The 72,089-nt window shown below is 36.9% G+C and overlaps 2 protein-coding genes and 1 long non-coding RNA gene across 12 annotated transcripts in view; all 3 read right to left on the bottom strand.

Moving 5' to 3' along the window:
• The window catches only part of LOC135214821 (uncharacterized), a 20,532-nt gene extending 11,646 nt beyond the window's left edge, over nucleotides 1-8,886 (bottom strand). For 7 of the 8 annotated variants that reach the window (XR_010314484.1, XR_010314482.1, XR_010314481.1 and 4 more), the window contains exons 1-5: nucleotides 8,863-8,886; nucleotides 8,466-8,501; nucleotides 7,312-7,402; nucleotides 7,079-7,121; nucleotides 6,683-6,738 (exon numbers count right to left, since the gene is read on the bottom strand). This is a non-coding gene — a long non-coding RNA (uncharacterized LOC135214821). Of the gene's footprint in view, nucleotides 1-6,682; nucleotides 6,739-7,078; nucleotides 7,122-7,311; nucleotides 7,403-8,465; nucleotides 8,502-8,858 lie in introns of all 8 variants that reach the window. The other variant, XR_010314479.1, reaches the window with a different exon arrangement.
• Nucleotides 8,887-18,271: 9,385 nt separating this feature from the next.
• Nucleotides 18,272-49,715, bottom strand: LOC135214822 (uncharacterized). 3 transcript variants are annotated; one of them, XM_064249202.1, is made up of 7 exons: nucleotides 49,467-49,715; nucleotides 43,690-44,469; nucleotides 30,833-31,000; nucleotides 30,248-30,362; nucleotides 26,745-26,920; nucleotides 26,353-26,512; nucleotides 18,272-22,127 (listed from the first exon to the last, which is right to left on the bottom strand). In XM_064249202.1, the coding sequence occupies exons 2-7, from the start codon at nucleotides 44,466-44,468 to the stop codon at nucleotides 21,462-21,464; spliced, it is 2,064 nt and encodes a 687-aa protein (XP_064105272.1). In that variant the 5' UTR covers nucleotide 44,469; nucleotides 49,467-49,715; the 3' UTR covers nucleotides 18,272-21,461. The 3 variants fall into 3 exon arrangements, with proteins under 3 accessions (XP_064105272.1, XP_064105271.1, XP_064105273.1); XM_064249201.1 differs by having other exon boundaries at nucleotides 43,690-44,473; nucleotides 49,467-49,714; XM_064249203.1 differs by having other exon boundaries at nucleotides 43,690-44,473; nucleotides 49,565-49,703.
• Nucleotides 49,716-56,530: 6,815 nt separating this feature from the next.
• LOC135214823 (wee1-like protein kinase) lies at nucleotides 56,531-63,332 on the bottom strand. Its single transcript, XM_064249204.1, has 5 exons — nucleotides 62,516-63,332; nucleotides 60,410-60,679; nucleotides 60,067-60,291; nucleotides 59,749-59,906; nucleotides 56,531-57,830 (listed from the first exon to the last, which is right to left on the bottom strand). Exons 1-5 carry the CDS (start codon nucleotides 63,169-63,171, stop codon nucleotides 57,220-57,222), a joined length of 1,920 nt encoding a protein of 639 aa, XP_064105274.1. The 5' UTR covers nucleotides 63,172-63,332; the 3' UTR covers nucleotides 56,531-57,219.
• Nucleotides 63,333-72,089: the final 8,757 nt, after the last annotated feature.

A 72,089-nucleotide genomic window follows, 5' to 3' on the forward strand; every position in this document is an offset into this window, starting at 1 on the left:
AATTCAGTTATTTGTATTCCTAACTCCCTTCCTAATCTCAAGGAAATGTGGCATAATTTATGAGTACGTAATTCTAAGCCCACATTCTGTGGTAAAGTAGACTATGGCAGTTGTTTTACTTACTGACCAAGAATTTCAAAGTGAACAAGAATTTCAAAGCAACATTATTTGGCAGACTGTAATTTAACTTTGAAGACTACAATGTAAGACATACACAGTTCAAAAGGTAAATAAAAATTGGTTACAACTGACCGGCAAAATATTACCTCAAAGGTAAACTAATCAGAAATGAAAATTTTCAGTGTCTGGATGGGGCAATAGGAGAAATGTAATAAACGGAGATGAAAATAATACATTAACCAAGGAGCCAAAATAAAAAAAAATTGAAATACAGTTCAAAATATATATGATAAATAGACAGTGTTTAACTAGACAAAAGATAGTAGAAATAGAAAGTTTTTTAGACAATGAAAATAAGATATTTTGTTTAACTGAAACTCACCAGAAACTAGACAAGTTAGCATTAAGTAAAGGTATAAATAAAATAGAAAATATGAGGGAGATGAAAGACAAAAAAGGGGGAGGGTTAATGATGCTATATAGAGACAGTGATAGCACAGAGTTAAACAAGGTGGAGACTATTAGCAAAGACCTACTATATGCTAAATGCAAAATATACAATAATACTATCCATATTTTATTGTTATACGTATCAGTAGGAAATACAGAGGAGGATAAAAATAGAGATAAAGCAATAAAACTAGAATGCGAAAACATAATGAAAAACAAACGACCAAGAATCATTACTGATTTTAGGAGATTTCAATGGCCATATAGGTTTCTTAGGCCACCAGAATACACAGAAACGGGGAAATAATATTAGAATGGATGAATGAACATAGGCTAATACTACTTAACGCAGAAGACAGATGCACTGGAGTATACACATGGGAGAGAATGCAGATGAAAAGCGTAATAGATTTTGCTTTAGTCAATGAGAAGTTATACAAAAATTTTGAGGAGATGGTAATTGATGAAGACAAAAAGGAATTTTATATCTCAGACCATAACCTAATTACCATTCACTTAACATTCAAAGGACAGAACAAGAATCTCAACAAGGGGGGGGGTAAATGGGGGGGGAAGTAAAAATACTTCAAAACAGATGAAGACAACTATAAATGACTTTATTAAAAAATTAGAAGAGATCCTAATAGATAAAGACATTGACAGAATCACAGATATGGACTTATCAATAAAGAAGTAGCAGAAGACAAGCTAATGAGAACATACAGGAGAAAGTTGCTAGTAGAGGAGAAAGTAGAAGAGCAACCCTGGTTCAGTGAAGAAATAAGAAAAGGTATCAAGGAAAGGAAGGAGCTGAATAGGAAGAAAAGGAATGAGAGAGATAATGTCGTAAAAGAAAGTCTAGAGAAGAAATATACACAAAAAAAAAGTGCAGATATTAATAAGAGAAAAGATAATATATGAAAAGAAAATAACAGAAGAAATAAAAAGAAACAAAAACAAAGAGCTCTGGGAAAATATTGGTAAGTTAACCCTCTTAAGCCGGAGCCCTAAAAATCAAAACGTCTCCCGTATGCCGGGCCTGGTTTGGAGTGAGCGCGGAAGTGGAAAAAATAATTTTTTCAAAAAATTACAGCGCGCGTACTTTTGAAGATTAAGAGTTCATTTTTGGCTCCTTTTTTTTTCATTGCCTGAAGTTTAGAATGCAACCATCAGAAATGAAAAATAATATCATTATCATATGTAAATAATGCGATATATGGTAGCGAAAAAAAAAATTCATACATAATTGTATTCAAATCACGCTGTGCAGAAAACGGTCAAAGCTAACCAGTTACTTTTTTTTGCGTTGTATTGTACACTAAATTGCGATCATTTTGATATATAATACATTGTAAAACAATAAAATTAACACCGGAAAAATATTATCACAAAATGATGTACGAATTCGTAACGCGCGGACACAAAAAAATATTTTTTTCAAAAATTCACCGTAATTCTAAATAATGTTCTAGAGACTTCCAATTTGTTTCAAAATTAAGACAAATGATTGAATATTACGATACTGTAAGAGTTTTAGATTAGAATTGCAGATTTTGACCATTTCGGACGAGTTAAATTTGACCGAATGTCGAAATTTTAATATATATATTTTTTCATATGCACATATTTCGAAGATGGAAAAAGCTACAACCTGCAATTATTTTTTATTGTATTCTTCATGAATTTGCGCACATTTTGATATATGAAACTCTATAAAAAGGCTAATATGAAAAGGAGCAAATATTAGGATAATGCCATGTACGTATTTCGGAGACTTGCGGCCGCGAATCGGCGCGCGGAGTAAGAAGGTATATTTTTCAAAAATTCACATAAATCACAATTATTGTTTTAGAGACTTCAAATTTGTTTCAAAATGAAGAAACATGACGGAATATTACTAGGCCGTAAGAGTTTTAGCTTACAATTGCGTTTTTCAACTATTTCGGTAGAGTCAAATTTGACCGAACGTGGTTTTTTTTCTATTTATCGTGATTTATATGCAAATATTTCGAAAAAAGAGAAAAGCTACAACCTTCAATCATTTTTAGTTGTATTCTACATGAAATTGCGCACATTTTCATATATAAAACTTTATGAAACAGCTAATTTTAAATGGTGCAAACATTTCGACAATCGCACAAAAAAATTCTGATTTTTTCGGAAGAGTTACCGCGCGAACGTAATTTTTTTTTTTCATAAATTCACCATAAATCAAAAATATTGTGCTAGAGACTTACAAGTCGTTGCAAAATGAAGGTAAATGATTGAATATTACTAGAATATAAGAGTTTTAGCTTACAATTGCGTTTTTCGACCATTTCGGTAGAGTCAAAGCTGACCGAAAGTTGAAATTTTTGCACAACGTTATTTATATGAAAAAAATATTTCAAAACTGATAAAAGCTACAACCATGGGTTGTCTTTTGTTGTATTGTGCATGAAATTGCGCACATTTCCATATATAAACTTTATGTAACGGCAAATTTAAAAGGGTGCAAACATTAGGACAATCGCACGAAAAAATTTATCGGAAGAGTTATCGCACGAACGTAAGGAAAAAGTTTTTTCATAAATTCACCATAAATCGAAATATGTCTAGAGACGTCCAATTTGTTGCAAAATGAAGGCAAATGATTGAATATTACTATAATATAAGAATTTTAGCTTACAATTGCGTTTCTCGACCATTTCTGTAGAGTCAAAGTGACCGAAGGTTGAAATTTTTGCACTTATCGTTATTTATATGAAAATATTTCAAAATTGATAAAAGCTCAATCATGAGTATTTTTTAGTTGTATTGTGCATGAAATTGCGCACATTTTCATATATAATACTTCATGTAAAGGATAATTTAAAATGGTGCAATAATTATGTCAAAGTGACGAAATAATTTCCGAGATGTGCACTGATACTTTTAGTGCGATAAGAAAGAAATTCGCGCTTGCGCGCCTGCCTAGCGATTGTAAACAAAACAACGCCTTGATCCGTGAACTCCCAGCATCCCCAAGGCGCGTGATACAAAAGTTTTCGGCTGGTAGGCCTATAAGTATTTTTCCGCGAATTTTTAAAAAAACTTTTTTGAGCGACGTATGATACGTCCAATCGGCATACGGAGACATTTGACTCGACGTTTAATACGTCCAATCGGCGTTTTAAGATGGGTTAAGAGATAAGCAAAAAGCCAAAAAAAGAAACTATAAACGTATATAATGAACAGGGAAGCAAGCTAAATGAGGCTGAAACAAGGAAGAAATTAGTGAATTATTGGAGAACCATTTACGCAAACACGAAAATAAAATAAAAGGAAATCTGGAACAAAGAGAAAAGGATGGAATATGAAAATGAATTGGCAGCAGATGATGATATCATAAGAATTGGAGACTATAGATTCCCAGAAGTACTAAGAGAACACATGGACCTAGTGATGGAATGCAAAAGGAAGATAATCCCAATGCAAGAGCCTGTGATAACCAAGGAAAAAGTCATAGCTTGCCTAAGTAAGCTCAAAGCTAAAAAAAGCTGCAGGCCCAGATGGAATCAAACCAGAGCTTTACAAAGCTTTAATGAAGAGCAAAACATGTATAGAAGTACTAGTTAGGTGTTACAACAAAGAACTAGAAATCAAAGAAAAGCATGAATCTTGGAAGCAATCTAGAACAAAAATGATAGAAAGAAAAGGAAACCAAGGGCTAAGGATTTAAGGCCTATAGCTTTATTAAATATATCATACAAAGTATTCATGATGCTGATAAAAAACGAAATAGAAGCACACCTCAGACTGAATGAACAAGATCACGAATGCCAAGCAGGATTTACAGGAGGGAGTAGGATAGAAGATAACATTCTTACACTACAATATGGTGTAGAAGAGAGCTACAGGAATAGAAAAACCATTAATAGTAATAGCTATCGATTACAGTAAAGACATTTGACTCGGTAAAACGAGAAGTCATGATTGAAGTTATGAAACAGTTCAAAATACATCCAAAAATCATAGAGGCAGTAGTTAACATATATGAAGGGGATAGCACAATAATAGACCTAGGGAGGAGTAGAACCGGAAATGGGAATTACAAGTGGGATTAGGCAAGGTTGCACAGGCTCTACTTCACTTTCAAACTAATGACATATTTAAGAATTAAAAAAATGGATGGAGGAAGGGAACAGGATTTTGAAAATGAAACTAGTAAAGATAGGGACACTTTTCTTCGCCGACGATGGATTAGTTCTAGCAAGTAATATAGAAGACGCAAGAATAAACAAAGATTTTAATAGATATAGGGAACAAATGTGGGCTAGAAATAAATAAAGAGAAAAACAGCATCATTATTTTCAACATGAAAGATAAACCAGAGCTAGAGAACATAAAGGTGAGGGAGAACATTACATATTTAGGAATAAAGATAAATGACTCTTAGAAATCTGTTTAAGCTACAGAAAAAAGAAATGTTGAATAAAGCACAGAAGTTAGCCAACCTAACCTACTCCGTGATAGAAAAAAAGCTGCAACAAAGTTCTAATAGGGAAAACATTCTGGAAAAACATAGCTCTACCATCAATCTTATACGGAACCAATGTGGTTAATCTAACAGACGCAGAAATAGAAAAATTACAAAGAATAGAGAATGGGGTATATAGGAAAATATTAGGGGCATGTAGAAGTACAGTAGTAGCCATAACATTAAGGGGGGAGATAGGAGCTTCTTCAATGAAAAGTAGAATTATGAATGGGAAGATAAGCTATGTAAATAATACTTTAAATGGACGGAAAGAGATACTGAAGAAAATAATTACAGATATGCAAGAAAAGGAAAGAAAATGGTGGAAAACTGTGGAAAAGTACATGCATGAAGTTAAAATAAATTTAAGAAAATTAGAATGATGCAGTAGAAGACATATTTCATTTCCTTTTATATTGTGATACATATACAGAGGAACGGGTTAAAGCAATAGGGCTACAACAACCCTATGAAGAGAAGGAAAGTGACGTAGTGGGAAAATTTCTATTTTCAGGTAACAACGAAATAAGAAAAGAAACCATATACTTGATGTGGGAAAAAAAAAAAAAAAAAAAAAAAAAAAAAAAAAAAAAAGGAGAAAAAAAGGAGAGCTAAACAAATAAAAAAAAAAAAATACCCAAGACTAAGAGGCGCCGTTGCAAAGGCATTGCCTCGACCCATAACTACTACTACTGTAATAAGTAAAATAAAGGAAACCGTAGACTGCCAGTCTACTTCGACTGCACAATCTTCAAAGTTTTGGTTCGGGGCCAAGAAACTAACAACCCGCCATATTTTAATTCTGGTAGGGGTGTGGGATACATAACAACCAGGGAGTGTAACATTTAGGTTATGATACTAACCTAACCAACCTAACAGAACGTGTTACCCGACTGGGGCCGTACACCCCCTTAAAGGCAAGCTTGGAACTGTATTAAGTAGGGAGTCTTGTGTCTGAAACAAAAGTTCCCATATAACACGGAGCATGCGCATAGGATTCGGAGTCGTAATAGTAATAGGTGGATTTTGGCTACGCAATGGCTCCCCATTACCAGTTTATTTATCGCTATATTTCAGCTAGGACTTTGTTTCAAATGTGATAAGAAATAACAGCAGGTGTTTTACCCCACCCATAAGTTGTAAGGCATAATCCTCCCAAGTGTTTTACCAGACCCAACACTAAAAGTCAACTGCCAGTCTAGTTCGGTACGGTATATGGGCTTACATCTACCAATCTATGAAATAAAGTGTGCATAGTAAGCATTATACTGAAGCAAAATTGTTGGCAGGACAGGTTCACAGAGAAGGCTTTCTCCATGCGTTTTACGCCTGCCTTTTTCTCTTTCCCCTTGTATTCAGGCTGTGATTGGCATTTGACCAACACAGGGGAGTTGGGGAACTTTCAAATGCTTAATAGGCAATTTTTTAAGAGTACCTGAATGTAAGCCAGTATTTTAAAAATTGAATATAATTCACAATTTCCACTTAACCCCAAAGTAAAATGACTATGAATAACAAATTAAAACATAAAATTAAATACTTGACTATTACATCCCCAAATTGCTTTATGGCCCCCACCCTCGGGGGACAGTCAGAAATCAACACATTACTTACATGATCTCTGCTGCCTCCTTCACAAAATGTGGAGTCACATGGTGAATGATTCATACCTGTTAAAATAAAATAATAATCCATCAAACAACTGATCTTCAATCTCAACACTAAGGCAAATTATTCTAAATACTCAGACTGCTTTGTGCAATTTGTCACCAGGTTCTGCAATCCACAACAAATGGGTTCTACCATTGCTGGCTTTTGCTGTGTAATGATTCCAGAACTCTGACTTTAAGATTCATCAGGAATAAATTTGACTTCCATCATAATGTGAAGTTGAACAAATAAATCTAATTTCATTGGCAAACTGCATTCAAGTGTTGAAATCCAAAACTTTTGCAAAAATAAAATTCTGTGAAACCTTTTGGTTTTTCAAATCAATTTTGCAACACTAACCTGTCAGAAATCACCAGTGTCAGATCTCATTCTCTATGTAGTCCTGGAACAAAACACAATTATTAAAATACTTCAAAATTAAACCAAAAATCACATACTATAAAACTTTTCAGAAATTTAATGCAGCTCTAAACTGGTTTCATGTTAATCAAACGGTAATTCGTTATCATCATAAATTTTGAGTCCTGTTGAAGCAGTACCTTAATTTTTGCCAACCATAAAAACTTACTGACCTAATTTGCAGGCATTAGAACTCATCCTTATGTTGAGTCCTCTGGTCTGTTCCATCTATGAATTGTTTGAAATCCCGTAAAACTGGAACATCTGAAATTAGAAGTCATTTCCAATCATAATTTGGGTACTCTAAATCTAATCAAAATGCCACAAATGAAGAATTATACAACCTAGTCACTTGACAAAACTGTTAAATGTTTACCACAGCCATCAATACAATGTTTAACTTAATTATCTAATAAAATAACCAGATTGCCGACTGCCTGCATGTTTCTTTGCTCGTTTGTATGGTGCTTTTAAGTTGCATGGAACCAGTGGTTATTCAGCAACAGGACCAATGGCTGTGTGTGACTACCGAACCACGTCGAGAGAGAACTTCTACGCTAATACCATACCAACCACGGCACTGAGGTAATACTGCCTGCATTGTGGATTTTTAAAAATAAATGTAAGAATCAATCTAGAGAGTTGACAAGAGTCAACCCTGCTGGTTATGATTCAAATTACTCTTCCATTCATGCAAAGACAATAACACAGGTGTGTAACTGCTGATTATGAATGGTAAGCCTACAACTACCCAATTCAATCTCCTGAACTCTTAAGAGTAAAATTTTGTGCCCTTATCTGCACTAACCTTCAGCTATGTTAACTTTTCCTTTCCAAAGATTTCACATTCTCAAAAGTCCTCTCAGGATAACCAATTCCCAAAACGTGTAAGTGCCCTAAGATCAGGTCATGGTCTGTAAACATTTTTTATATGCACAACACTTAAGCCAACCTGTTCCCCATGCTATTATATCTTGTATTGAAAATCTTTATAATTTTGTAGATAAGACTGAAAATAATTCTAATTTGCCAGGTTGGACAAATAGTTAATACAGACTTTTGACCTAGCGCAGGGAACTACATGACAAGACCTGCCGAGAGTGGTGGCAAAGGCTATGAGGGATAATTCCACAATCCTGACTAAACGTATACTCATCAACTGACTGTCACCCTCTATGCAGGTTTGTTAATTTCTCACGCAAATTAACAAGTCTTGCTTCACTCTCTTCTACACACTCTTGCATTGACATGCATGTTTTTTTTATGTTCAGTGATCAATCACACTAAAAATCATATAGGTATCTCTTCTGTCCATGATAATACATACATTTACAAACTTCCAATGGGGAGCCATGGCATCATCCTGCAGAAAGAAAGTGTGGTGTTAATAAAAGTTTTAAAAAAACAAAGTAAATATGAAGATATAACTTCAGTCCTGTTGAGCTTGTATTTACCCATCACAGATTTATGGAAGAATATTTGATCATCATTTGCCATTAACAATGGTGATATGCTATGCTATTATGTGATATCTATCATGCAACAGTAGGTCTGTACATTAAGAAAAATTTTAACAATTATGCAACAGTAGTTCTGCACATAAAGAATAATTAATCATATCAAGTATTGTACTTAAATCTTAGTCCATTACAAATTATTCAATGATTCATCCAACATACGAGTACATTAATTTTAAAAATCTACAAAAAAAGATACTTGCCTACCTGGACTTCCATTTAATCCAACATCATTCCTAGAATGATTTCTGCAATAAAAAAAAAATTAAATCACAAAACAGAAATAAGGATGCACACTACTGTTTTATTACACAACTTCAGAAACGAGGAATTGTGTCTACACGATATTTCAAGACAGAGTATTTCATCACTAGACTTTTGTTCAAGAATCAATATGGACTTCCAAAACCATATTTTGGCTTTAAGTCAGATCCAAGTTCATTCACATTGAAACCTGCTCTTTCCAAATAACCCCTTCAGAAGTTATGATAATTTACAAAGGTTATAGTTCAAGTGGAATTAATATCATCCTTTGTTATGAAATTTTTAGTCTTCCAAATGCGGAAAAGTATAAAGCTGTTTACCATTGCTGATCTAGTACAGATGAACATGCCTTTCTGCAACAAACTGGTTTGACTATTGAAAATTGTGTTAAATATGTTATTAGTTGGTCACAAAGATAAGTCTGCATATTTTGCTCAAGCTAACTGTACCTAAAGTACACTTCCCAATTTAAGAAGATTGCATCCTTCATCGTGAATTTACAAAGGTTATGCATTGTTCAGCAGAAACCGCAACAATAAGCCTAACATGGGGAGAGCATAGAATGACAGGAAAAGTTCTGTAACCTTTCCTAGAATGCCAGGTCCTGACCTAGCCACAACTTCACTAACCTCCCTTAGACACTGCCCTGACCTGGTCAAGTGATATACCCTCCCCACCCCAAACTTCCATTCAGAGGCTGCCCTGCATTCTGCAAACTAACCCCCCTAACAATTCCATAAGCAAGGCAAAAAGGATTCAAATAACACTTACATCTTGTTCCTCTCCATAACCCTGAAAGCAAACAAAACTATATTCAGTATTCAACAATTAGAAAAAATTTATTTGAAAAACTTCATTAAATTTCAGATAATTAAGCATTTTAATCTTCAGTTTCATTTGAGGTGTCAGTTTTATATCATCATGTACATAAAACTCTACAATGTCATAATTTACTTTCAAATGACATATTTCAAGGGACATTATAATCGTACCTACCTCTTTCTTACGCCTTTTAACTTTTCGGAGCCACTTGTCAAGCATGTCAGGTAAAATGACGGCACAAAGGACCCTAAATTCAAGAAAATTACATTAATACTAAAATATGACAAATATATTAACTACATCTATAAGCAATCAGTAAGACTTTATTTTCATTTAAATTCAATACAGGTCTGTGTTTTTTTCATCACCACATTTTCATATTACCACTAATTGCTAAATTAATTTTAAATAGTCACCTCTCAATTAACAAGTTTTCAAAATAACGCAAGCTAAAAACAATTTTTAAGTTAAAAAAAAAAAAAAAAAATTTCAAATTAACTAATTGGTGCCATAGCATCTTTTTTTTAAATCACCCGCCAGACATAGCACGATATGTATTTATTAATCATAACTACACAAATATGCATCTTTTCCACAAATCTTTTAAAATGTTATGCATTGCTTCACTGTATCCAATAATATTGTAAGTATTCTCATATTAGTGAGTTATAAAATAACAGCGGTAAATGTTTGGTTGGAGATCAGCTGATGGCAAATAAGTTTATTTTGCCTTATGCCTTATTTACTTCCAGTTAGCATAAATTAATATCTAGACATAGTATATAAGAACATAATTTTTCATTATACAACAAAATTATAAGTTGAAATATGGCTTAAATTAAGTCTGAACTTTTTTTCGTTAACAGATTGCATTGGGAGCATGTTTTGTTATCTTTCTCTACATATTTTAACTATCTCGTCGTAATACAAGCTTTACGTTATCAATATTTAACGTGAAAACAATAAAATTTGTTGTTTCATGCCCAGTAGTTATTAAAATTATTTTCTCTTGATTTTATCTACGTTGTTTGACTGCATAACTTCACAGGAGTTTTATCCTAGGTCCCAATGCACAATAAGTCATTAGCAGCTTCCTCAGCTTCAACTACAACTGTTTAAATTTAACTGCATATTTCCTTGCTGATCTTTCATCTATTGCAAAGTTACAATAAATACAAAATCCTATTCTACATAATGTCAATTATAACTACGGTAATTATCTATTATACGATGGTTGAAATACAAGCCAACCGCATGTCATCGTTATCATAAATACACTGTTCCCAAACACACTAAATTAAAGCGAGCTCTCCATAAACGTAAGCCCCGCATTAAATTGAGAGATGACTGTAATGGTTTCCCATGAATTCCCAACACAAGGGTTACCTCTACCATCATGAAGAGGAAACCACTAATACCATTCCAGCAAGCTTACCTTGTTAAGGTAGTTTCCTCAGTTACCATTTTCTGTAAGGGGGGAACGAAAGAAAAAGAAAATCAAAATGGAGCACCTTACACATCAATACCAGCAAATATTATTTATTTCAGACACATATGGCCACCACAAGCAAAAGCTGTCTGGTTTTCACCGCGAATGAATGATAAATGTAATCATCATGAAAATTTACCAAAGGATAAAGGCACTTAAATATCTAGAAAACAAATACTATTGTACTGACCTTATTTACTACCGTAGTAACAAATTTCTGCCTAGAACTGTCCAATTCTGGGGAAGAACAGAAAAATCTACTTAAAATACTAGACATTTTTCTTGCTAATAACATGAAAAGACTGGGGGTATCAGACACAAATGGCCACCACAAGCAAAAGCTGTCTGGTTTTCACCGCGAATGAAAAGTGGTAAATTATCATCATAAAATGGATGGTACTCATAACATATAAGAAAAAAATGCCACTACGACTACATTGTCTTGGGTAAAATTACCCTATACATAACTAATTATAAAATGAAATTATCATAAATTTTAAACTTTAAACCCAACCTACAACCTTTCACTAGCTTTTGGTTACACGAGTAAATGAAAAAAGTATCAGGTTCAAATTATATTAGCCTTTTATTTTACACAAAGTATTCAAAAATTATAGTCTAGCAACAAATATTGGCAACTAAGGCCATTGGCACTTTTGCCATATTTTCTTAATTCTAAATACCACTTTCAAATTTTCCAGAATAAAGGTTTGTTTGTACTTTTTTTTTATATACATTGCATGGAACCTGGGGTTATTCAGCAACGGGATACATGGCTTCCGTACCACATCCAGACTAATGGGTGACAATCTGGTAGATATAGCAATTAAGTTATGTGGAGTGGCCAGTACCTCATTTGTGTATAATAAACCAAGTGACCTCGGTTCACAGTAATAGTGGGATTATCTACTACCTTCCTTCATTTCTCTATAGAAAATCAAAAGCCAGAGATCAAAACATTAACGAACTGGATATTGGTACGGCAGCCGTACCCCGTCGCTGTAGATATTTGTACGGCAGTGGATTTGCGCATGCGCGAACCCTTGTTTACGCCTCAGGGATATCAATGAGAGCAAGAAAAATGGCAACGGAACAGCATGAACCGCAGAGTAATACATTAGTTTTCGCCGAAAAACAAAAGTTTTCAGGCTTTAACGAGCTGAAGAAGCCATAGACATCTATGAAGACTCAAACTTTCAAAAATTGTGGGTAGGTTTATATTATAATCCATTCCTCGGCGGCCTAGACTATGGCAGTTGCGTTTTTTCTGTGGTTTTACCTCATGAAAAAGAAGAATCTTAAGTAATATTTATTCGGAAGACTGTAATTAAACCCCCCCGGGGCTCGTACTAAAACACGATGAAAAACATTTGACGTCCCAATTCCCTGGTGGTTTTTCGTATTCGCAGGGGACGAACGATGCGGAATGCTTCAACAGAAATACCAAATTGTATATACGTAGGTCAAGAACGATCGAATCGGCCCTGAAACGAACTCCGAAGAGGAGATTATAAGAGGATTTGAAATACACAGAAATCGTGCTCTGCTGCATTCATGGTGGTACGGAAAACCCAAAGTCGCTCCTCTAGTAAATGGCCAAATCAATCGTAAGTAATTGCAGCTGACGGAGAAAACGATAGAAGTTACCAGCTAGTGAAATGGCAAAATCAAACAAAATTTCAGCACCATTCCATCAAAATTGAGATATTTTTGTTTTAGTAGCACAAAAACGAGGGGCAAAATTCACAATAGCAAACAACAGGCGGGGGTGGGGGGACATTTTGTTAACTAAAACAGTGGGAAAGATGTTCAAAAAGCGGAATTCTGGTCTTATAATACAGAATGATTAGCAAACTGGTAAACGGATACAGATAATTGCTGTACCTACAGCAAGTCAAGAGCACAAAACGGCATCAATAACAGAATCTGCCGTACCCCCACCACACTATATTATTTGTACGGCAGGAAGTCTGAAATTGACGCATGCGCAATTCACTGCCGTACCAATATCTACCGCGATCGGGATACGGCTGCCGTACCTATATCCTGTGCCAAACATTAAACTTGGGCCGTGCAGTATATTTTCAAACGACTCAACATTATATTAAGTAATTGTATTTGATAGAGGTTATTATGAAAGTATCTATTCTACCAGGAGTTGGACCATGATCTGATTAATCATGTATTGTGGAATTTGAAACCCCAAATTACCTATACATTAAAACCTAAGCAATACCCTCTTCACAAATTGCATCATATGAAAACAAGGCATGGTCTATTCAATTTTTTGCTTTATTTATAAAGAAAGGTAGTGGTATCTTACAAATTGTGGTACTTTAGCTTTTAAAAGGGCTCGAACCATAACCAAGGCTAGTGTTGAAAGTGATTATGATAATGAACCAAATAGAAAGAAACCAATCAATTACTAAGGGGAGATATACAGCCAGAGAAAAAAAGAAATTGGGGTGCAAATACAGCCAATGTGCAAACCAGGGGCTAGAAACTACACTAGCCTAGGCTATGCCTACCAAATAAACCTACCATATATCCATGCTGACCTATTAACAGAAGTAATTAAGGTAAATCTATATAACTATTCTGTGAAGAGCTAAACTACCATAATTTTTTTTTTTTAACAAGCACGTTATCGATTACACCTTTCAAGCATGTTATTGATAAAACCTTACCGCAGGCTGCTAGTCTCCAAGTTTCCTTCTGAGCAAAAGACTAATTAGACATACGCTAACTTCACGAACTCCAGTCCTTTCCACACCCCTAAAACAAACACCTGCTATAGATACATAAGGCTGGTAGGGTAATTCTAAGCCCTCATTCCACGGTAGAGAGACTATGGCAGTCAACGTTTTCCTAGGTTATTTTACTTACTGAACAAGAACTTTAAGTAATATTTATTCAGAAGACTGAAATTAATGACACCCTCTCTCCATTCACAGATGCACCTACACCACCTGACCCAAGTGTAGCTATACAATTACAGCTGAACTGGATTCACACTGGTAAGGAACTTTCTCCAATAATCACTGGCAAAAGAGGAAACCCAATATCACAAAAGTGACTTAATTTACTGGGAGATTGGTTTTCTACATCAGTGTCAGCGATGCAGTCAATTTGGAGTGAATCAAGACCAAACGGTGTATTTCCCATCAAATCAGCACTGTGGTGTATAAGTCGTGATGGCAGTAAGGATAAAACCACCGATTACAAGGTAATAATTCAGTTTAAACCATGACCCCGGGAATAAAAAGTAACATTTTCACTAATATAGGCCACAAAATGTTTATTACGCTGATAAAAACTGCAACCTTGAGTAAGACCAATAAACGTTACATATATACGCCAACATTGTTCAATTGAGTGCTGGGAAGGCTGGGAAAGACGGTGGATTGTCTGTGGTTAAAACGGCCAGTCACGCGACTGCCGCCATATTGGATTTCAAAACTGCCTTGAAAACATTTTACGAAGAACTCACATGCTTATCTTAGTTTGTATGGGGCTTTCATATATCACATTATGTTGACGAAACTCCCATCTTTTGAATGGTATGCTTGAAGATGTAATTTTATTCTTGTTTCACCAACTAAATATAGAGTGAATAAGGCCGAGCCACGCGATGACGATGGACCGTCTGCGGTTCTTCACCAGTTCCAATACTTAAGCCATGCCTTGTGCATGGTATGAATTAAAAGATTTCATGGTGGCCTTCATGTAATGTACGTTCTCCCTACATTTTACCTTACTGAAAAGTTCTCCAATACAGAAGGTAACTGCAAGCACTATGGAAGTGGTGCAGGACCTGGATGTCAAATACTAAACTGGATAAATTGAAAAAAATAATAATTAAAAACGGAGGGTATGGCTAGGTCTAAGCTGGCTAACGGCCTACCTAACTCCCGTTAACCAACATTAACTGCTAGAGACTTAATAGCATGTTTGCTACATGAGGTTATGGTGGTGGGCCGCATGGTCACGGTACCCTAGATCTACCCAGATGTCTACCTACATTAAATTCATAACTAAATTATTTTCACGTGCTTATTTTTCTTTTCACCTAACCCTAGCCAGGATTCTTCCTTATTAAAGACTTTCGTTATAGAAAACCTGGCATTCAATAACAGCGATCCTTTGGCCATTTTGGTCAAAGTAGCTGCTACCAAATTCTGTTTTCTATATGGCCTACCTTGTACAATTTAGAACAAGCTAGCCTAGCCAACATAGGTAGTTCACGTTCGGCCATCCATCACTGCCCAATTTCGGAAGCAATGGGATGGCAGACACGTGGGAAGTCAGGCCTACTAGCTAGTAGTAACAACGTGAAACCGATGCACGCGATAAGCAAAAATACTGCATCCAGATAACCTCTACTATTTTAGTAACGTTATCAGCGGTTTAGGTACATAACATCGCCTACCTGAACTGGCATATTTCAAGATGTATAAAAAAAAAGTTAAGATCAGCCAATATGGCATGGCCATAGTAGACACGTGCCATGATGGCGACTTGCCGGACCAGGCCTGATCCAGGAAATTGCCGAGTGAAATGTAATTTTAACCAAATCATTAACTCAATCGATCAAAACTTGTTTGAACGACTGGGTAATTGTGGTATGAAGACGAACAGAGTCTTGTAATTAACAACGATCCATTACCACGTGAATCTTCTCTGCACGGTAAGGGAGTAGGTTTCGTTGATCTTGCCACTGGGAGAGGGTCCGCGGAAGTGACAGAATGTCTACGTTACAGCGCAAATTTCGGTTCGGACTGAACCTTCGGTTCGAACCTTTACCATTCAATATTTGTAATAAATGTATATAATACAAAAATATCATCTAATAAATTATAGTCTGTTGAAATTTTCACGTTATATATAATTTAATATTTTATATTATTAGTTTTCTAACGTAAGCCCTTGCTCGTGACGTCACTACACCCAAGTAAATGCAAAGGCCCGGCGCATAATTCAAAATTAATTCGCTATTTCCTAGTGACTACAAATAGCTAGCTGCGTGTTTTATCAGTTTTAGCATGCTCACTGATGAACTGACACTTGGAGCATTCTAATTAGTCCATAAATTTTTCATGATTCCTCTTTCATGTATGTTTACAAGATATGGATTGAAATGCTATGCCACTTGACAGCATGACAAATAAATATAACTGTGCCACACAAACAAAATAATCGCGCTTGATACATTATTTCATTCTTGTGATCAGCTATATTTAAAAAACTGGCATATGAAGACAGAGCACGTTATTGCATTAGACCATGAATGTTCAAATAAATTACTGCAAGAAGAATTAAAGCGAAACTGCAGGATGAAAGCTATTACAATAAAAACTGTATGGCAGAACATGGCCCTGAAAAACACTCATTTGAACCCCCTTTTGGTTTAAACAATCGGCCCCTTTTACTAAGTACTTATTAACTATTTGGTTCCTGTTATTTTCCTACATGATATGGTTTCTTATGTAATTATCTGATTCAAGTACAATGAAACTCATGTAATGTATTTTAAGTTCTTAGACTGTTTTGACACCAGGATGTAAAAGGCTGGAAAATAAATTAGATGAAGTACAAGTATCTAAGACAAAACTGGGTGAAACCTTTTACGTATTACTTCACGCAGTAATAAGACAGGTTGGACAGAAACACGGTGAGAAAAGGAATCGAGAATGGAGGTCAAGTAAAAGAATTAAAATGTGACAATTATCACTAAGAACAGTGCAAAGAGGGAGCTGGAGTGCCAGAAAATAAAGTTAATGAAATCAAATGATCTAAAGTGGTATTAGGAGAAACTCCCAAATTCCACTAAGAAGAATTAGCTGGAGAAGAGGTTGACAGCAAGGCTGAAGAAAGGAAGTGGGAATGGAGGTGACATATAAATCTAAAAAGTTGGTGCAGCTACAGGGCAAAGGGACACTGCAAATACCCTTAAGCAATGCATTAAGTGCACCACGTGAAGAGCACTGTCAGCACTAGCCCAACAGGAAGAAGAGCCGGAGGATAAGTGGATGCTGCAGACACTCTTAGTAAATATCTGAATACGTATACCAGATGAGGTGCCGTGGCATTAATACTTTTCAGATTTTGGAAAAGCTCAGGCAATTATTGTTTAACATTCTTTTTGTAAAAGGAGGATATAAACATAAATTGGGAAGATCTTCACATTAGTACTATAATTATATATTTTCCCCATTGTGCCAATAAATAATGATCCTTTCACATAGACATTAGCCACTCTCTCTCTCCACAAATCTGACTCATGTGTCTGTAAACATTACTTTTACAGTTCTCTGCAGGATCCCTTTGGACCCTAGCTACAACCCCATTTATTCATTTTACTACATCTCCATTCATATTCTCTTTCTTCCACCCACTCATCTGCATACTCTCTCCCCACTGGTTATCACCCTGATGTTATCAAACCCCTGTTGTTTTAAACTGGATCCAGCTAATGCTGTTTCCCCTACATAAAGACCCTAAGTTCGTAGATAAAAAAAATACAAATTGATTAAGAATTTGCCATGTCATAAAGCAGTGAATTAATGGGCTGTAGAAGTATTGGCACCTCTTACCTGCTTGGTTTCTAAATCGATGGTGCTAATATTGCTTATCTAGAGGATCATCCCGTCCACCACCCCAAACCTGTTATCACTACTCCTGAGAAGCTATCCATCCATTAAGGATTAAATAGGTGAAGCCAAGGCATTTCTAATAATGGCACTTCTGATGAACCCCTTATTTGGCTATAAAAATTAATCAAAATACTATTCATTACCTACCATAATTTCCATTAAGATTCAACTGACTGGAAATTACAATTACTGCTGTAAAGTACTAATACTCATTATATTATAGCTTTACAACTAATAATGTTGGGCTGATTTGTCTTTATGATAAGAATAAAACTATAAAACTATACTTGACTAAAGCAGTTACTTCTCTGCAAAAATTCTTCCAACCCTGTCTTCTTCCACTCTCAACTGAAAACAATACATCTCCATGTTAAAAAGAAAAAACTGATTTGATGGACCTTGTTTATTCTTTCTTTTACCAGTTCAAAATACTTACAATGTTATAAGAAATAAAATGTGGCAAAAATGGTTTTACGATGAAAATCTAGTATAGAAAAAAATGGATGGCTACTGTTGTTAATTCTTGTGATTTTGCATCCTGCTATCAATCAGAACTTTAATAACCAAGAATGAGGCAAAGAGAGAATTTACTAAAAATATAAACCAAAAAGATAAAATAAAATATTCTCATATTTGTTACTCCCCTCAATACCTAGATTAGGATGTTAATTAGGTCCTTTTAAAGTTTTTTATTTGCAAATCTGTCTTTCAAAGATATGTAGTGATGAGTCCAATTCTCAAACCTTAACTAATTTCATTACATTAAAGAATGTATAATTACAGTGAACAATCAATACCATAACAGTGAAAAAATATCCTTTCTTATACTACTAAGTTACATACCAAGAAAAAGACTTGTTACTTGTTTGTCTTGGAGCAACTTTGGCATGAGAGGTCTGGGGTTATGTTTCAGACCAACTGAAAATGTCACAGATATTCCATCATCAGCATCAACTACAGTTAACACCTCTAGCAATCACAATATCACTGACCTCAAATATGCACATATAAGATCCTATGGAGGCTTTAATGAGTGTACACAGTACTTAAAGAAATCAATCATGTGACAGAACTCATGCAGAGATATCTCTCAGAGAAGCAGTTAGGTCACATGATCTAACGAAAACCTGTACAAGATACTTTTTAAGTGAGGTGAGATAGTGGGCAATCTACCGCTCATCCTAAAAATAGCCAACTTCAAGACTCCAAAAACTTTTGATGTAATGAGTTTGTCATTTGCAAAGGATATGAAAGTATACTGCATACATACAGTAATCTGAAAGGCTTGACCCAACAACTTGCAACAAGATTTAGGTATGTTACACAGCAGGTATAAAGACTTCACAACTTTTAATTTAATCCTGTTCTTTCATGGCTGTATCTGTATCCTTTTGAATAATCAATAAAGCTCTACTGATTAGTGATTTCTTCTATTTTTGTTCTTTTGTTCTTTTCAGGGTATTCCATAACCAAGCAAGCCAAGAAAAAAATATTAAAGTATACAGATCTTTCCATCATACTGCAAGCTCTTATCAATACAATAACCATTTACCTGGTAGATGTCACCAGTTGAAAAAAGATGCTAAAAATATTAATACTTTTCATGGATCACCATAGACGACATATCCTGAAGTTATCCATTGTCAAGGATATTAAATTATTATTTCAATTATCGCTGTATGGATTCATCTTACCACAGTTTTGTAGACTTGTTTTGTTAATAACAAGAATGATGCTGGGTTCAAATGTCTGAACTTCCAAACTGATTTAACTATTCCAAAAAGTTTGCTGCACAAGTTTGTAAATGTCTAGTACAACTCATTAATTAGCATTTACATAAAAATTTCAAAATAAATGGATGTATCATAACTTACACTCCTCAATTTAATTAACATGGTACTCACAATTTACTGAAGCACTTAATATTTAGAATATGCACAAAAACCAATTTATTTCTATACATATGAATGTACATTCACAATAAACTTAAAAAAAAAAAAAAAATCCTAGAACCAAAAAAACTCTGAAAATGTGACAGAAAATTCAGTATTAAAACCAAGAAGTGAACTTACTGTACCCCTGAAAACAGAAAACTAAAATATAACTAGTATTTCTATGACAATGGAAAATGGATTCAGCAAATTATGTACACACTGCACAGCAATTTGCCCATTTATGTTTGAGACCCACAGTATACATTCTAAGTTATTGATACAAATGAAAAAACTTTCTCTAAAATAAAATTTGGCTGTTAAAAGTTACATACACAATGAACCATTAACAGTTGCATATTAATCTTTGTGGCAACAATTTAATGTTCCAACAATTTAACTACCAATTATCTGCATATCTTTATAAGTTTTGTACTTTAATAAACATTTGTACTTAAACTATCTTGTTTTGCAACAAACAAACAATACCAAATTTGGTTGCAATGTACAATGTACACTCAAAATATAACATAATGCCACCAATTTTAAAGACCACTTATAAAAATAAAACACTACTTGAAAAAAAATCCTAAACATTGTTCCACCTCCTTAGGTTCCAAAATTTCCAAATGCCTCTTCTTGCAGGCATTCAAACACAAAATTGCAACAACGTAAGAAGTAAAACTTAGTTTCCTGAGTAGATTGAGAATACTATTTGGAACATTTGAGCAAGTTCAGCTTCCCTGAGCTACTAATTAATCTAAAATGTTACAAAGATCAAGCTTAATGAAAACCAATCTATGGCTCATGATGTATGACATTTCAAAGTTATCTGGGCCAATTTTACATCTTTTCTCCAATGCACTGGGACAGAATGACAAGTTATCCATCCACTAAAAATTAGTACAGTTCATATAATACACATAGTAGCTCTTATTACAAGAATTGAATGCATTGTTATGCAGCTACTACTAATAAAGTTGATCTCTTACATTTAATAAATTGTACATAGGTAATTATTCAGAAATTAAGAGACAGCTAAGTTTTAAAAAAATTCCTTACAATTTTTTTAAACTTCCAGTTGCTCAAAAATGGTTTCATAGTAATGACATTTCTAATATAATTATAACTTCATAAAATTTATTATTAAAGGTCAACAATCCAATTATTACTATTATAAAGGTGTAAAATTTAATTACCCTCAAATAGTGAGGAACTTACTCAACCCTTTATATCACAACTGCTTGACTATTTTGAAAATAACAACTACATACTGGGCAACTGAAAAAAAATGTAATCAATAACACTTTGTATTTAAATGTACATACTTCAATTATGAGTTATATATCCTTTTAAGCAGATGTGGAATATGTACAGGTAATTAAGGTGCACGGTAATAACACCCAGGCAATAGAACATACAATAACATTGCCCTCCCACATCAAAGTTAGTATGTATTGCATAAAGTTTTACAAATTGCTGCCTCTGACAAAATATTTGAACAGCTTGAATTCTACAATTATAAAGTAAGGACAAATTTGCACCAGGTAAAATCTCATGTTATAAAACACAAATTTCCATTGGAGTCATGACTTTCATTTTGTGAGGTGGAAAGGACAACATACAGTATATCTCTTGGCATAAATATCAAAGCTCAAGAGGCCTTCCAAATGTCCTGCAGTTTGCAATTCTTGTTTCAGAATACTGTGGTGTACTTGCATTAAGTGGCCAACGTTGACTTTCAGGATCTACATCCTCCTTCTCACTATTCCATTGGCCATCAAAAACAACACACTTCTCTTTAACAGAGTCACATTTCTTTTTCTCTCCCCTTTTCATAACCAAGACTTCTTCAAGAGTATCCTCAGAATTGTGGATCAATTTTGCAATAAATCTAATAAACTGGCTTTCACTACAATGTTGCTTCATGAGATACAGTGTATAAAGGTCATTCAAGTTGCTCATTGACTGAACTTTTTTTCTCATTTGACCAAGCCTCACTGATGGTGTGAACAAGCATAAAAAGAAATGATTGAAGGGTGGAAAAGAAACCAAAAGCATAACCAATATACTAAGAATGGTAACAAATGACAGAAACGCAAGCCATAGCCAAAGTACGATGAATATTTTGTCATATAATTCCATGAGGTATAAATAACAACCAAATGTCTCTTCCCTTTCCACATTAATGAGATTTTCTGTATGGACTGTGCAGTTAGCAAAAGGTGGAAATGTCTGTGATATATAGTCAGTGAAGTATGGTGGGTTGCGCTGATATGGGTAAGAATGATACAGAAGTCCAATGAATCGATTCTGAAAAGCAGAAAATGATACATTTTTAATTAATTTGTATTTTTCACAGTTAACAAACCTGAGGTCTTAACAATAGGATAAATCTTCTGGCGTCTGCTGGAAACCAGTTAAAAACAATCAAAGATGGTAAATGCAAGGAATCTGTGGCATCTGGCATCTGATGCATAGTTGAGGTAGAAGCGAGTCCAGAGACTGCACTTGAATCCAGTGAAGCATCAATCTTTCCTCCAACCCAGGATGAAACATAAGAGGGTTGGCTAGAGGTGGGCAGTCAGTGTTAAGCTCTCAGGTTTGTTAGCTATGAAAAATAAAAAAATTAATTAAAAAATTGTTATTTGTTCATACGCAGAACAAACATTTAGTCTACACAATAGGATAGATAGACTCAAACTTGGAGGGAGGTATGAGAATCCTGAAACAACTGGAGGTTCAGCACACCAGATCATTCTTCTTAGAAATAAGAATTCTAAAGAAGAGGACCTAAGCTTTTGAGATGTTAGATATGTGGATATCTAACACTCAGTCCACTGGGTTTAAATACAAAGAAACATGTCAAGATTCATTACATCCATAAAATTAAAAAGAACTACGTGTATGTATGTATGTATGCCTGACTGGTCCTGAGCATGCACACGAGACCAACGCTATCAGACATCTACCGCCATCAACATTTGTGTTCAGGAAGTGGAGGAACACACTTATGATAAAAGACAAATCCTTCACACATAAACCTTCTCTGCAACACAAACCAAACCATCTCGAATGTCCCGAACCACACACATTGAAATGTCTTAACATAAATGTTTCCATATATCTTCCAAGATATCCCAAAAAATAATAGTTGCATCTGTCCCAGAGGAAGCACGAACACAGGAATCCAAGAAGGCTGTACAAATATGTTGACACACACATGACTCCTTAGGCTGGATAGAAAAAAAAAAAAAAAACTTGGAGGAAGAGAGCAAAGCGAACATCCGCTCTCCTCAGTGGTTGAAGATTGACTGATGTGTCACTGGATTCAAGTCCAGTCTCTGGACTCATTTCCATGTCAATTATGCATGGGAAGGCAGATGCCACAGATTTTTAACATGTAATTACAATCTTTGTTTTTAACTGGTTTCCAGCTGACACCAGAAGATTTATCCTATTGTTAAGACCGAAGGTTTGTTTTGCGTATGAACAAACAATATATATTATGATTTGTCACCACAAATTCACATAAAAAATATAAGAAATATTTGTTTGTATAAATTCAGTAGAAACAATATTTTTGAAAAAATACAAAAGAAAAAAATGAAAATGCAAACTGCAATAGTATAAGATATAGGAAAGTAAATCAAATATCTACAAACTGTACAAATACATTAACCCTTTATGGATGTGCATGATCATATGAAAATCTATACAGTGGACTCCCTGTATTTACGTTCCCAAGATTTGCAGGCGCTATGATCATATCTACTACCAATCGTTCGTGGAAAATTTGCCAATTCATGGTATTTTTCAGCAGGAAATATTCACTCATTACTGTATTAACATATAAATTTTATGACTAAACGCCCTTTTTTGTCATGAAACTATTGAAATATTCAGGTATAAGCATTTTTACAGGGGGTTTCTTTTGTGCTTGAACTAATAAAATAGGCAGTTCTAAGCAGTTTTAAAGGGGTTTTAAGTTATTTGCGGATTTTAGCTATTTGTGCGTGGGGGGGAGGTGTTCCACTGTAACAGGTATTCAGTGATGGATGGGCAAACTCACATCTCTGTGGTCTATTTTGTCAGATTTTAGTGGAACACATTATTCACTTTTCCATGAGGAACTTTCAATAATTTGCAGATTTTTTCAATTGAACAATCACTAAAATTAATACTGATTTGCTTTTTTGTGTTAGAGCAACACTTTGTTCATGTTGTGTATGTAATTAATACTGATTTTCATGATAAAAATGATTTACAGCATACTACTTATAATATAGTTATGCATCTATTAAGCTCATTCCAGTTTGGGCCCCATACTGAGCATAATAGATCTCTCTCTCTCTCTCTCTCTCTCTCAAAGGGTATTGTAAGATCTATTTGAAACTATATTGCTGTGAAGATTGTGATGATAAAGCAAGTTGAACAATATTTAAAATATTCACTGATTATTTTCATTTTATTTTCAGTAAAAGAAGACTGTAAAATAAAATGAAAATAATTAGCAAATATTTTAAAGTGTATGACATGCTTTATCATAAAACAAACTTTACAGTAATATCATTGCAAATATATCTTATATTACAAGAGAGAGAGAGAGAGAAGAGAGAGAGAGAGAGAGAGAGAGAGAGAGAGAGAGAGTCATACACTTATTATGCTCAGTCTGGGGCCCAACCTGGAGTGAGCTTAATACTAGATACTTAACTACATTATAAGCAGGATGTAAATCATAAAAATCAATGTTTAGTCACTTTCACAATATGAAAAAATAAAGTAATTCGCGAGTAAACATTGTTGTTATATTAAAAAAGCGAATTAGTGATAATTTTGAAAGGATTAATACTTCAGTATTAGGCATGAGAGAAAACGGCTTATGTATACAGTACAGGGGTAACTTGATTAGTTGTCACTTGTTTTGTAGGACAGATTTGTTTAATTTGTATTAAACATTTTATAGATATTTTGCTGTTTATATCAACATTAATATTTTAAAATGAGTAAATCATTGTTATAAGCATTTTGGGGGGCATATATACTAAAGAGTAACAGAATAGGTACTAATCTGTCTTATGATCTTTTGGGATGATGGTTTTTTTATATATTTTTGTTTGAGCTATCAAATTAAGCAGTGAAATATTAAAATAGACAGTTATAAGCATTTTAGACAATGGAGTACTTTGGTATTTAGCAGTTATATGGAAGTTATAAGCCACTTATAAGGATTTTTATAGGGGATTTTGCATTTCCGCTGCAGGTTCTGGAACCTAATACCATGTAAAAGTGGGGGAGCACTTTACAAAAGAGAGAGAGAGAGAGAGAGAGAGAATAAAAATTTTTTGTTACAAGAATGATGGCATAAGAAATTTTTAATAAATTTATAGATGTTGACGACTAACCACAAAACGATGTAAACCAAGAACTTACTGTAGTATAAATAATTTTTTTTTTTATCATAAATGTATTTGTACATAATCATGAAAATACTAACACAACACACAAACATAGCACTCTCTTTGGAGGTCATGCCCGATCATTCTAAACCAGTCATGTATTTTAGATATGCTCTATACAAGAGTACATATATTGCTCACCTAAAACACGTACCAGTAGAGTAAATACAATTTCAAAATCTTACAACTAAGGAAAATATCAATACCATATGTAAAATGTACGCCAAGCGCATTGTAGTATATATGTGCAGAATGATGCTGTAGGCCAAAGAAAATGTGCTTGTCTAAATGATAGGGGATACTTGAAGAGTAACAGTTATAGAATGGTACTTAATTTTGCAACATGACTTTAAAATGATATTAAGAGCGTTCTAGGATGATAGTTTGAGGTATATTTTTGTTTGAACTTTCAAGTTTAGCAATGAAGTGTTAAAGCACACAGTTATAAGTGTTTTAGGGGTGTAGTATATAGTAACTTAAGAGTAACAGAAGTAGGAGAGTATACTACTGTCATGTAAGGTTGCTTTGGGATGCATTTTTGTTTGAAATTAAATTAAATTATTTGATTATGATAATTATGGTATATTTTTGTTTGAACTGTCAAATTAAGCAATGAAATGTTAAAATAGGCATTTCAGTTTAAGGGGTACAAGGTATTTGGCAGTTATATGACAGTTATAAGCAATTTTAGAGGGGATATTTTAATTTAAAATTTTGCATTTTCCCAGTAAGTTCTGAAACCTATGCTGATGTAAAAATGGGGGGGGGAGGGGGGGGCACTGTATATTGAGAAGTTGGGTGCCAAAAACTTAAATTAGGTTATATAGAGTTAGGCTCTTACCCTTTCATAAGATGTAAGATCACCATTACTCTAAACATGGGGTTGGGGAGCAGTTGGCTCACACTGCATCAAAAAGTCTAATTCATATTTATTGGTAGTTCATCTAGGTAATATCATGTGCCACCAACAAACTTAAAGTTCAGAGACTATTACGTATATGTAGTTTGTTACATGCAAAAACTGGTGTGATACCTACATAACAAGAAGTTAAAAGAAATATGTAGTGTGGCACACTTACCTGTAACATAAAGTCAAAGAAACATATAACGCCAAAGTCTATAAGTAAAGCAATCACATGACAAATTACAAGCCAGAGATATTGTGAACGTGATCCTCTGTCCATATCAACAAACTTGAGCATTTTTTCTGTTACTTGCTCACACGAAGCAGCATCATACCTATATCAATTGTAGGAGTAAACAGGTCCATTAGTATTTATCTTATCAATTGTATGAGTAAACAGGTCCATTAGTATTTATCTTATCAATTGTATGAGTAAACAGGTCCATTAGTATTTATCTACTAAAAATTTCAAGGCTGCAAATATATAAAAAAAATATAAAGTATGGTAATTTTCAGAAATAAGACACATTATACATATACGTATGTATGATTTAATTTGCCTCTTACCTAGCTTCATCACATGCAAGATCATAAAGGAGTTTCTTCAACCTTGGATTCATAACTTTCTTGGCGATAAATCTTGGTATGTAATATAGACATCCAATAACCAGAAAACTTGTGTGAATCCAACGGTAAAATAAGAGGTATCGGCGGGAGCAGGAGCTGCCTAATACTGATGTGAGCTGTAACATTCAACCATGATCAATCAAAATTAATTATACAGGAAAATATTCCAATATACCTCTAAACCTCTATTCTGACAAATATTTTCAAGTTCTTATGGGAAAAATGAAAAGTTTTAGTCGATTTCTGACAGTAATTTACCATTGTTTTCAATGGGTCACTCAACAATTTTATATCATGCCTATTCAAGACACCAGGGAATTTTCCACTGATCAAAACTCTGATGAGCAATAATGTTCTTTTATCAATGTCTATGTGAAATTACAACTTGCATTATGATATACATCCTAATGTCAATAAAAGTAAATAGTACATATTTAGCATAGTACACTCAATAAACAAAAAATAAAGTCAAAGTGATGAGTTGATGTTAGTCATGTAAAAATGTAAAAGAATATACGTATCTATACATAGTAGTACTTAATTTAAAATAAAGACTTACAAAAAAGTAATGAGATATGTTAAATCTTTGCACACCATAAAAAACTGCAATAAAATATTTTTCCAATTATATACATCTCACTGTTATCTTGCTCTGCAATAGGGCTGAAACACCTAAGACTAGGGTTTTTTTTTAACTTAGCAGGCCAAAAAGTGCTTGCAAAATTGTCCTTTGAAGGCTTTGTGCAAATATAAGGTCAGCTATAGGAATTTAAAATCCTTCTAGGTTTTCTAAAATGTATATATTAATAAACCCCACCAAAGGGATTTGTGCTTTTTTTGAGTTGAATGTTTTGTTGACCTATACCTGTAATGAGGCAAAGGATTAACCAAGTGCTCTAAGAAGTTGTCTTCGGAGTTTCTTTTAGTTCCCGAACCTCCTGCAAGCCAAGACTAGGGATGCACTGATACCAAAATTTTGGCTGATACCGATACCAACTTTTAAAGCTGATACCTGTTACCTCCATATTACTGTTATTTAGGAGAATGAAGTGAACCCCCATATTTGCGGATTTCTCTCTGGAACATGTACCCCCATTATTAGCAGAATAATATTTGCCTATTCGTGGTATTTTTTTATGAGAAATATCCACAATTTCCTAGTTTTTATCAATTTCATCATAAAACGCACTTTTTGTAAACATTTGTAGTGAGTTTTTCTTGAGTTTTACCTAACTACATGGGCAGTTTTAAGCATTTTTATAGAGGTCTGGGTTCTAGCTATTTGTTGGGGGGGCGGGGTCTGGTACCTATCCCTCATAAATATGTGGGTTAGACACTATAAATTGTTACTAACTGTGTATATTGTTACTAAAATCATTCTTGTTCTCTGGTTATTATATATTAAAGGTTCAAAAGTTGAAAGGTCATTTAATAGGGTTATATAAACAATTTCAAAGGCATAATTTTTATTGAAAAAGAACATCAAGTATAACTATCTAGTTTAATCCCTTAGTTACCTGGATACAGTTTGGCTTATATTATGGCTACCATTAAGACTTTTAACAATTTAGGTACATAATGCTTACTTGAATTCATGGGGTGACAAGCAATCTGAAATCACTAATATATACTTTTACTCTGAGTTCTAATTTAGATATTGGCTAGAAACAGTTAACAAACTCATTTATTTAGATGATGAAAGGGCCTGGTATTCCTTTTCTGCAAATAATGGGTGTATGTATATGATCTAGAGCAGTGTTTCTTAACCTGGGGGGCGTCAGGAATTTCCAGGGGAGGCGCGAGCCCTAGGGAAAAATTTTAAACAAATTCTCAAATTAAATTCGTTATTCTCTTAACAAGAGTGAGGAACTCATATTCAGAAGTTTATGAAAAAATGCAAAAGTGTCGCCATATAACGTTACTTTCCTAGAGTCTACTGCTCTAGTTAGGCTCGTTGGGCTTCCCATGTTTTGTAATTATTGACCTCCCTCCCTATCCCTCGAAACCCCTTTTCTTTCTCTTTTTTTCCTTTAAATCTGGGAGGGAATTTTACTCACAGATGCAAGGGGGGCGTGAAAGACAAGACCAACTCTTAGAGGGGGCGTGGTCATAAAAAGGTTAAGAACCACTGGTCTAGAGAGAAATCCGCGAATACGGGGGTTCACTGTATTCTCCTAAATTACAGTAATATGGAGGTAACAGGTATCGGCTTTAAAGTTGGTGTCGGTATATCAGAAGAAAGCTGCTCTGGACTGTCCCAATGACTGCATGTAACAGTTCCTTAAGCATCTTATAAGGTACTGGAGGAGAAGGAGAACATGACACATCCACTGCATGTCTCTTAAGCGGGCATGATTTGTCCACAAATCGCCATTGGTGCCTGGGACTGGAATCGTCAGAACTCGACAAGACTATGAACATCCAGAGATACATCTTTCCAACAGTGTTTAGCTGCAACCTAGGAACCAGCAACAGGTTTAACTACCATTGACCTTTGCCTAGGAGAATTAGAGGGCCAGGCAGCCACCTCCCCTATCAACACATCACTAGCAATGGGCCCCAATGGGTACTCCAAATCACTTTTGCTGTCCATTGGGACTTTCACAGATGATACTAGTTGAGCAATAGACTTCACCACTAATTCAAATCTTATATCAGTTTTTAACTTGAGGCTGGTCATGGGGTTAGGATCAACATCAACAATATCATTATCATTATCAAAAGGAGATCCTTGGCTAGCTAAAGACTTACTAATTCCATCTAGCAATTGCCTTCCACTTTTTATCCCTAGCCATTTTGTTTAAATGTGCACTCAACGTCTTCCCCTTCTTACAGTTTCAGTCAGAATATTCATTACACCTTTAATCCACTGAACATATTTGTCCTCTACAAATTGTGCATGTGGTACGAGAATCATAAGATTCTTTGGTCAAACAAGTTTGCTGCAATAGCTAGTAAAACTAGTGTCTGACATTCCTGAGAAGTCAACTAAGTAAAAGAAAAGGAGAAAAAAAAAAAAAAAAAAAAAAAAAGTCTTGATTAATCATGTTTAAAAAGAAACCTAATTCTATCTTATTATGCCACAAGGCTAACAAAGTACGAATACTTCACCAACTGATGAACAAATACAATCAGAAAGATAGGCAATTCCAAACAAAGCTGCTGCTAATAGTGGAAGTACAATCATCAGCCAGCAGAAACAAACTGAGCTCTTTACCATATTGTTCCTCTCTCTACTCTGAAAGTGGGCAGGGTCTTATTCACCTAACCCAAAACAAACTAGCATAACCCACGAACTACCAAGTGAGTGAAACTCTTAGCAATGTATTATTATTATTAATAGGGCTTAGTTTTTAGCAATGAAATACTGGGAAGTTACTTAAATAAAAACCATCACATTATATCAAAGAATATGGTCTGATTAAAAAAAAAATAATACTTACATCACACACATATGAAAAAGACAGGCAAAAATTTTTTAGGTGAAAAGGGAGTTCACCAGTGCAAGTAAAGTGGGCAGATACGCATTTTATAGATTCCTTTACATACCAATTTGACCTAAAAATGAAAAAAAAGTTACTTTATAAGTACTGTTATAGCAAGAAAACACTTTGTGATGACAAAAAAAATATTTTTGACAATATTCTGGGTAATTTCATGTAAATAATTGATCTTGAGCAAAACAGTTAACAATGTGCATCAAGCACTTTGTTCATCTTGCATGCATTTGAGCAGACCTGCTTCATGAGGGATAAGAAAAAACTGAACTAGAAATATGATAATCTATAAAACAAATGAATAACCCTCAGCTGAAAGAATTCTATAACAAACTTATCTTTCAATAGTACTACACTGCAGTATCCATGGACCACTTAATCAACTCATGGGTTTTTTAATTAAGAGTAAACTAAGTCTCACAAGGTATGCAATGGATGTTTCCAACTAATACTTAATTACAAAAGACTTTAAACAATGGTTATAATAAAAGAACATAGTTCTGAAAAACAACAATACTGTACTGTACTTACTGAACAATTGTAAACATGACTATAAACAAGCAAACACTCATTCGATAATGAAGCTTCAGAACGAAACTATCCACAGGCTCCGCCTTTTCCTTCTTCTTCCAAAACGGCTCAATAACAGCTTTTGCTAATTTGAAATAGTCCTTTGAATGTTCATCATTATTACCTTTCCTAAGGATATAAAACATGTAAATAAATTTCATTTTGGATGTTTATCATTATTACCCTTCTTAAGGATATAAAATGTCACCAAATTTCACTACGTTCAGCATTATTACCCTTCCTAAGGATATGAAATGTGTAAATAACTTCATTATGGATGTTCATCATTAGTACCCTTCCTAAGGATATAAAATTTGTGCAAATAATTTCATTAAGGATGTTGATCATCATTACTTCCCCAAAAAAAATTTGACTCAGGATCTTCATCATTATTACCATTCCCAAGGATATAAAATATTGTAAATATCACAATTTTTGAAAGTAAATTGTATTTTTCCTATCTATACAAACCTGAGGTCCTTTACATAAGAATTACTATTCAGCACCATCTGGACCGGTCATAAGATTTACTAACAAGGTAGTTCGGCAGTAACTGCTAGTCCGATGGTCGGGAGTCCCGCCTGACTGGAGATAAACATACCACTTTGCTTTAGGCCCAGGAACAGTGAGGAGTGGCATGAGGTGGGACTATATGTAAAGGACCTCAGGTTTGTATAGTTAGGAAAAATACAATTTACTTTCAAAAACTGTGATTTGTTCCGACACGTTATACAAACCATCGGTCCTTTACATAAGGAAGACTCACTTATTGGTGGGAGGAATCTGAGTCTTGTGAACCGACTGGTGTTCGCCCAACCTGGTTTCCCTCCCCGGTCATAAGAGCAAAGGGGGAGAACCTAGCCTCTGTCCAACTGATCAGAGTGAGAACTGCAGGATCAGTGGCCAGACCTCTGGACCCATTCATAAGAGGGAGGCAAGCGTACCTCTTATGAATAGCAAGCAAGAACTAATGTCCTATGTAAGAAGCCAAATGACAACACCTTCCTCTTCTTGGACTTCTTCACCAATTTCCTCAGGGCAGCAGACAGACGGGCCCGTTCCGGGAGGAATGGGAGGACTAGCGGAAGATTCACATGTACCGCCGGAGTGAGACAGACCCTTAGAAGTCCCTGTGCAAGACTTCTTGGGGGGGGCACCTTCTTCCTCAGCTGGGAGGCCTTAAAAGTCGAAGGGGAAAAGGCAACAGAAAATGACGATGAAGATGAAGACGAAGAAGACGACGACACCTTCCTCTTCTTCTTGGACTACTTCTTCGCCAACTTCCTCAGGACAGCAGACAGGTCTCCCATCCAGGCTGGAACTGGGGCGGTTGCGGTAGCAATGGGGCCCAACTCCACCTCGCAGGAAGGACCTGCGGGCAGGAACAGGGGCAGCAGATACGGCGATGGAAACAGGAGGGTGATCTAAGGGTGAGCTCTTCGGGCACTCAAAGTCAGGGGGAGGAGCGAGGATAGCAAAACCAAGTGGAGCTTGTACCAACTCCCTCTGGGGCAAGTACGGCAACGGAGCTTGTACCGCAGCCGAGGGGGTGACAGTGGTCACGTCCTGGGTATACACCAGGTGAGGCGGAGCTGCATAACCCGGGGTCGACATAGTCGTAGTCGTCCTCGTCTCCACCCCGTGAGTGACCGGGGCTGCAGCAAGATGATGGATGAGCCTCTGAATACGCGGAGTGCCTGGAAGACTCAGCGAGTGCCACACCTGCTGAAGATCCCCACCCGCAGAGGCAAACACGCATAAGGAAGCAGGTTGAAAGGCAACTAAGCTTGAAACAATCTCAAGACAGAGGCAGGCAAAGAGGCGAGCACACGTCTTCACCCGACAGCGGTCGAAAGCAAAGTGGTATGTTTACCTCCAGTTGGGCGGGACTCCCAACCATCGGACAAGCAGCTACTGCTGAACTACCTTGTTAGTAAATCTTACGACAGGTCCAGCTGGCGCTGAATAGTAATTCCTTATGTAAACGAACCGATGGTTTGTATAACGTGTCAGAACAAACTAAATTTCAATATGGATGTTCATTATTGCCTTTCCTTAGGATATAAAGTTTGTGTAAATAAATTTCATTATGAATTTTTATCATTACAACCTTAACTGATTATATAAAATTACTAGTGAAAAATAAGTTCACTATGGAAAATAATTACATTAACCCTTCAATGCCGATTGGACGTATTAAACGTCGATATAAATTGTCTGTTGGGTGCCAATTGGACGTATGGTACGTCGATATAAAAAAAAGTTTTTTTAAAAATTCGCGGAAAAATAGTTAAAGGCCTACTAAGCGAAAACTTTTGAATCATGCGCCTTGGGGGATTCTGGGAGCTCACAGATCAAGGCGTTGTTTTGTTTACAATCGTTACGCAGGTGCGCAAGCGCGAATTTCTTTCTTATCGCACTAAAAAGCATCAGCGACACATCAGAAATTATTTAGTCACTTTGACATAATTTTTGCACCATTTTAAATTAGCCGTTACATGCAGTATTATATATGAAAATGTGTGCAATTTCATGTAGAATACAACAAAAACAACTCATGGTTGTAGCTTTTATCAGTTTTGAAATATTTTTATATAAATAACGATAAGTGACAAAATTTCAACCTTTGGTCAACTTTGACTCTACCGAAATGGTCGAAAAACCTAATTGTAAGCTAAAACTCTTATATTCTAGTAATATTCAATCATTTGCCTTCATTTTGCAACAAATAGGAAGTCTCTAGCACAATATTTCGATTTACGGTGAATTTATGAAAAAACGTTTTCCTTACGAACGTGCTGTAACTCTTCCGAAAAAATCATAAATTTTTTCGTCCGATTGTCGTAATGTTTGCACCATTTTAAATTAGCCATTGCATAAAGTTTTATATATGAAAATGTGAGCAATTTCATGTAGAATACAACTAAAATCAACCCATGGTTGTAGCTCTTATCAGTTTTGAAATATTTTCATATAAATAATGATAAGTGCCAAAATATCAACCTTCGGTCAACTTTGACTCGACCGAAATGGTCAATAAACGTAATTGTAAGCTAAAAATCTTATATTCTAGTAATATTCAATCATTTACTTTTATTTTGCAACAAATTGGAAGTCTCTAGCACAGTATTTCAATTTATGGTGAATTTGTTAAAAAAAAAAAAAATTTTCCTTACGTCCACGCGGTAACTCTTCCTAAAAAAATCAGGAATTTTTTTGTCCGATTGTAGTAATGTATACCATTTTAAATTAGCTGTTACATAAAGTTTTATATATGAAAATGTTTGCAATTTCATGTAGAATACAACCAAAAACAACCCATGGTTGTAGCTTTTATCAGTTTTGAAATATTTTCAAATACGTAAATAACGATAAGTGCCAAATTTTCAACCTTCGGTCAACTTTGACTCGACCAAAATGGTCGAAAAACGCTATTGTAAGCTAAAACTCTTACATTCTAGTAATATTCAATCATTTACCTTTATTTTTCAACAAATTAGAAGTCTCTAACACAATATTTCGATTTATGGTGAATTTATGAAATAAACTTTTTCCTTGCGTCCACGCGGTTTGCACCATTTTAAATTAGCCATGTGTGCAATTTCATGTAAAATACAACAAAAAACAAACCTATGGTTGTAACTTTTATCAGTTTTGAAATATTTTCATATAAATAACGATGAATAGAAAAAATTCATCCTTTGGTCAAATTTAACTTGACCAAAATGGTCGAAAACTGCAATTGTAAGCTACAACACTTACAGTCTAGTAATATTCAATCAATTACCTTCATTTTGCAACAAACAGGAAGTCTCTAGCACAATATTTCAATTTATGGTGAATTTTTGAAAAAAGCTTTTTTTTTATGTCCACTCGTTACGAATTCATGCATCATTTTGTGATAATATTTTCTCTGTTGCCATTGTTTTACAATGTGTTATATACCAAAATGATCGCAATTTAGTGTTCAATACAATGGAAAAAAATTAACTCGTTAGCTTTAACCGTTTTGCTCACAGTGCAATTTGAATACAATTATATATGAAATTTTGTTTTTGCGCTATCATATATCCCATTATTTATATATGATAATGATATTTTTCTAATTTCTGATGGTTGCATACTAAACTTCATGCAATGACAAAAAAAGGAGCAAAAATGAACTCTTGATCTTGAAAACTAAGTGTGCTGTGATTTTTTGAAAAAAACATTTTTTCCACTTCGGCGCTCACTCCCAGACCCCGCCGGCATACGGGAGACGATTTTTATTATACCCCTTCGGCGTTAAAGGTTAATTACATTAGCAAAAAATTCAACAAATTAATTAATAGGTTCCCATTTAATTTTTAATATCTTTGCAAATCAACCAATTACAGCACATACTTTTACCATTCCCTCAACATTCATTGTTCCACCTCTTCACTTACTTCCAACATTGTTAAGAAGTTTCATTTCTACTAGTCTACATTTTCTCTTAACTATACCCAACCAACATTGCATCATCTGAACAACAGCCACTCTATGGTTCATCCACAACCTCTCTCTACTTAACAGAAAATTTGCACCCATAACCGTCTTTTCAAGAACTTGCATTACTTCATCAAAAATGAAGTAAACTGAGAAGAAAACACTCACGTCTCACACCCACCCCTAATAACAAACCAATCACTCATCTATTAACTGCATATTGTATGGTATATAAAATAATAACCCCAAACATACATTTGTTCTCAACAACAGTGAACCACAGCAACATAGTATGTATTCACAGACTTGCCTATTTGTGGATTTTTCTAGACTGTACATACCCATTATTCATGGGAAATTCACCTTTTTTGTGGTATTTTTCACAGAAATATTCACAAATTACTGTACTATTTTCATATCATTTTCATGACTAAATGCACTTTTTGTGATAAAACTATTATTCAAGTTTCTTTTGAGGTTAAATATAACCTTCCAAAACTCTAATGTAAAAAAAAGAAAAAAAAACTTTTAGACAAAATTTTAATTGTAATAATCATCCTGATAAAAATATCTTTAAAATAGTATAAGATTTTTTATATACTACTTACCAAGTAACTACATAGCTATAAGTTTGTAAGTTTCGCAGCAGCTTAAATTTGGAATTAGTAGTGGCGATTCAGTTGTGTTTGGTGTAGGTGACCGATCCTGCCCACTTTCGGGAAGCATTGGTACAAAAGATCTGAAGAGCTCGATTCATTTGTGACCTATGTCCACGAGAGGGGAGGAGTTATTTTATCGTAAAAATAATTTTACAACTTACCAAGTAACTAGATAGCTGAATCCCACATTGACAGGTGGTGGGAAACATGGACATGTACCACTCTAACCCATTCAGTTATATAAATAAATTGCAAAGTAGCTAGCATTGTTAAAAATGCTTGTTGTAACCTTACATGGTGAGAGAGCTACAGTAGGAAGATACTGCCTCTGGTCAGAACTCATCTCGACCTGTAGTGGCATGGCAGTAGTAAAGCCAGGTGTCGCCTCTACTTTAGTAGGGTGCTTTGCAACCAAGGAGTGCTCCAATGTTTGCCAAAACATTACACTAGACAAAAGCCCTTGCCCTGAGTGTATACACACACACACACACGAAAAAAAAAAAAAAAAAGATATTCAAGTTACCCGAACACCAAATACTAAAAACAATTACCATTACCCAAATATTAAAAACAAGACTGGTGGGTACTCCGGGTACACAGTAATCTCCACAACAGCTTCCCAAAAACTCAACGACTAATGTTAAGGCAAGTGGATAGACTAGAACAGGTAAATTCTCCTATCCTTCCTTTACCAATACCATACCAGCTACTGATAAAGGTTCTAATGCATTACAGTTATCATAAATTGTTTCCACATCATATAAATAAAAATTGGCAAATACTGATATCACCTCCAGAATGTTGATTGAACAATAGACGAAAGAGATAAATTGCTTTTGGAAACCAAAGAAGTGGCTACTGCCGTGGCTACTGCCCTAACTTCATAGCCTTTGACATTACAAATAGGAAAATTTTCTTTTAGCTATCGAATGAAACTCATAGATAATGTCTCTCAAGAAATATGTTAGGGCATTTTTGGACAGACGATGAGACTGATCCTTGACCGAGCTCCAGAGGTTAGGGGAGTGACCTCTGATTCTCTTGGTCCTCTCCAAAAGAATCGGTACCTCAAATTTCCAATTTAAGATGCTGCAAGAAAGTTAGAAACTTATAGCTATGTAGTTACTTGTTAAGTTACTTGTGTAAAATGGATATATTCAATAACAGCAATAAAATGATATTGTTATGATACAATAAAGTTTTATGCATACTTACCTGGCAGGTATATATAATTAAATTCCCACCCTCCTCCCCTCAGGAGACAGGGTTCAGAGAAAATCTGAGGAAAACGGGAATAGTTCCAAGTACCAGCGCCACGGGAACGGGGTGGCCATCACCTGAACTACCAGTGTACTAGCGGTTGCCGCGAGTTTTGAAATTCTGCCAGTGCTTCAAGAGGATAAGCTATATATATACCTGCCAGGTAAGTATGCATAAAACTTTATTGTATCATAACAATATCATTTTTATGCATGACACTTACCTGGCAGGTATATATATAGCTGATTGACACATTTGGAGGTGGGTCACAGACAGCAACATCGTCATAATTCAAAAATTAACTAAATTTTTAAAATTATTTATTAAGTTCCTTACCTGCTAAGGTAGCTGACTTCGTAGGTCCTGCCTCTTAGCCTGCTAAACCTTAGTAGCTCTCAACTAGGATGTGACCTGTTTGTTGAGAAAGCTAACAACAAGGGTCTGACAACTGGACATGACCAATCTGCTGACAGAGAACCCTAGCCCTCATTTACCACGGGCATTCATGCTAGGAAAGTTAGTCACCTGAACCACACACACATACAATAATAAACACTACACCAAAAACTGAGCTGGTATTAACCTTCTCAGACAACCATAAAAAACACTATAACCTAATTAAAATAAAAACCTAGCATGTTATTAGGTTATGGGGTGGAAACTCCTTTGCCCAGTACTGTACCTGAGGATACATACGGGCCTAACGTTTGACAATTATCAAAAGTTGTCTTCACGTCTCTAAGGTAATGAGAGGCAAACACAGAGTTTGTCCTCCAAAATGTCGAATCTATAATGTCCTTGAGGGCTAAATTTTTCCTGAATGCTAAGGACGTAGCTCCTGCTCTCACCTCATGAGCTTTAACCTTAATCAAGCCGAAGCATTCTTCCTGACAAAGTAAATGAGCTTCTTTAATGACTTCTCTTACAAAGAAAGCCATCGCGTTTTTAGACATAGGTCTAGTAGGATCTTTAACAGAGCACCACAGAGAACATGAAGTCCCCCTAATGCTTCTTGTTCTTTCTACGTAAAACCGTAAGGCTCTTACTGGGCAAAGAACCCTTTTCTTGTTCTTGACCTACTAGATCAGCCAGTCCTCAATCTCAAATGATCTTGGCCACGGATGCGAAGGATTCTCATTCTTTGCTAAGAACTCCTGTTGAAAAGAACAAACTGCTTTGTTGTGCTTCCAACCTACTTGCTTGTCAATAGCTTGCAGCTCGCTAATCCTTTTAGCTGTAGCTAAGGCTACTAGAAAATAGTCTTCTTCGTTAGCTCTCGCAAAGACGAACTGCCCATAGGTTCAAACCTATCCGTTTCCAAGAACTTGAGAACGACATCCAAATTCCAAGATGGAGTTCTGCAAAGTCGATCCTTCTTTGTATTAAAAGATCTGAGAAGATCTCTAAGATCTGCGTCGTTGGACAGATCTAAACCTCTGTGTCTAAACACTGCAGACAACATACACTTATAACCTTTAATTGTCTGATTAGCCAAACCCAGTTCCTTCTTCAGGTATAGAAGGAAATCTGCAATTTGTGTCACAGAGGTACTGGATGAAGAAATCTTCCGATTCTTACACCATTTACGGAAGTTCTCCCACTTCAACTGGTACACTTTGATAGTTGATGGCCTTCGTGCTCTTGCAACTGCCTTCGCTGCTTCTCTAGAAAACCCCCTCGCTCTGACAAGTCTTTCGATAGTCTGAACGCAGTCAGACCCAGAGCGAGGGTGTTCTTGTGGAACCTGTCGAAGTGGGGTTGTTTGAGAAGATCTACTCTCGTGGGTAGACTTCTCGGAGAATCCACTGTCCATTCCAGTAACCTCTGTGAACCACGTTTGGGCCGGCCAGTATGGGGCTATCAGAGTCAGCCTTGTTCCTCGACTTTCTCTGAATTTTTCCATTACCCTTCCTAAAATCTTGAACGGGGGAAAAGCGTACGCATCCAGACCCGTCCAATCTAGTAGGAAGGCATCGACTGCGACTGCAAGAGGGTCCGGGATTGGAGAACAATAGTTCGGTAACCTCTTCGTCGCTGCGGTAGCGAAAAGATCCACTACTGGTGTGCCCCAGAGCTTCCACAGTCTCTGGCATACTTGAAGATGCAACATCCACTCCGTGGAAAGCACTTGTCCGTCCCTGCTCAACAGATCCGCTCTGACGTTCTTCTCTCCTTGAATGAACCTGGTGAGCAGGGTGACGTTTTCTCTCTGCGACCACAGAAGAATCTCCTTCGCCAAGTTGCAAAGGGACAACGAGTGGGTTCCTCCTTGTTTTCGTATATATGCCAGAGCTGTGGTATTGTCCGCGTTGATCTGCACCACTTTGCCGCTGATCCACGGTCTGAACGCTTTCAGAGCCAAGAAGATCGCCATCAGTTCCTTCCTGTTTATGTGCCATGCCTTTTCTTCTTCGTTCCAAAGGCCTGACTCCTCCCGAGGGCCCAGCGTCGCTCCCCAGCCTGCGTCTGACGCGTCGGAAAATAATATCTGGTCTGGGTTCCTCTGCTGGAGTGACGTACCCTCTGACAACCTCCCCGGAACTAGCCACCACTTTAATTCCTCCTTTATCTTTGAAGGAATTGGAAACCGGAAGGAATCTGGTTGCGATCTTCTTGGCCAGACTTCGTTCAGAAAGAACTGTAAGGGCCTCATGTGAAGTCTCCCTAGTGAAATGAACCGCTCTAACGAAGAGAGTGTCCCCAGCAGGCTCATCCACTCTCTCGCCGAGCATTGGTCTTTCAATAGGAATTCTTGCACTTTCCGCAGGCACATGGTCTGCCTTTCGGGTGACGGAAAAGCCCGAAAAGTCACTGAGGATATCAGAATCCCCAAATAAACTAGCTCCTGAGAGGGGATCAACCGTGACTTTTTCAGGTTTACCATCAGACCCAGTTGCTGAGTTAACTCCAATGTGATGTTCGTGTCCTCCAGACATTGCTGTTTTTGATTGTGCTCTTATGAGCCAATCGTCGAGGTAGAGAGAGACTCTGACTCCTAACAAATGAAGCCACTTCGCACATTCGACATCATTCTTGTAAAAATTTGAGGAGCCGTGCACAGACCGAAGCAAAGGGCTTTGAATTGATAAATCCTGTCCTGGATCACGAATCTCAAATATTTCCTGGACCTTGGGTGAATCGGAATATGGAAGTACGCATCCTGAAGGTCCAGCGTTACCATCCAGTCCCCTGGTCGTACCGCTGCCAGTACTGAATCGTTCGTCTCCATCGTAAACTTGGTCTTTTCTACGAACAAGTTTAGCTGACTTACGTCCAGTACTGGCCTCCAACCTCCTGATGACTTCGGTACTAGAAACAGACGGTTGTAAAACCTGGGAATTCGTGATCCAGAACCGGTTCTATGGCCCCCTTTTCTAACATGCTGACAACTTGATGCCAAAGAGCCTCTCTCTTCTCTAAATCGATGTAATGAGCCCCTAGGGCTCTCGGAGCTGTAGCGAGAGGTGGTTTCTTGAGAAAGGGGATCTTGTATCCTTCCTTCGCTACCTTTACAGACCAAGGATCCGCTCCTTTGCTTTGCCAGACTTCCCAGAAGTCTAAAAGTCTGGCCCCACACAAGTCTGGAGGACTTCTGACTCATTGCTTGGTTGAGGTTTTCGAAACCTCTTTTGGCTGGAAACTCTTTTCCCTCTAAATGCTGGTCGGGAAAAAGTCCTACCCCGAAAGGGCTGCTGTGATGTCTTTGTATCCTTCGGGGTCTTCTTCATTACATTAGAAGGTAAATACTTCCTTACAGAGACGTAAGAAGATCCTGAGTAGCCTTCTGAGTGAGGGAGAGCGAGATGTCCTTAATGATATCCTGAGGGAAGAGCTGTCCTGAAAGCGGAGAGAACATCAACTCCGACTTTTGCGCGTTCGAGACTCCTTTAGCAGCGAACGAGCACAAAAGATGTCTTTTCTTCAAAACGCCTGCTGTAAAAAGTGAAGCCAATTCATTAGCTCCATCTCTCAAGGCTTTATCCATACAGGACATGATACTTCTCGGCAACTCGGATTCTGACGAATCTTCCATCTCCGAAGTCCGAGCCAGGGCCCCCAACGACCAGTCAAGAAATTAAACACCTCAAAAGTCCGATAGATACCTTTGAGTAAATGGTCGAACTCTGACGAAGTCACACACACTTTGGCTGAATGTAAAGCATGTCTACGGAGCTGTCCACTATGTTGGAAAAGTCTCCCTGGGAGGAGGCAGGAACTCCCAGGCCAAGACTTTCCCCCGTAGCATACCAAACACCAGACTTAGAAGCCAACTTGGCCGGAGGAAAAGCAAAAGAAGTCTTCCCCGACTCTCTCTTCTCCTTCAACCACTCATTTACGCGTTGAAGGGCTTTCTTGGCCGAAATAGACAGTCATTTTCAAAAAAGACGATTTCTTGGTTGTCTTCGTCTTCGAAAATTGAGACAAAGGCGATGGCGGGCCTGAAGGTTGAAAATCTCCTTCAAACAAAGAAAGAAGGCACTCTGTTAGTCTCTTGTAGTCCGAAGAAGGAGCTTCCACATTCTTGTCCTCTTCCGCACTCTCCACAAATTCTTCCTCCTGCGAAGAAATATCTTGAAAACCAAGATCCTGATGACTCTCCAAAGCGGACTCCTTATGCAGAGCCTGCTTAGAGAGCGAATGCGGCGCTGTCTCCTTGTAAAACTCCTCTCTTCCTTGTCGAGAAAAAGTTTCGACTTGCTGCCGCCTGCGTCCTGCGTCCTCCTGAACGTATGCGTCCAACATGCGTCCATCACTCTTCCTCTTGCGTCCTGCGTCCTGCACTGCTTCGTCCTTCTTAAGGGATGCACTGCGTCCTGGCTTGCGTTGCACGTCCTGCGTCCTCTTGGAGGACTTAACCGGGAGAGACGAGTCCTTACGTCTAACCGAAGGTTGTTCGGGCTTCTCCCATGATTGTACAATCACTGCTAATCTCTCCTGCATGTCCCGCAGAACTTCCTTCGTCTCCGCTTCCTTACGAGACTCCTGATGATGAGGAGATCGAGGACGCACCGGGCTAACACGGAGAGGCGAGCGAACCTGCGGTCTACGCAGAGGAGTTCCTCTAAGCGGAGAAACACCTCTCACCGCACCGCTAGTAACTTCCAACTGACGAGAAATCCTCTTCCTTTTGATAGGGATAATTTCTTCATCCTCCGATGAAAAAATCTCAGGGCTACTCCACCCTTCTTGGTCAACAGCCCTTTCATCCTGTGATGAGGACGGAAAGTATGACCTCTTGAGAGGACGCGATACTTCCGCGAAACGCCTACTCCTTCCTGACGCCGAACTATCCGAAGAATAACGGCACTTCCCCGTATCGCCTTTTCCATGGCGTACTGCTGCAGCCTGGGAAGCAACAGGACTGCCTGAAGGGACGACTGATCGCGAGTAAACCCCTCTCGCCTCCCTTCAACTGTCGACATGCCTTCTCCCTTGGATCTGGGAGCTTGACAGAGGTCTCGGTCTAGGAGCACTGTCACCGAACACTTCCACTTTGTCTGTTAATCGTTTAATTTGATCTCCCATGGACGCAAGGGCAGCGAACACTTTCACGATTTGTGGATCAGTAGTATCCTCAGATACAGCAACGGGCGCAGGAGAAATCTGAGGGGAAGGTGCTACGTCTACATGTGAATGAGCTGGAGAAGACACATGCAAAAATTCATTCAAAGGCTTACTCGAAGATCCCGATCTCTCACTCCTAGAGACAGATCTTCTAACCCGATCTTTTTCTAATCTCTCAACATACTTCATAAGAGCCTTCCACTCTTTCTCATTCAGACACTGACATTCATTGCACCTATTGTCCCACGTACATACAAACTCCCGACACTTACAAATAGTATGTGGATCTACCAATGATTTCGGCAGTCTCACCTTACACCCTTCTTTCACACAAACTCTAAACATACTTCCTGAATCAGACATACTAAATCAAAATCCAAACAAAATGCGATTGCCACGCTAACTTCGTGAATACGATACCAATATCCAAAAAGTCAGTCAACGAGCAGGAAATTCTAACAGAGAACCAACAACGATGTTGCCGGTTCGGCTGGCAGAGAAAATCTGAGGAAAACGGGAATAGTTCCAAGTACCAGCGCCACGGGAACGGGGTGGCCATCACCTGAACTACCAGTGTACTAGCGGTTGCCGCGAGTTTTGAAATTCTGCCAGTGCGTCAAGAGGATAAGCTATATATATACCTGCCAGGTAAGTGTCATGCATAAAATCAAGCCACACACACTATCAATATTAGCTCCACACAGTACTTACCCTATGTGCATTTTTAGCTGACTTAGGGTATATAATGTAAGAGCAAAATGTAACAAGAATCTTTCTACAGAAACTTACCAACAAACTTCAATGGACACCTTAACATTAGCTGTATACCTATCTACTATATTTTGATAAAGGCTAGGTATTACATACCCTTTGTTGTTGTTGTTGTTGTTGTTGTTGTTGTTGTTGTTGTTGTTGTTGTTTTTCTTTCCTCCCTTCTCCCCATTCTTATTACCACTGTTTTGATTTTGGTTCTCGGTAGTATGCCTCTTAAAAGGTACTGAATTTGGGTATGGAAAGTTACTTTGCTTCTGGCTGGGATTACCATAATTAAATTTCAAGGGGGTGTCATTAAAAATTGAAATTTCTTTTTTATTAACTTTTTTTTCATGATTTGCTTTATGTGCTTCCTGACTTTGTGGACCAGTTTTATCATTCTCACAATTACTGTTATTTCTATCACAATTTCCTTTATCTGCAGTATGATTTTTATTTTCCCATTTCCCCTTCCCCTTCTTTCCAGGTCCACCTTTCCAGTAATTCTTCCCCTGCCAATTATTTCTTCTTCCTTTGTTTTCATTTCGACATCCTTGATATTGTAGTTTCTGATTTGAAGGCCCAGTTTCCTTAATGAGAGTTGAATCTCCACCTTCCTCTACCAACACTACCACACTATCTCCTCCATCTACATACTCAGCAGTTGCAGTAGTTGAATATCCCAATGTATGTTCTCTGTCTACATCATCATCAACATTTCCATCGTTATCAGTATCGTCACTAGCACTTGATTCAGCAGCACTCCTTTCAGTTGCATTTGATTCTCCACCACTTTCTTCATTAATGACCTGTACTTCATCAACAGAACTGTCATCTTCAGACTCTGAGTCAACAGTAGCTATTTCTGTTTTGTGTAACACATCAATAGTCATCCTTTCTGAAAATATACCATTGCAATAAACTCAGTGTTATAAAAACTAATTCTCAAAAGTTTTAGTCTTCATAGCTAAATAATTTTGTCACCTTCCATGTACTAGATATAAAACTATTTTACACAACCCTTCATATTTGGTCCAATAAAAAATTCCACTTGGTCATCTGTGCATCTGGGATCCAAAGCATCCCAACTGCACTCTGAGTCACTCCCCTCGTCACCTGAGCTGACTACAAGAGAAAAGTGGTAGGGGAGAGGGTCCAGCCCATAAAGCAACAGGTTTGTACTGAAAAATAATTTTGTTTACTTTCCAACAAACCTAGTACTTTACAATAGCTTGGATCTCTTAAATGATGTGTCTACGTAGTACACTAAAAATTCTTACAACTAGCAAGGGGTCATAAACTAGACTGGTACCTTAATCATAAATCCAGCGTAAGATTTAAAGACAGTTTCTGAACTTGGTAACGAGGTGGTTAACCAGTGGTTACAGGGGGTGCTTAAGGGAATAACCATCATTTACCTGCCATCTCCGAGCAATTTTTCACTCAGCCTTAGGAACAAAGCCGGGGTGGTAAAGTACAAACTGCAATAAAAGCTCAGGTTTGTATATACCTAGTAAAAATTCAAATTACTTTTAAAATTTGATATTTGTTTTGACAGAAATACAAACCATTGCCTTTTATATACAAGAGTTGCTCTTCAAATGGGAGGTAGTCTTCATCAAATGGCGCAACATTGAAAGACCACCCACATATGCCATGATCTTGGTTGCAAAGTACGCTAAAGTGATGAAATGACTTGTGTAACCTAACACTTGGTCAGCTCAAGGACGATTGAATGCTAAGGCGCTGGGCTTGGGTGAGGGTGTTCAGCCTAATTCAAATAAGAAAAAGATTAGAGGGCCATGTGCTACCCCAAAGGGTTGCACTAGATATCGGAATAAGAATACAACTCTTCCATCACCCTTTCTCCTTGTTAAAAAGAAGAATGGAGGGAGCCACATTCTAATAACCAAAACTTAATGAAAGACTGCTTGATAGAATAGCCACCTACATCTACATGCAGTCCAAAAAGAATTCAGACCAAGCTGATGCTACACATGAGTAAAAATGAAGAATAAATAGAAGACATTCACTCCACCATTTAACCTAGTTATGCTCTCCAAGTACCTTTAGCAAGATGCTTTTCTGTCTGATGGGAGCTGTGAGCTAAACTGCTAAATAGCCACTACATGACCCCGGTCTAAGGGGTCGACTACATGTGGCAGACCCCACCGACCTCCCTTGGGCTTCTGGTATGGATTCTCCCAGGTTTAGGGGAGTATGCCAGGGACCTTTGCTTAGCAGAACAAGTGGGATGGGCAGCCAGCTACTCCACCAATACTTCATTATCATCACTCACTCACTCATGCTCCATAAGAGCATGCACTGAATCATCTATCTGAGCCACTACATGACCCCGGTCTAAGGGGTCGACTACATGTGGCAGACCCCACCGACCTCCCTTGGGCTTCTGGTATGGATTCTCCCAGGTTTAGGGGAGTATGCCAGGGACCTTTGCTTAGCAGAACTAGTGGGATGGGCAGCCAGCTACTCCACCAATACTTCATTATCATCACTCACTCACTCATGCTCCATAAGAGCATGCACTGAATCATCTATCTGAGCCAGAGCATTCACTAAAAATTCGAACTTGCAATCAAACTTTACCTCGAGGTTGGCAATGGCTTTGGGGTTAAGAGTTAGAGAGCTGGGTAAAGGATCAGGTGGAACAACCAAAGGACTGGGAATGGACAAAATTACAGGCACAGAGACAATGGGAATAGCAATGGAAGCCCAATCGACTCCTGGCTAGCTATAGTCTTGTAATGTTTGTCGCTTTTCTCTTTCTATCCCTTGCTAACTTTGATAGATAAGAATTTAAACACTTCCAATGTTTAGGATCCCAGTCCTAACATTCAGGACAAGACTTCTCTACCAAGCAAAACTTGACCCCTGCAATCATGCATACTGTTTGTATTTCACACCTATCTGAGGTTAACTTTCTCTTGTACCCTTTGGTACAAAAGGTCACAATCAGCAGGTCAAATCATGAAAAAACTTAAGGCTTCACTTAAAACCCTACCTAAATAAGTTGCCAAAAGGCTACTTAATGCAAAATACTTCATCAATTCATCAGAATCAGAAAACCAGCAAAGCATTAGCAATCCAAAAGCTGCTGCTCCTCCAAATCATGTTGTAAGCTGGCAGAAATAAATTGCGGCTCTTTGTTCAATTGTTCCTCTTCTTCCTTGAGAGAGAGAGAGAGAGAGAGAGAGAGAGAGAGAGAGAGAGAGAGAGAGAGAGAGAGAGAGAGAGAGAGAGAGAGAGAGAGAGAGAGAATGATGTTGACAATAAGGAGGAAGAGGAAGAATGAAATGCTTGTACTTCCTCTCCTTGTTCCTAGCCCATACGTTATTCTCCTCTGAGGAAGCTGCAATAGTCATTGCCCTATGGCAATTTTCACACTACATGAAACTCAACAGCACTGAGCTCCTACCCGCTGCAGCAACAGCAGACTTAAGAGTTGACATGGCAAGAATACATGTATGATCCCTACCTCTCTCCCATGAAAGGGGAAGGGGTGTACTAGAAGGAGCTATAATTGTGGGAAGGGTGGGATAATAAATCACTTGATTTTTTTTTTTATTCACAATGTTCTTTTTCATATATGAATGACCCGAATTGCTGTTTACTTCAGTACTTCTTTACCATTTATGTCCACTATTGTTTTTCTAATTTTAAAAAAATTTTGTGCTGTATTACTATTCCTCTATATTCAAGTACTAATTTTTTTCAGCCATGTTAACTACACTAATTGATGGGTGCCATTTGTTATCATACCTGTGTTGTTATGTTCTGGTACGTTCTTGATACTACTTTTTTTTTTAAGTTGCATATCACTACGGGTGATGTTATCATCATTATTCTAATAATAATAAAAAATACTACAGCATCTTGACTGTCTCCCACCAAGAACTATGTTCAATAATGTTAGCTTTACCATTGCTGCCAATAAAATGTACTGTAGTATACTGGATAAACTATTATTATGATTTTCATAAACAAGACGAAAATTCACCCTTAAATTTCAGCAAATGTTTATTATTTCTCCTGCAATCTAAATTTTTGTACAGTATTGTTCCTGTCTTGTTTAATTCCATAAATGGCCTTTAGGTATTATTCTTAGACTTAGGGATCAAGTTTTAATTGGTTAGCTACCTATTTCTGACAGAAATGAGTTCCATTTCATCAAAATCATAACGTGAACTATCACAAAAACTTTATGTACCATTTGTAATGTGCTCAATTATAGGCTCAAAAATAACCTCACTATATTAGATACACTCAGCAGAGCTACCTTCTTCACTAGCAATGAATGCTGGGAAGCCTCATTATCACTAGTAGGTATCAAAAAATGCCCAACATAGACTGTTGTTTATGTTTGTTTTAAAAAGTAGCTCAGCCACAAACCAGAACTCCAAATATGATATGTATAAACTCTGGGTGATAACCATAATAGTGATGAGTCAGCCTCCTTCACTAATTTCATAATTAGGATCAATATATAAAAGTGCAAGACCTCCATGAAGAAGAGATAAGTTGTAACGGTGCTACTTTGGTTTGTTATCAACGTGTCACCTACTCGGAGGTGCCACTACTAAACACAGTATGGTAAAAGAAAAGTAGATGGCTGCACGAAGATATAGTTTTTTTAATATAACCTATTGACCACACAATACAGGAATGGGTGTATAGGATAAAAAACCGCATGGTACAGGGGTGGACCATGTACGATCAATATGTACAACCCAAGAAAAGTACATTATAACGCGTCCTGACACCGGAGTAGAGGTCTTTAGCTCCGTTTCTCACCAACAACAAGTCGCGTCTGATGCCCATCTCCGATGTCAGGACACATTATAATGTACTTTTTTGGGGGTTGTACACATTGATTGTACATGGTCCACCCCTGTACCATGCGGTTTTTTACCCTAGATATAGGCATACATTGATCCCCAAACGGCCAGTCTCTACCATAGCGCAACCACTTTCTAGAAAATCGGAAATTATGGCCTTAGGTAATTTGTGACTTGAGAGAATAGGTAAACTTACTTCAAGAGGAAGGTAGAGGTCTCGAGGTGTTGCTTTGACAAATGCTGCCTCTTGACGAGGGGAAACAACCGAGCGGACAAGCTGATCCAGTCTTTCTTGCCCACTTGTTGATCCACCCTCCAAAAAAGTACTTTTGCTTACTTTGAAAGGAGAGTGGAGGTCTCGAGGTGTTGCTCCCACCACCGATGACTCATGACTGGTGCCCATCTCCGGTGTCAGGACGTGTCAAGGTACTTTTTCGGAGGGTGGATCAACAAACGGGCAAGTCTGGATCAGCTAGTCGACTCAGATGTTTCCCCTAATGTCTATTCTTGGTTACAGGACATGTTAAAGTACTTTATCGGGAAGGTGGTCGCGCTACAGTCCAGGCCAGCCATCTGGTATTTTACCCTAATCATAAAAAATGTACAGGAAATACCGGACATGGAGTATACCTAGTATGTAGTACTTTAGATCTACCCAAATAATGATACAAAATGTACAAAGATAAGTATAATTTAAACTTTGCCAAAAATACGTCGGCTTACGGTAGGTAGCCTGGAACAAACTGATACCTAGCTACCTAGGTAGGTGTGCAATGGCATGCAAAGCTCAGCCCTATCGACTACCTACATTTGTCAATGTTTTAGGATATACTAAATAATTCAGGATCTACCTGAAGGCAAGGATACAATGAGGTCATGACAAATGACCTTAGCCGACATAGGTATCTCATGGTCAGGGTTTGTTGCCCTACCTAACTCATCCAGGGGTGATCCTCTCTACAAAATATGAAAATATAGGCTACCTAGTATTGGTAGCTATCGAGCTTATTTGGGATACAAAACAAACATTCTTACCTTAGGAACAAAAATCGCTTCTAACCCAACAAAATGACGGTGGCTATTAATTAACGCAGCAGCGATTTTATTAACAGGATAAAATGCAACGTTCGTACCGTCGATCTGATGCAATGATGGTAAACAAGTGATCTGCTACAAAGATGATGGTGTTTACCACGCCGACACCGATCAGTCCGCCATCTTTACCTGTACCTTCAACCTCAAGAACACTTTGGATATGGATAGTCCTGGAAACTTAGGAGCATGCTCAAGTAGCTCAACGCTCAATAAATGAAAAAATGTTATCTGGAAATTTCGTCATGGTGTCGCATACTAAAGTAATATATAAAAGCTCAAGCTTTGTCCTTCATTGTTTGATCGGGTGTAGTAGCATTGTTATATATATATTTATATTATAATATATATATCATAATTATATTATATATATACATATATTTATATATATATATATATAGATATATATATAATATATAATATATTATTAAATTATATTATATATATATATATATATATTTATATCCATATTCGAATAATATGAACATTGATAATATTTTCTTTTGTGATGACGTCATCCTTACTACCGATCAACAGAGCGGTTCAGTCGAGATTCCAGGAACCTTCCTCAGTCTGGCAAGCAACACGTGTCTTGGGAAAGGTGTTGAAAAATTGTCCACGGTTCGTTACGTTACTCCTTTGGTGATATATGCTGTTTAGGTTTGCCCTAAATCGTACCTTTTCCTACAGCTTCTAGAATGTCAGTGTTTGGGGAGTGAGCGAACATCAGTGACAATATAAACCTCAGGAAGGAAACAGTGTATTCAGCTTCTACCATTTCCTTAAGGATCCAGGACTAGGTGAACATGAGTGATAATACTCGTATCATACCCAAAAAGGGAGGAGTATGTTTTACTCATTTCCAACCCAAAGATTTGGCAAGAAACATCTGGCATTGATGATTTTATTACTGCACCGGCAAATGCAAGTTAACTTGGAGTACTGCACCGTGCTAAAGTCTAGGCTACTACACCTGTGGAGGTTAAACAGTACAACTGATGACTCGGGTATCTATGACATTCTCGCTAATTTGGTTTACCTACATGTACCATTTTGGAAAACTGAATGAACCATAGGCTTATATTTGCACTTCTGCCTGACAAAAGTATAAATGAAATATAATTCACTCGATTAATGAGTTGCAACGGGTTAAGATTATACTAAGTAGGCCTAGGTATTGCAGTCCGTTTCATTAAATCTGTCCGTTCACGGGCGAAGATGTGGCACTTGCGCATTGGTGGTAAGTGATTTTCTGACAATCAATGTTTCTGATATCGTTGACTTATTCTGATGAATAACAAACTATTTCTCCAATAGCGCATTTGAATGTTTTCATGGACAGAGAAACCTCGCCCCTCCTCATATATTATTCGTATACTTATTTAAAAATATATCAATGCATCCAATTCTGGAGAGAAAACAACAGTACCATTGCTTCCATGCCATGGTGTAACTGGAATTTCCCGCCTTCCAGCAAATACAGCAGTGGTTGTTCGCACTCACCTACCCAGAACCTAGACAGCCAAATAGACAACGGCATTTCTTGCTTATTTCGAATATTAACCTACTCATGTAATTCATATACAAGCAGTTATCAAAATACTTCAAATTGTCACTCGATTAGCCATATGTCTTTATATAGTATCTACAATAGGATAAAAAAAACATTTAAAGTCCATCGTTCGTTTGCTTTTGACCTAGGTTTTTTTTTTTTTTTTTTTTTTTTACAAAATCATCTTTCGTGTACTAGTATTGTTATATTATCTGCATAAATCGGCATGCTTATGATCTAAGTTAAATAAGAAAGTATGAATGTTCTTTGGATATATAAACATTCAGATGTATTAGTGAAGGAAGATTTTGCATCTTCACAACAGTGACATATCAGACACATTGATTTCAATCAATCGAGAGCCAGCTATGTTTGGATTTATATACAGCCCTCCACAAGGATGATTCCCTCTCTGGTGGGCCCTTGTAAGTTTTCAAAATAAGGTGCTTCTTATATTTTATAGTTGTCTTTTAGTGTTTTCTCGTCAGTATCATAGCTCCGGGGGAATAGGAGAGTCTTTATTTCTTTTTCAAAATTTGCTTTTTAATTATATGATCTCCACTTCAGGCAGTATCTTGTAAACTAGTCTTGGTGCACATCTACCTAAAACCTACGTTGGTGACTGACAGTTAAAATGGGACCAACTATAATCAACACATGAGATGGAAGGAGCATAATTTTTTTTTTTTTTTTCATGTACGAAATAGACCTATTATTTATGGGTGGGTCAGGCAGAAGAATATATTATTCAACCTGAGAGAGAGAGAGCGGTTAATTTCCGACATGGGAAATGATAGCATATGAGAGAGAGAGAGAGAGAGAGAGAGAGAATTTCCGACATGGGAAATGATAGGATATATAGGATATGAGAGAGAGAGAAAGAGAGAGAGAGGAAAAATTTCCGACTTGGGGAATTATAGCATCTGAGAGAGAGGAAAAATTTTCGACTTGGGAAATGATAGCATTGAGAGAGAGAGAGAGAGAGGGAGAGCAGGAGAGAGAGAGAGAGAGAGAGAGAGATATAAATAAAGCATGACTTTCCTAAAAACTTAATTTTTGCTCCTATTTACAATGTCTTTTTTTTTTTTTTTTTTTTTTTTTTTTTTTTTTTTTTTTTTTTTTTTTTTGCCTTTTACAGGTAAGTTCATGATGAAATCAACATTATAGTCATATTTTCGATGTTATGAAATTGCATAGGCAGCAGCACCCTGCACCATGTGACGTCACTGAGCGTATCTCTAGCCATCTTATTCCACCATAACCTTACAGACCTTACATCTTGTTCGTGTTGCCCAGGTCCCTCGGTGCAAGGTAGGACAATGAAACTAGCCAGTTTTTAGATTTGAGTGATTTTGCAATTTAGTTTTAAGAAGAATGCTAATAGTGAGGTGGCAGGATATTCATAAATGATACCTTAAGTGAACCAATAGAAGTTATTTATGTATATGCTATAGTGTTGAAAGGAAGAGGGAAATAGATCGGACATGTCCTTCCCACAACCCCTAGGAACAAAATTCTTGATAGGGTGTGCTGGGATATTGACCATGCTTGTGGTTGTATATATCGTTAAATAATCTGGAGAAAAGTAATTCTCAAGCATATAAGTAGCTGACTTGCTTTGTGTTACAAATAATTAATTGCCAATCTAGCCTATATGTGACCTTCATTTGTTAGGTATGGGACCCAGTTTGAAGATTGCGTAAAAAGTTTCGATACGGGTCGGAAAATGTTATTATTGAAATCGAAGTAGACGATTCTATCTTAAGTTTAGGTTTTATTGATAAGTTATAGATATCTTACCTTTAATTACCGCTGTCGGCCTTGAGCAGGACTCGCATAATGGTACATTAAACAAATTAGTTACTCAGTAAGGCTAATCCATTTTCTATGAATAGTAAATGGATTAAAGAAAATTAAATCTTGGTTCGTGACAAACTAATCTGAAACATCGCTAATTTATCCCTCTATGCCGGTCTCTGCTACCACACGTTTAAAAAGACTATATTCCTTTGGAAAACAAAGCAGTTAATTTAATTGATAAAAACCGTTGTTTCCTTGCCGATAACGACAGTTGTCCTCTATAACGAGTTGTCATCCTTGAGGATACATAGTATTTTCATTCACTGATTTCATGAATCTGCTGATTGTCACATGTAGTTCGTCTAACAAGCATCGTATCCTGCTCCCCATTGGTATCCATTGAAATTCTCTGTAAATGTGGAAATAAGATTACCAACATTACCGTAATTACCTGCAGAACGTCCGTGAGCTTGTTGAGAGTGAGATAGGTTTCTTTTGTTTTAATGTAAAGGTGTTCGCGTACAATGCTCTGTCTGCTGCTAATTATTCTTTGTGCATGTATAAGATGATATGAAGTCTGTCGTTTCTTATGTAATAAAGTCTGTTATATGTATGTAAACACTTTGTAGAAAGCTTGTAACTTTTTAAAATAAATCACTCCGCTAGTTGTCATTCAGATTTAATGAGGTCTTTCTATTGCAGTATCATTGCACAGAACAAATGCATTAGTGATAAGTTAATATATATATATATATATATATATATATATATATATATATATAGTTATACCAGTATACATACCTGATTTTTTTTATTCTTCCAATATATGCCAGAAGGACCGATATTAATATTGAATTCACTTTTCCCTAGGAATACTTGCACCATAATAAGATTACACACACCGTATATATATATATATATATATATATATATATATATATATATATATATATATATATAATATGTGTTTGTTATATAAATTCACACGGGATGGGGTCACACTCGCCCATAGACCCCTATGCACCCATCCATATTAAGCTTCATCAGCTACCTTTCAGAATTAATTATTTAAATTCAAAATATGTACTATGAGGTACCTCATGATAAATAACAAAACAAAAATTATGAGAAAGACCTGACATATACACGTACACGCGCGCTCGCTCACACACACTCACTCTCATTCCTGAGAATACGATTACGAGCATGGGTAAATGAAAATTAAAGGTAAAGGAAGGATACTCACTCGCAAATTTTCTCTCTGGATTCAGTCTTTGTTTGATGTCGTTAATGTTTTTTTTTTCATGATTGTGTTATTGTATCTTTGATTTTGTATGATGTCGATTTTTAATTGTACAAGAATTTGTTTGTTTTTCAAAAAGTTTATGTCGAATTAACAGTAACCAATGCAATAATGGGTAAAGCGTTGTCAATCATAGACATAGTTATCATTTATGAAAGGAATTACGGTATGTATTAGTTTCTTAATCAACTGAGGTTTATTGAAAGTGATATGTAACTCATGAATTAACATTGGCTAATCTGCAGCAAAGTTTAGACAAGTAAAAATTCACCATTGCAGGGCCAGCAAACCTCTAACATCATGGTATTGCCAATGATTTCAAGGTCCTTTTTATATGTCTTTCAGCCATCACAATTAAAGGCTTTATTTACTTTCCTGAAAAACGTTCACTCAGATTATTAGTGTGGGAGAAGTTATTAAATGCCAAATGAAAATGATGCCTGCTACAGTTGCAAAGGAAAAATCTGATGTAAAAAATGCAAATAATGCACTCCATCCAACCGAATTAAATCGAGTAGATGGAGTTCTACAACTTGTGTCACGGTATGCAACTCTCTATAAACGGAGCTTATCATTCTCAGAAAACTATATTATTGTACCTATATAACCAGGGTGGTTACAGCTTTTCTCCTGCGCTTAAGATCTAGTCTGAGTTGAATTTGATATAGAATTTAAGCCAAACGCTAGGACCTGTGAGGTCATTCAGTGCTGAAACTGAAATTGACAGTAAAAGGTTTGGAAAAAGGTAAAGTTAAGTATAGCTTAGTTTAACCAGACCACTGAGCTGATTAACAGCTCTCCTAGGGCTGGCCTGAAGGATTAGATATTTTTACGTAGCTAGGAATCAAGCTAGCAACAGGACCTACAGCTTCTTGTGGGATCCGCACCACATTATATGGAGAAACCAATTCCTCTGATTCCACGTTGGCAGAACAAGGAATCTTAGCTTGGGACTACAGAATCGGTAGGTGGGCATACAAGTCACTCGCCCAACAGGGAACTAAAACCTCGTAGTTGCACTTTGAATCAATTATCAGTTAATTGTGGAAAGTAAGATGGAAGAAAGAGAATATGAAAGGAGGTACAGTAAAAGGAGCAAGGTTACATCTTGGGGCCAAAGTCTTAAGTAATACCTACAGTGTACTGACTGCATGAGGTGCACTGATGGCACTGCCCTCGTACTGGGAGTTAAAGTTCCTCAGGGACTTATCTTAAATTGCCTTGGTGCACTTTCAGCCATTAAAGGTGCGTCCACACAGTCGAACAATGTCCGTCGGACAAACATTGTTTCCAATTAACAATTGTCTGCCGGTCTTTTACCTTGTGTGCAGAGTAAAAGCATTGGCAAACAACCTCATCTGGTACCACTGTTTGTAGCCACATCAACTTCCATCGTTTCAACGCTTGTGACATCATACTGCTTCGCCTGTGATATGGTAACGTTTGTCCGTCGGACATTGTTCGACCGTGTGGACGCACCTTAAGACAGTGAGAATTGGAGTGTCTAGATAAGAGAATGAAATCCAGAAAATGAGATGAGACCAGGGGAAGGGTTCCTTTAACATTTCACTCAAAAACTGGACGTCATTTCAGCCTCAACTGGCAACCTCATATGAGCCATTCAGAAAGTTGCTTTGCAGTAACAGCATTTGCTGGCCATTAACTTGATGTTCCAATGCATTTGAATACCATATTTTCATATCATTAAAAATAATGTCTGCTTTCAAATCTGTCGTCTCTGCTACTTATCGTTTTGGTCCGACTTGCCATGAACAGAATTATTTGCTCAAACCAGTCACATATAATGCTCCAACAGCTCTCCTTTTGAGTTAAAGTACACTTGAACCAACCCCTCCCAGTTAAAATTACACTCACTACAAAGTAGCATTACCTCAGAAGCAAAAGAAAATTTCTTAAAATCCTCATTGGATTAATTTGAAATGTAAGAGCAACGTACATGGACTTTGCTAGCCCTCACTTGTCATCAATTATAAGAACTACCACATACAAAACATAACTCTCTTACTGTTGATGGGTATATACTTATCACTAAATCAAGTACAAAGGAGTCCCAGTTGAAAAGTTTAGTAATCCTTTATTTATAATAAAAACTGACAGAAATCAAGCAAATTTACAAAGACAAGAAATTTGGGTACTCTTTATTAGCAACAATATTTGTCACAAAACTTCAGTATATCTGTCCGTCAAAAAGTTCATCCTACAACCAGCCTTTTGGAATCCCACTTCTTATTAGAAAAGTACAAAATCCCACTACAATTTACAGCCATGAGCACATTGCTTAAAATCTGCTTTCCCTTAACAGTAAATGGAAGTACAATGAAAAACTTATAAAATATATAAAATTTATTTATACAAAACAGTACAGGAAGGCAAAAAGATCACAGTAGACGGAATGTCTTATCAGAAGACAGTTTGAAACCTAAAAGTTTACTTTATTGAAAACTTTGTGACATGGCTAATTGAAACACCAATTCTTCCATGCATTAAAAAAAATGACCATGGATACATATCATTATGTAGTGAAAACAATTCAAAATAAAATAATCTTTTACTTGGGAAACTTTACAATTACCCTAGAAATACTTGATACAACTACTATCACAAAATATAAGGCACATAAATTCAATTTTATTAATGCATATAAAACAAGAGCTGGCAGCAATAAGGCCATAAATATTAAGTTTAAAGGACAGTTATTTTTACTTTAGTAATTGCAAAATATAAATTAAATGACACCTGTACAAAGAACCTCTGGTTGCTTTTCTAAAAAATAACAGCTGCAAGATGCCAAAAAATAATAAAAAGGAAAGCAAGGTAAATATAGATAAATAAACCTATACAATTGCCGACTAATATTCTGCATAGATATGAGCACTGCACGAGAACCACCCCATGCAAAGACTAGAACCACTTCACAGCAGGACTTCCTTAGCACTCGACCAACATGGAAGGAATACATTGAAGCCCAGACTATATATAAAATAAAACAAAAATGATTACATGACTACTCGTTACTTGAGTCAGAAATCACTGGTGCTCAGACTTCTGTTCACCTTCTTTCCTATTAGTCTGGAATTTCTAGTGGTAGGTCCTGATCTTTGGGAAGGAAACTGAGGAACACCAACAGGAGTTGGAGCAATCCCTGCTAGTACTCCTGAAGCTACAGCAGCTATTGTTGAGGCTACTCCAGGGGTTAGACTTTGCAAACACTTGGCTGCCTCTTTCAACTGTCGTGATAAAATCTCATTCTTCAGACGCTCAGCATTAAGCTCGCGGCGTAATTCTGTGCGAGACATACTTGTTGGAGGACACAATGCAGGATGATTAACTAGCTGTGCAGCAGTGGGACGAGCAGCTGGATCTGTATGCACCATTTGTTTCAGCAACTTTTGAAATTCCATGGAATAACCAGGAACATGCTCCAGTTCACCATTACGAATGTTATGCCATTCTTCTCCATTGAGTGGCAATGGCTTTCCTCTCGCAGCTTCGTACATGGTGAGTCCAAGAGCAAAAATATCTGCTTTTTGTAAGTGACTAAAATCATCCTGCAATATCTCTCTAGGAAGATATCTGCAATCGCCTTCTTCAACTTGGGGATTTAAGATTGAAGTTACATGACCGAGATCACCTGCAAGTAAGAAATGCAAATGAGTAAATTCACACAGAACAGATACCAAGATCAAAATTCAAAATACCCAATCCAGCCCAGAACCATGCCCTATCCACTTTTGCAAATCACTAAATAATGGCCATTTCACAAACAATAGTCTTTTTGCACAATTCCCATAACTTTCAAGGTAATCTGGTACAATAACAAAACAGTATTTAGCAAAATAATCAAACTACCAAAAGTTTTGATGATACGCTCTTTAAAATTCTATACCATTAATGAAATAAAGTTCAGGCTTTCCCACAGTTCATAAGATAATTTAAATCTAACTACCTGTAAATTTAAAGAATAGAAGAAAATAAAATCTATGCCCAACAACAGAAAGCTATCTCAAGTAGCAAAAACCTTTACAGCATGCATAAAGCCTTTACTGTAAGCAGCAAAAATATAAGCACCTGAAAAGCAATGTCAAGATTTTGCAGTGAACTGGTAGACCTAGGTAATAACTCCGCATTAGGTATTTCTTTGGAAAGTACAATTTCCTATAGTATTTGGGTTGCTTACTAAGAATTTACCATTATTTTTGGGGGGTTGACTAAATAACCCCCAGTGGCTAGTACTAAACATAGCAAAGTGCATTTGACACCCCAATCCCTAGTGGCTGTCTTATTACCAGGAATGTTCCTTGCAGTCTGTGCGGAGTTATTACCTAGAATTACTGTTGAACTTCAACAAAGATCGGAATTTTAGGAAATGTTCATGTACTGTTAGTCATTTTGTCCATATATTAGTGATGTAAAGTGGGTATATATTACTATAAAGCAGCCTTGCAACCAGGCACTCTTACTCTTATACAGTATTATTGTTGTGGGCTTAGTTAAATGCTAACAAGTTATGGAATAACTAAGTCTGTGTACTGTATAAACTACCTATTTTATTAGCAAAATATGCTTGTATAAATGAGTTCAAAATTATTCATTGCCACTGAATGTTAGCATAAAAGTGAGACCAATAAAAAAATTGACACCTTAAAACCCTTCGGGATGATTAAGAATGGAAACAACCCTCCCCCCCAAAAACCACCTGCAATTGAAAGTTACAATAAACAGTATTAGAGCAAGTCACCTATGAGGTTACCAGAATATATAAACACCTGACCAATGCAATTTGGATAATAGTATTACAATAATGATACACAAAGGAAAAAGGATATACTGGAATATGGTAATCATAGATATGATTCTTGAGTAAATTATGAAAATATTGGAAAAGGTACTGGAGACAAGCCAAGGAAAACTTTAAAGAAAAAACGGACCGTTTGGTTTCCTGCCAGAGGTTAGCCACAACAGCAGTCTATAAGGCAATTACAGCAAAATTAAAATAAAAAGATATTATAATGTACCCTAAAGGCAGTGACAGGTGTTTAATACTAGAATCATGTGCATCAGCTCACTGAATCTGGTAGGCATGCAAACAAGCTTAACCCAGCACCTAGTCCTAAGTCTATTTTAATGATATTCCCAAGTACTTTTCACTTTTATGATTATGAAATTTAAGTTAAGCCAAGCACTGGGGCACCTGCAGCCAGCCATTCACCCCTTAAGACAGTAGTTAAAAGAGGGAGTTAAAAGTGGTTGTGGTGGGACATCAAGACTGAAGTCCTGCAGCTACAGGAGATGAAATAAGAGAATCTAAAGGTGGCCATGGTAAAGACCCCCAAGTTGCATTAGTCAGTTCTAAAAAGTGGGTGAAGCTAGGACGAAAGGATGCTGCAATAACCTTATAGTAATAGCTATATTGCACCACATCAGGTTCACTAGCAGCAATACCCACCGATGAGGATACTTGACTAATGAATTTTGTTCTTTAATAATCAAGTTATTCAGATAAAAACAAGAAAATTTTACAACTAGTATAGTTTCAAATTCTAACTTACCAATTTTGTAAGTGACTTCCTCTACATCTTCAACCTGTTCTTCTTCAAATCCATCATCAGCAGAATCTTCTCCAGGTAACTTGACTTTTTGTTCTCGAGATATAAAAATGTTAGCAGATTTTATGTCCATATGAACAAGCTGTTGAGAATGAATGTACCTGTTGAAATAATTGAGGACTACATTAAAAACAATCCATTGCGTACCTTGGATCTATATTGTATATGGATCTTGGTATGAAAGAACACGTTTAAAACAGACTTAGCATTTTACAGGAATATGTACTATATTATATCTTTAATCAGTTAATAGGCACTTACTTCAAGCCTTTAGCTGTGTGAAGTAAAACTTGTTTGATAAAATTTTCACTCAGTCTTCGGCCAGTTCTTCTACAATTCTCAACTACATCTGCTAAGGAGCCTCCATTACAATATTCATTTTGGATAATCATGTGATCATTCTCTGCCCATGCTGAGTAGTACCTGACGACATGAGGGTGCTTGCCCAATACAGCATGAGCATATACCTCATTTAGTGCTATTCTCCTGAAATATGGTTTAATATTAGCTTACAAAACAAAAAAGTGGGGGGGGGGGGATATAAACAAATATGTTTCACAATGTTAACATCAGTATACCTAAAATTCCTCCAGGGCACACTTACTCATTGACTGATCCTGCGACAGGTTTGAGAGACTTCTTAATGGCATAAATGCAACCATCTAATCTATGTCTGCATTTGTACACTCCTCCAAATTCCCCTTGGCCAATCAGTGCTAACTCTAAAAATTCGTGGTTATACCGGGAAACATTAGCATCTTGCATGGCTAGTCTCTTTGTTGGTCGGCCAGTTTCATCCTCGCATTCATCACAGGAATCATCACAATAGAAATCATCAAAACTAGTGTCCATATCGGTCGACATTTCGGTTTCCCTGCAAAGATAAAACATCATTATTCACCATATTTAAAACTGACATGAGATCATATTTGATGGAGTAAAATCATAAAATGAATGGAAACAGCCCTCTATATGTAACATGAAATGTCTAACGAAGATAGCCTATTTATAAAAGCTATAAAAACAGGAGAGAACAAACAGGTTAAATATAAGACTTCATTGTTGCAGAAATTATAATAATTGCAGATTAAACAATTACACAAGAAAGACTAACCTTGCACTTTACTATATATTGCATGCTAAGCTCCCAACCCCCTCAAGTTTACTTTCAAATACATTATACTGGTTGTTTAGTGCACGCACACAAAATATTATATATAGGCTATACCAATGTATACACCTACATCTGTAAAGTTTTTTTTTTTCTATAGATTTTGGAATGAAGGATCTTCCCACAAATTTCCCAAACAAACACATGTGTTGATTACTCATCAGCTATATTCCCCATTGGTGTTATTCCCAAGGTTAAGTGAATAGCATATTAAATGAGATTTTGTGTTAATGTTCGAGTGTGTACAAATTATATACATGATGTGTATGCATATGTATATTATATATATATATATAATATATAGTATTATTAAAAAAATCAAGTGAATTGTATATTTCACAGAATTTTGGCTTAATAATTGAGTGTATGTACTACATGCCCTTGAAACGAATATGTTATTATTTATTTAATAATAAAAAAAATTAGTATATATATTATTTATAGACACCAAGGAAAATGGGTATTCTAAAAATAAATAGCAAAGTAAGTGTTCAAAAAACTAAAATATCGAAGATGGGAAAACTTTACAATGTCAGTTAGCTCCGTGTGTGTGTGTGTGTGTGTGTGAGAGAGAGAGAGAGAGAGAGAGAGAGAGAGAGAGAGAGAGAGAGAGAGAGAGAGAGAGAGAGAGAATTCGAACTGACATAAGATCGAGCGGTCGCACTACCTGTATCGCTTGCCTTCCAAGCACATATGGGAAACTGTACGCATAAAAGCCGTAGACATCCACATAAATACCTAGTGCGTCAAACCCAACAACTCGTGTTAAGTGAAATATTACAAGTCGCGTCTGGGGTATGAAAAAATTATTATAAAGCTTTCCAATCGGTAAAATAATACAGTAACTAGATAAAAGTAAACGAGTCTAAAAGAAATGTGAAGCGGGTATGGTATTCTTTCACACTACCCTTTCCTCTCTCACCACACCGGTTAGGCTACAGGAAGCGCATAGCAACAAGAGCTTGTAAAATATAAAGTAAACTAATAAATTTTGGTCCACGTAACTTGTGCTCGCTAATTCCCCGTATAAGAAATTAGGAACTTAGTAGACACAGGCCCAAACCTAAAGAATTGACACTGTAAGCAAGTGTTTTATTTAAAGTATTGTAATAACCTAAAATGGGCTCACCGGCAACCCCTTAGCGTGGCAGGCTAGACGGGCACCCTACGGATTACATAGAGGGATCGGTCAAAAATTTTTGCGTGGCTGGCAAAGTCTTTCCCTCCCTAAGCAAACCCCCTCCGGTAGATTACAAATATAAATCTATTCTTACAGCCATTCTCGTGTCATTTGTAAGTCATATGCCATTCTATAAAGCCCGACTAGTCTACTCCAGTAGGGTAACGTTCATTTGACAGAAAACTACACTTAAAACTTTACTTAGCCTCCATGATCATGGGATGCTACATAACATGAAATCTATACCGTTCCGTTCCCATACCTACTCGCAAATGATTAAGGGATCTGGAGAAAAAGGACAAGAGACGATTGTTTTACCCATTCATTTCAACTAATTTCTGAAATATAGTATAACTTACCCAAAGTTGGCCTCGTGATCCCTGCGTGATCTTGTTCTCTTTCTTGAGGACAACAACATCCCAGATGGGGTGAAAGGATTAATATTGGCTACCTCCCTGACCTTACTTCTAGCAGAGCCATTGCAATTTGTGCTACCGCCGCTTCCGTGCTGGGAGGAATGGACCACGGCGCTGGCAGCGCAAGCAGGTGGGGAAGGAGTGACAGGCGTAGTGTTATTCCAAGAGGCAAGTGTTCTCGCCCTTGCAGAAGGAAACAATCTCGTTCGGGATACGGGTCGGCTGTGAGATGAAGAGTCACCAGAAGATGCCCCAGACGTTGTGCTCTTGAGCAAAAGTGTTTTCGGCGTAGCAGGAGAATCGAAGAGTCGCAACGCTCGAATCTTCTTATACGGTGGAGACTCGAGGCTTTGTGCTGTAGTATTGTCAGTAGTGGGGCGTACCGCAGTTCGTAGGGACTTTCTTGGACTGAAAAGACGTGCAGGAGAAGGAGTAGGCGGAACATGGTAGTTTATATCATCGCAAGAGATATCACGCCCATCAATATCACAGCCCGAGCTCAAAGTCTGGAAGGAAGCGTTCTCGGCTTCGTCTTCCTCGATGCAACTTTCGAAATCCAATTTCATTGCCACATCCATTTTCGGTAGAACTGAGCACATTTGGTCGTATCACTAAATTAACTTAAGAAACAACGCGATCATTCCACCAACAAAGAACACTTGGAAGACTTTTCTCTCTTCGGTGTCTGTCATTCAACTACCACAACTAATTCACGTGTTCACTCCACAATATCATCATCTCAACTCAAAATGGAAGCGGCGAAGTCGCAAGGCATTGTGGGTACTGCTTCTCCACCAATCACGCTCTACGATGGATACTATAGCCAATCACTTCGTGGAAACTACTCGTGACGTCACTTCTTCGACCAATAAGAAGAGAGAAGTTAAACTTAACGTCACGACCATGCATCCCGCCAAATGCCAGATGTTGTGATCACGTGATTGCCAGCGATATCGTCTTATTATTATAGTAAAGTTATATTTTAAAAGTATATACTATATATAAGTAAGACTATGCTAAAACGCCTGATGATAACGATTATCAGGATCACTTTTAGCACATACTTCTAAGTATATAACAAGGTAAAAGAATAAAAACATCAATTTCTATGAACATTTGTGAAGTTAAGCCTTATTTTTCGCGTTATTACTTTATCACTTGCGATAATCATAACGACGGCCTTGTACTGAAATTACTTTATACTGCATTGATAGCTAGCGTATCGTGTGATCTGATGTTGAGATCATGGCAAATCGTTTACTTGAAATTTTGTTTGTAAATGGGCGTTTGTTTACAGATCCGTTACATTGCATCAATCGAGAGTCGGCAAAACATACTACAGCTACTACGATTCAAGTTTACTCATGCTGAGAACAAATCGTGGCGGGTGATTTAAAGGTTTCCCGTCGGTCTCGAGAATAATCGTTCTACTTACATAACCGGGAAACTAATTTTTCGCTTATAACACGTCCAGAATTCCTAAATATGGTTAATGTTCCTTTGGGGGTGAATTACAAAACAAGTGTATGCTATATAATATATATATATATATAATATATATATATATATATATATGTGTGTGTGTGTGTGTGTGTGTGTGTGTGTGTGTGTGAGCAGGCCTACTAGGCTCGCCATTAAACATTAATTATCATTACCGTAGAGTTTTCCTTTGACTGTTGACAGAGCAAACAGGTGTGGATAGGAGGAAAATTGTAAGTGGTCCCAAGTGATTTCAAGTTTGTCAAAGATTTAACTTATGAAATTTCCAGAACATCAGACGCAAGCTCGTGAATGGGGAAGACAGATAGTTAGTCCATTTGTGAAAATACGTTCAGATGATGTTACCTTCGACAATAAAAACTCGTTTTTATTTTGAGATGATTATTCAATTCAAAGGTGCGGAGAGAGCCTGTTTATCAAGTGAAATCGCAGATATGGCAGTGACAAAGGCTTTACATTTTGTGGTATTTGTTATAGTACATGGAGAACCTGGTGAGCAAAAACTTTGCCAGTAGTCTGCTGCAAGCATTAATCGTTACTTTCCCTTCTAGGTTTCATTCTGTGCCACCAGTGATTGTTGCATAGTCCCAGGATTTTCATATTGTCAGTTCTTACAAAGGTTACAGGAATGTAACAAAGATGGACCATTGCATATCACTCACCCGTCGTGCATGCAAGGATTTTATATTTCCTTGTCTTTAAACATGGTTCAGAAGTAATCTTAAACAGGAATGTTTCTCTGGTGTAAAAATGTATGAGACATTTTGTAACATCTGTCATTGTCATAGGCGTTTGCTTATATTACGACATTTCAGTCTAGACTGACCATTCCCTTGGCTTCTGCTTAATGATGATAAGTACTCTACAGTTCTTAATAGCTGTGTAGAATTCTAAAGTGTTCGATGAGCTTAGCATTCTTACGTCTCATTGAGTAATTCATAGAATAGACAATTGTATGTCAACCGTATTTAGGGAATGTCGATACGTAGTCAGACAAATCTCTCTTTAAAGAGTAATTCTAACAATACTTGCAGAACTTACACGTCTAGTCTCGTTTGCAATTTAGAAAAAAGTACAGTTACAACAGAAAAACACCATCCTCGGAAAAAAGTAGAAACAGATAGTTAAGACGAATAAGGCAATTTGTTGGAAGTGGTCCGTCGGCCATTAACACACATTCCTTGCGATTTCTGGCTTATGTTTATTTATTAATTGCGTGTTATTGGCCATCTTAATTGTCTCTAGTTGAAATTTAAGTTATATAATATGTGCGCTAACTGTTATTACTCTCAATGCATATTTTTTTCTCACCAATATTATTACTGTTATTACCAGTATTATGATTACTAGCTTTCATGCTACCTCAGCTATTTTGTGGATAAGTGCCGATTATTCATTTTCTTTTCCTATTTTATCATGTCTCATGTATCTAGATTGTGTATGTTACGGTCTGTATTTTGTATATTCAATGTATATGGCCCCGAGCTGAAATAAAGCATATTATTATTATTATTATTATTATTATTTTTTTTTTTTTTTTTTTTTGCTCTATCACAGTCCTCCAATTCGACTGGGTGGTATTTATAGTGTGGGGTTCCGGGTTGCATCCTGCCTCCTTAGGAGTCCATCACTTTTCTTACTATGTGTGCCGTTTCTAGGATCACACTCTTCTGCATCAGTCCTGGAGCTACTTCAGCCTCTAGTTTTTCTAGATTCCTTTTCAGGGATCTTGGGATCGTGCCTAGTGCTCCTATGGTTATGGGTACGATTTCCACTGGCATATCCCATATCCTTCTTATTTCTATTTTCAGATCTTGATACTTATCCATTTTTCCCTCTCTTTCTCTTCAACTCTGGTGTCCCATGGTATTGCGACATCAATGAGTGATACTTTCTTCTTGACTTTGTCAATCAACGTCACGTCTGGTCTGTTTGCACGTATCACCCTATCCGTTCTGATACCATAGTCCCAGAGGATCTTTGCCTGATCGTTTTCTATCACTCCTTCAGGTTGGTGCTCGTACCACTTATTACTGCAAGGTAGCTGATGTTTCTTGCACAGGCTCCAGTGGAGGGCTTTTGCCACTGAATCATGCCTCTTTTTGTACTGGTTCTGTGCAAGTGCCGGGCATTCACTTGCTATGTGGTTTATGGTTTCATTTTTCGTATTGCACTTCCTACATATGGGAGAGATGTTATTTCCGTCTATCGTACTTTGAACATATATTATTATTATTATTATTATTATTATTATTATTATTATTATTATTATTATTATTATTATTATTATTATTATTATTCAGTTGGCAGATGATTGCAGTAAGATAATGACGCGACGCCAATTCAGTAACCATAAATCCATCGACCAATCTCCCTTCGCTTATAAAGGAAGTCATGTATTACTTGGTAACTGCATGATCAAAAACGCTGCTCAGATTGGAATTTGGCGCGATTACATTTATAATTTATAGTTATATATATTCATTATTAATGGAGTGATATTTTGAACATCAAATAAAGTATCAATAAGACGGAGTGGTCACTAAAACGCCATAGGAGAAACTTTTTAAATAATTTTTATACCAGCTGAAAGACAAATAATCCAAAGAACAAGTGACATTAATAAAAGAATATGAAATGTAGCAAATAATAATTTAATGCACATCTCTTTATATCAAAGTTCTCCTTACAAGTAGTTTGCAGGAACAATAGATCACAAAGGTATCGTATTTAAGGATCAAGTGGAATATACATATAGCCAACAAAAGAGAAAAGAAACAGAAGAAAGAGATGGCTAGGAAAGATTGTGCAAAGGGATGAACCACAAGATACACTTCTCTTGGGGGCTGAGATGGGTCGCGGGAGGAAGGGGGCTTCGGGGGGGATGGGATGGGAGGGAAAAAAGAGGCGAGTCAAGACACTCCGAGCACAGACGGAGGAATCAATATTAGGCTTAAAGCGAGTCCCACGCACATATAAGAAATAAAGATACATGAAGTGAAGAAGGAGAAGTGCACACAAAATGTACGACATTTCATATCAGTTCACGCGGGTTACATATTTGTGAAAGAGTGAGTTTCTCATATATATATATATATATATATATATATATATATATATATATATAATTAGTTTCTGTTTTTTTTCCGATACCGCTAGGCCTACTTCAGTCTATGACGCGTGCTGGTAGGAGTAAAACTTCTCCAGTGGTACGATTCAAAATGGAAAGATAATGTTCATGCAGAGAGAGAGAGAGAAGCAAGAGACGAGAGAGAGAGAGGGAAGAGAGGAGAGAGAGGTTTGTAATTCTGGAGCGGCGTATTACTTTCATTGATCGAATACTAGCTTTCCGAGTGATAAAAAAAACAGAGTTCTTTAAATGCAAATAAAAAACTGTACATAAAGATAACACAAGGCCATCGTGTAATGAACAGTCTTGTCACAGGTAGCTTTAAACGCAGTTAGCTTTCAAAACCAGATTCACACGGACTGAATACGAAGAGAGAGAGAGAGAGAGAGAGAGAGAGAGAGAGAGAGAGAGAGAGAGAGAGAATTTGTCATTGTCTCGATAATAAACATGAATTTTCAACGCTCTTTTTTTTAGCGTTTCGTTCACATTTTGTTATTGCCATAGACATTGAATTGGACAATGGGCGATACTTCCTACCTTCCATGTTGTCAGTTATCACTACCAAAGCCATCTTTCCCACATGCAATGCAAGTAGAATGCGATTCCCATACATCAGAGGCAATTCAGATGACCACGCTGTTCTTCCGTAAAGGACGATAAGAATGAAAATAGGTGCGTATCGCAGTTTTTACATTTTGATTCCCACGCTCCCATTAATCAACAGATAGATAACAAATTGCCACTAGAATCACCTCTTGTGAGAACGCGATTTTTTCAATTTTTTTTCGTAAACGCTCCAAAACTTTTTTAAAAGACTCAGGAATGTTTATAGCCTAGTAGGTTAAATTAATTGTAACGGTGGAATCTGCACCAAGATCACATATGCAAAAAAGACAGACAAGGATTGAAAAAATAATAACACTACTTTTGACTTAAATAAGCATTGTCATAATTACATCAGTAATATTCCTAATTTGCCACTTTTTAGAGCCACATCAAAAATTTATGAGGGCATTGAAAAAGTTTTAATCCTTTTAAGTATATACTGATGGACTCTCCTGTAAGTAGTTGTATTACTTGGGCCTCCAAAGTTGAGAGATTGTCATTCCTATACTCCTGTATTTTAGGGCATTTCATGACTTAGTGATGAAGTGTGTCCCGCAGTATCATTGCATATTCTAGTCTCTCGCTAAGAAAGTTTTGCTTAAAACTGACCGTGGTGTACATTGTCCATCCCTTTCTTTTGGCTTGAATGATAATATTAACCGTTCCACCATCAGGTTTTCTATAGTACTTACTAGGACATGCTGTTGCTGTGTTACCTGACTCGAAAGAGAAGAGGCTAAAGGTACTAGAATACTGTCGATATTACAGCAGTGGAATCTGTGAAATAATTCTATCAGTAATATTGCATTAACACACACACACACACACATATATATATATATATATATATATATATATATATATATATATATATATATATATATATCTTATATATATATATATATATATATATATATATATATATATAGAGAGAGAGAGAGAGAGAGAGAGAGAGAGAGAGAGAGAGAGAGAGAGAGGTTATGACAGACCCTTTCACTACACTTGAAATAAGCCACGGAGATACCATTCATTATTCAACGTGTTAAGTAACTACTACGTGGGCCGATTAAATAACTGTTTCACTTATTCCATTTGATGACAGTTTGCGACACATCATACCATGTTATGAAAAAATGTGATAAAAATGTTCGTTAATAGATTCAAGATGGAAAGAGGCAAAGATCACAACTATACACTTATATGAGGTAAACCTTTCCCTTCCCCGCGGGAACTCCTCGTAAGCGATTGGCGCCAAAATCTCGCAACATTTCCTCAATCACGAAATTACGTTATTGTTCATTTGGGATCACAGTTAATCTTGAACTATCTACTATATTTTCCAATGATTTTGTATGACGAGAGACTCCTGAAATACATACGTCCCCATCTCGTCAATGGACGAGACTTGATGATAAATGAAAATAACAGTTAAAATATACGACTGGCAACTCACAGCAGCACGAGCGGCTAAAGGAAGTGGCGGGAAGATTCGCCTGGGCGGGAATCTGAAGCCGCCAGTCCCGCCACATCGCAGTTAGCCGACAGTTGAGTAACTTTGGCAACAACGTGCCCTACTCGGATTATGTAAGATCATGACCCAAGTGACCTCACAAACCACAGCTATTACTGTTTTTGGTTCACGAAAGTCGGTTGAAAAGGGGTAAAATTAACAACCAGAATTAAATTTTCATAAAAGCTATTGCGGTGACGAAATTCGTGAATAAAAAGAATAACTTATGGTTACGCCTGAAATTATAGATTCACTCACGCATATTTAAACAAACTCGAATTGGTGTGGAAATATTAAGTTCTTATTCATGACGCAATTACCACGTGCAAGTTGGTGACGCAATATTTTGCGCGCCAGTATTGAATGGTGGAATGAGGCCACGGCGTACTTGTGAATTATTGCGCCACATTATGTTGCTGAAATTATATGGCAATTATACTTCTTGTTTCCTTGAAATATTGAGGATGGTTTGGTACTATCAAGGTTTCCAACATGACACACGCAAAGAAACAAATTACACAATTTAATTACGCAAAGAAACAAATTACACAATTTACTTTATCGCACTACAAAGTCAAGGTCGCGCTATCTCCTCGTCCAGTGAGGCTGTCTCCCGCCATTCAACGTCATAATGTATTCCTTCTCGTGTTTTTGTGCTAGAGAAATGCAAAAGAGACAAATACATCGTCACGTTTTCCTCAAATTTTCAATTTTCTTGAAGTTCTCTAGTTAACAATAAGATCTTTCGACACTGTTGGTTTCATTTAACAGGACCTATTAGGATATGTAATATAATAAGGAGCACAGTTTCTTTTGAATGAGGTTGTGAAACATGAAGGCAGAACATGGTATCTTTCACAAGAGGGACAACCGCGTGTAAATCCGGATAGCAGGGAGGGGGCGGAGGTTGGCGAATTGCGCAATTTTGCGGAAGGTAGATCGAGGGTCGGAAGGGCATAAGTAGTACGTTATTAAACCGCTTGATTGAGGAATGAAAGCTCATTCTAGTATAATTATATATGCATATATATATAATCTAATTATATATATATATATCTATATATATATATATATATATATTATATATATACTATATATATATATATAAAGGTATAAGCCACGAAGGATTTATCACGTTCCAAACTTTCGTGATTCAGTTATACATATACATACATACATACATATATACGTGTGTACAAGTTATTATTCTGTTTATAACCACTATGACTGCTATTGCGAGTAAACACTGACTTTAATGTTACCTGACTAAGTCTAAAATTTTACCGATGCTGACAGTCATAAAATGCAAAAAGATTAATAAATAACGGAATATACGTATGATTTAAAGGCTTCGAGTCAGTAGCGGTAGAGAAAATGGTTGAAAACCCCATTATTATAAAGTGAAAATCAGCAGTACAACCTGGAGAGAATCTAACATTTCAACTCCGGCTGAAAACCTTATCGGTTTTCTTTGGCGTTAGTATCGCGAACGGAAGTCAACGAAGTAAACAAATAACAAAAAAACACCTTATTTGTGACGCCGCGGTATCCACGACTACTCACCAAATGAACGCATGAGCCATTCTTATTTTAGTTGGGAACCAATGTTGGCCATTCTTTCCTATTCATGATACGGCCAACAACGCCCTTCTCAAAACCTCCCAAACGATGTTTAATCGCTTGCGAATACGTCAACAGGGGCAGTGTTATAGTCTGATGTTCAGAAATCTTCGTCACTCACTATAGCCTCTGTATATTTTTTCCGAGGATCCGAAGTGAATGCGTTGATAATCGTAACTGCCATTGAATAATATAATGGTAATTCAGTTTTGGAGAAGTTGGACCAGCTAATGAAATATATCGTAACCAAAATCAGCCATCTACCAGCACTCGCATCCAGGTTTTTACTAGAAACAGTTCAAATTTTACAACATTCCCGGAAAAGCGGGAAAAGAAGCTGTTTTTCTAAGATAATAGCAAAGGAAAATTTGGGATCCGCTTTAGTATTTTGATTTGTGAAGTCTTTAATGCTTAAGAAGTGGTTATCTACCCAGAAGCAGCAAGTATTTCCTCAATTCGTTTGGTGTAACGCTTCTGGTTGTCTACACCAGGCTGCCTAATCCATTTTCCAGCTTACCACACTCACGGACCTACTAATAAGGCCGGCTTTAATCTAAAGGAGATGAAATCCTACAAATGGAACGCGCAACGCGTTAAACAGTTATGACCGGACTCGACTTCCAAAAACGCCTGTGGCACGAATGGAGGATGTTCTTACAATTGCAACAAGATATTACCTAGGCTAGGGGTCTGGACAGGTATTTCGTACCTGGGAGAAATTTTTAGCTTCTAGGAAAAATGTGCATGAGCAGATGTCATACCCCTATTTTTATATTTACTTTTTTTTTTTTTTTTAAATGCTAAGTCGTAAATGAGAAGGGTATAAGAAAATACATGGACTGGTAACAATCTTTCAAAAGTAGGTAATACCAGTGGGGATGTTGAAGTACGATGATGCGGGAGTGGGGGCCTGGTACTCACTCATGGGGTAATTGAATCAGTGGTGCTATTCTTGTCCTCAAATTCCACAGTAGTACCCACTCAAGGTTAACACACTTCAAGGTCGCAGTATGGTTCTATTTCCTTTCTCGTGGCCAGCATAACAACGAAGGGTTAGGCACAAAACTGTGCATTCTCGAGATGAACGTGAACCCTTTCGCCACTTGGATTTTCGACATGCCATTAAGCAAATGAATTAACTCTTGACAGAC

This window comes from Macrobrachium nipponense, chromosome 46 (assembly GCF_015104395.2).
Source record: "Macrobrachium nipponense isolate FS-2020 chromosome 46, ASM1510439v2, whole genome shotgun sequence".
NCBI lineage: Eukaryota > Metazoa > Arthropoda > Malacostraca > Decapoda > Palaemonidae > Macrobrachium > Macrobrachium nipponense.

Excerpts from the sequence above, each read along its gene's own strand:
- LOC135214823 (XM_064249204.1), bottom strand. The coding sequence starts at position 63,171 with ATGTGCTCAGTTCTACCGAAAATGGATGTGGCAATGAAATTGGATTTC. Across the intron at positions 60,292-60,409 it reads GTCGCAGGATCAGTCAATGA|GAGAATAGCACTAAATGAGG; the intron begins GTAAGTGTGCCC and ends ACCATATTTCAG. Across the intron at positions 57,831-59,748 it reads GGAAGTCACTTACAAAATTG|GTGATCTCGGTCATGTAACT; the intron begins GTAAGTTAGAAT and ends TCTTACTTGCAG.
- LOC135214822 (XM_064249202.1), bottom strand. The coding sequence starts at position 44,468 with ATGACTATTGATGTGTTACACAAAACAGAAATAGCTACTGTTGACTCA. Across the intron at positions 26,921-30,247 it reads CTTTTTCATATGTGTGTGAT|CTCACATCAGTATTAGGCAG; the intron begins GTAAGTATTATT and ends TGAATGTTACAG. Across the intron at positions 26,513-26,744 it reads CTTGCATGTGATGAAGCTAG|GTATGATGCTGCTTCGTGTG; the intron begins GTAAGAGGCAAA and ends CAATTGATATAG.